The sequence below is a fragment of the Mytilus edulis genome, chromosome 12, assembly GCF_963676685.1.
Source record: "Mytilus edulis chromosome 12, xbMytEdul2.2, whole genome shotgun sequence".
Taxonomy (NCBI): Eukaryota; Metazoa; Mollusca; class Bivalvia; order Mytilida; family Mytilidae; genus Mytilus; species Mytilus edulis.
Genome location: NC_092355.1, coordinates 39,755,477 through 39,827,565, shown reverse-complemented (window position 1 = coordinate 39,827,565; position 72,089 = coordinate 39,755,477). Strand labels below are relative to the sequence as shown.

At 31.8% G+C, this 72,089-nt stretch overlaps 3 protein-coding genes across 5 annotated transcripts; 1 reads left to right on the top strand and 2 right to left on the bottom strand.

The window, feature by feature from the left end:
• Window positions 1-44,208: 44,208 nt before the first annotated feature.
• Window positions 44,209-48,107, bottom strand: LOC139499632 (peptidyl-prolyl cis-trans isomerase FKBP7-like). The gene is made up of 4 exons (XM_071288381.1): window positions 47,859-48,107; window positions 47,245-47,411; window positions 46,550-46,686; window positions 44,209-45,524 (listed from the first exon to the last, which is right to left on the bottom strand). The coding sequence occupies exons 1-4, from the start codon at window positions 48,092-48,094 to the stop codon at window positions 45,042-45,044; spliced, it is 1,023 nt and encodes a 340-aa protein (XP_071144482.1). The 5' UTR covers window positions 48,095-48,107; the 3' UTR covers window positions 44,209-45,041.
• A 6,822-nt stretch (window positions 48,108-54,929) lies between these two features.
• LOC139498447 (peptidyl-prolyl cis-trans isomerase FKBP7-like) lies at window positions 54,930-59,601 on the bottom strand. 2 transcript variants are annotated; one of them, XM_071286832.1, is made up of 4 exons: window positions 59,489-59,601; window positions 57,572-57,735; window positions 56,556-56,692; window positions 54,930-55,237 (listed from the first exon to the last, which is right to left on the bottom strand). In XM_071286832.1, the coding sequence occupies exons 2-4, from the start codon at window positions 57,657-57,659 to the stop codon at window positions 54,977-54,979; spliced, it is 486 nt and encodes a 161-aa protein (XP_071142933.1). In that variant the 5' UTR covers window positions 57,660-57,735; window positions 59,489-59,601; the 3' UTR covers window positions 54,930-54,976. The 2 variants fall into 2 exon arrangements, with proteins under 2 accessions (XP_071142933.1, XP_071142932.1); XM_071286831.1 differs by lacking the exon at window positions 59,489-59,601 and adding an exon at window positions 58,860-59,063.
• A 1,741-nt stretch (window positions 59,602-61,342) lies between these two features.
• Window positions 61,343-70,937, top strand: LOC139498446 (serine/threonine-protein kinase RIO3-like). 2 transcript variants are annotated; one of them, XM_071286830.1, is made up of 11 exons: window positions 61,343-61,404; window positions 61,682-61,897; window positions 62,374-62,534; window positions 62,950-63,054; window positions 63,884-63,996; window positions 65,140-65,283; window positions 66,010-66,137; window positions 66,721-66,906; window positions 68,041-68,200; window positions 69,116-69,286; window positions 70,207-70,937. In XM_071286830.1, exons 2-11 carry the CDS (start codon window positions 61,713-61,715, stop codon window positions 70,507-70,509), a joined length of 1,656 nt encoding a protein of 551 aa, XP_071142931.1. In that variant the 5' UTR covers window positions 61,343-61,404; window positions 61,682-61,712; the 3' UTR covers window positions 70,510-70,937. The 2 variants fall into 2 exon arrangements, with proteins under 2 accessions (XP_071142931.1, XP_071142929.1); XM_071286828.1 differs by lacking the exon at window positions 61,343-61,404 and having other exon boundaries at window positions 61,438-61,897.
• The last annotated feature ends 1,152 nt before the right edge of the window (window positions 70,938-72,089 follow it).

The window sequence follows — 72,089 nt, the reverse complement described above, 5'->3', positions numbered from 1 at the left end:
AAAATACGGATCATTTATGATTGTTTCTGTACTAACACTTGTAAAGAATTTTATTTTCAAACAGCTTGACAGTGTAAATGAGAGGCCAACTAATATTACAACGCGTATTCATCTTCTGCTGTCTTTTATGATCTGCTTATCATATCGGACTTTTCGAGATAATTCCAGAATTCTGTTTGATATTTGTCATACTCGGTCATTCATTATCATCATTGTGCCCTGAGTACTGTTGCTTGTAATTTCGTTGGTTTGGTGTTTTTTGTCATAAAATTGTCAGTATGTGTCCAACTTATTATTACGAATATCCCTTCTATAGTTTTCGGCGCTCTGTTAGATAAATATCAAACTGCTCAAATTGTAGACCTTATTAATGTGAAGTACTTTTAAAAAAAAAATTGTTAACTTATCGCAAATGCTTGAAGACGAACAAATGTAGCAGCTATCGTCATGCACATACGTAATTTGGCCTATTTGAACCATGATTAACAATTGAATGTGCAATTTCTTCATCTTTTTATTCAATATTTAGATTTACACTAGTTTTATCGCTGATTTAACATGAACTAGTAATCGAGCAAGTGCATGATTCAGTTTTAACAATCTTAAATTTAATTCGTAAACGGAGATGACAAATTCTAATGTGTGTATAAAAGAAAGAGACTTAAAAGTGATTTTACAGACATTAAATAATTTGATTAGACTGTAAGAACTTCTTGATATATCAGTTTGTAAATAGTTACATGCAACTTGATTATATTGGAATCAGTTAGATTTAATTCCTTTTATTAGATTGTAGGAAGTTTTCTGGTGCAAAGGGGAAATGGAAGAGGCTAGTAATATAGATATACAATGTTCTAAACAATTTGAACGCATCCACCTTATAACCAGACAATTTTTTATACTGTCTGTTGTAGCGGTATAACAAAGTTTAAGGATTTATATTTACTAATTTGATTCAAGTGTAAAGGTGGGTTTTTTTTATTTTATAAAAAGAAAAATTACATAAATACGAATTATATTGAAAAATCAATGCAAAAATTTTATTATCAAATGGCCAAATCAAAAAGATGTAATATATCAAACGAATTGAAAAGAACATTCTGACTTGGTGCGTGCATTTCCCTTATTTAGAATATGGTGGATTCAACTTTGGTTTGTTTTACTATCTAAACCTCTCACTTGTATAACAGTTGCATAGAATTAGTATTGGTCCACTGATTGATTTTCAATAGTATTATAAATTGTATATTGATTAAATGTTTTAGCTATTCTGCTATAAATTATAATTACAATGTATGTATGAACTATGTCCAATCCACAGGTAAGAAATAATAACGTTTCGCATGATTATCCTTTTGAAGATCACAGAACACATGATTATAATGTGCTTGTCCAAGGTTGTCAGTTGCACCTGAACCTTGTATTTAACACTTGTTTCCCCTTTTTAAAATCACAAACACAGAGACTAGAAACAAATACATGCATTCACTTGTGTAAATTATTTTATTTGGTGGCATTTTGTTCAAGGTTTTGGATTTTTCTTCTTCTTGATATTGTTTTACATCTAATTTCTTTTTCATTAGTTTTGTATTAAAATCTTGTTATATATCTTTCATTCTGTATATGTTCACTTGCTTGTATTAATATGTCTTTAAATGCAGTTTAATTGATATTTTATAGTGTGTCTTTCTTATTTGTGATGTTTCACTATTGTCTCAGATAAGAGTGAAGGTTGAAACCTATTAAAACGTACAAGCCGCTGCATTTGTTTCTCGTTTCTCGTTTTTATATAGATTATACCGTTGGTTTGAACGTCTAAATGGTTTCATACTGGTCTCGATGACCTTTATAGATTTCTATATATTCGATGTAGGCCAAGGCTCCTTGTTTAAGACCGTAATTTTACCTAAAATGATTAACTTTTGGAAATTGTGACTTGGCAATCATACAACATCTATTTATATCTATATATGATGAATTGTTCCCAATTGCTTTGCAGTTGTATATTTGAAATTATATAATTATAAAATATTTAAGCAAAATAAAACTAGGGTTGAATTACAGTTGACGGGAATTTCACTTTGTTTTTGTGATCGTTCGATGTTTAAGTTTAAAACTGTTATCTTTTATTTTGTTTTCGAAATATGTATTTCTCGCCTCTTACATTTGTGTGTGAATTCGCATTGCTATAAGACGTGTCATGGAACTTTTCTATCCGACATTCATGTATTTAGTTTTGATGTTATATTTGTTATTCTCATCGGATTTTGTCTAATGCTTAGATCGCTTGTGTGTGTTACATTGAAATGTTGGGTTTCTGTTGTGTTGTTGTTCTCCTCCTATATTTGATGCGTTTCCCTCAGTTTAAGTTTGTAACCCGGATTTTTTTCTATCGATTTATGAGTTTCGAACAGCGGTATACTACTGTTGCCTTTATAAGCCAGGAGTGTACATTTTGAATCTGTAAATAAGCCAAACGATATTACAACGCGTATTTATTCTCTGTTTAACTTAAATTATCATTATCAAGTCATTATGCAAGTAAGTTAAATTGTTTGATTTTTTCCACAGTTCCACATTGGAAATGCACGCAATTACAATAATACTTTTATTACATATGAATTTTTTCTTTCGTCTCCGTTCTAATTTTGTTGCATTACTTACATCATAAACGCAGAATTAGACATCTGACTTTTTTCTGTTTAGAATCTCATTATGTGAATTACATCATCAGATATTTGGACATTATATTTCCCTAGGCAATAGGTAATGAAATAAGAAAAGAATTTAATTGACTGTCTGAGATTTTTTGTAGGTCGAAACATGCCTGTCATGCTCTTATTGGTTGCAATCATGTCAAAGCCTACAGTTATATCTTATGTGTAAATAGGTACGGATCTCCATTACCACAAGTCTAACTAGTGTTATCATATTGTGAAGAGTGGAATTCAACGTTTTCTTTAAGAATATATATTAGTACGTAGTTGTGTTAAGTATCTTTGTAGTATTGTAGTATGTTTACTACAAATTTAATAAATAAGGATATTTGATACAACTTAACATTCAATCTTTCAAAAATGGAGGAAGATTTCACGGGAATATTAAAATCTGCAAATTCGGTGTTAAACTGACCACACCATGTACAAAAAGAACGAACTAAAAGAATCTCTCCCAAAATACATTAGAGAAAACTGAAGACTGAACAACAATAATCCCATCCCAAATCTGGCGGGATATCAGGTGCCCCCTGGAAGTGTCAGTTGGTACTTCTCAGCACATGCTACAATTGCATTAATTTATTATTTGATAAGAGTACAAATTTATTTCAAAATACTCATTCAGTATGTGTTGCCTTATCCCATGATCATATAACATAAACATGCGTAATGAGCTCTATATGCTCTTAATATTTTATGATCTTCAATAACTTTCCTTTTGATTTTGAAGAACACCGCTACCCATTTTACAATTGGTCCCCTTTTTGTGTGTAACCAATTGAGTTAATTGTGTTTTTATATATGAGCAGCGTGAGGGGTACCACATGATCGTGCTTGTGTTACTCAATCTTCAGTTGTCTCATGTTGTGGTTTGTGAACTGATGTTTTGCCATTGATTTAATCAAACCAGGTTTCGAACCAAAGACCTCAAGCACTAGCGGATGATACGTCACCACGAAACCAAAGATTAAGTTACTATGAACACAATGTTTACTGATTTTAAAAAGTGCACTTCCTTTGTATATACATTCATTTTATTCATGTTGTTTCATTGCTTGCACACATAAGATTATAAATAAACTATGCAGCAATAACTATTATTAAATGTACATGACCTATTTTGATAAACTGTAAGAAATATGGTTTTAAACTAGCCTTTTATATTTCATTGTTCGGTGTGAACAAAGGCCTCATTTTAAAGACCATACTTTGACCTATTATGGTTTTTCCTTTACAAGTTGTGACTTGGATGAAGAGTTGTCTCATTGGCACTCATACCACAACTTCTTATATCTATTGGCAGTGATTTTGTAGACCTTGGTGAATTTAATATCACAGACATTCTTATTATTTCCCGAATAACACATTAGTCTCACACACGCTTTGTATTTCCGTTAAAAAGTGATTTGAAAAGGAAAGTATATATGTTTACTGTTCTGGATAACTTTTACTCCTCCGTCTAATAATCTTACACAAGTTACATAATAATCCGGTATTCACGCTAGTTTGTCTATTTTGAACCCAATTATGTACATTTTTGCATCAGATATTGACCAAAATATTTCCCTAGCTATCGGTTGATGACCTTATCTGGATTCCGTCTATCTGTTAGATGTGTTTCACTGTTTGTGAGGACTGTCTGCATGATCTGGATACGGACAAGCATCAGCACTTATAAAGTCGGTAAAATGCATTTTATAAAGAAGTTATTATACAAAAATGCTGTTTGTTTCCAGCAAATTTAAAATGCAGAGATTTTACACGTTTAATATCCCCTAATATTTTTAGAATAATACTTACCATTGTTCCCATTCTTATCTTAGAACAAAGGTCTCGTTAAATGGGATATTAACCCCCCCCCCTTTTTTACTTTTTACTTTACACATTGAAATATACTTCCAGAATTATTGTTTTTGTCTACATGCACACAATGCAAGTTATATCTTTAGAGCGGTTTATCAAAGTCTGAATAAATTCAGTGTTCTTATCAATTTATACGCAGGCTAGTTTGGTCTTTTAATGACAGTATATGTATATTTTACAGTATAACAAGCAGTAACAGTGTAAGACACATAGGTGGAATTTTATAAATAATATAATCTTTTTAATTCAAATTTAAGATTGTATAAATCAAATTAAAAACATGTTACGGGGGTCCCAACCCTCCCTCTAACATGGGACACAGTACAACATAAGAACGAACTATAAAAATCAGTTAAAAAAAGATTAACTTATCAGATGGACAAAAATACAAATATTACAAATATAAGTGGACGTGGCCGGGTAAGACTAACATATACTACTTGTGTCTCACGAACGAGACTTAGGTCTAATAGAAGAATTAGTATCGTGTAATACATAATTTGGTAATAAGCAGAAACATAAGACTTATCAGTCAAATAGAAGACACCTTTGTGTCATTGATGACAAATCATTGTCAACAAACATATATGTGCCTGACACAATACACAAGATTCCGTTTTTGAACAAATGTCACATTCTTTTCGGCCTATTTTACCAAAATTCGTCTGTACTATCAAGTTGATCAAGTAAGTAAAAACTAACATAAACTGGTAGCCAATGACAGGCAGATGTCCCTAATGACCACTTATTGTACATTATTCACTTATCAGAATTTTATTCAAAAGTGCAACACCCTTATTTTGCATCACTTTATTAATTTGTTTCAGATAATATATTTATGTTCCGTTTCCAAAGAGAAACTAATTTAATAACCTATGTGCGTTAGTTATGTTTTATTCGTTCACACATATTATTTCCTGGTATAAAAAATACCATATTTTTCTGCAAAGAAATAGATTTGGATACTATGACTAATTTACTTTCCCGACGCGTTCTATACAAATTGCATTAATTACATAATAGTCTATCTTTTCAGCTGGTTTATCTAATTGAGGTCCGAATTGGTAACATACTAATAATTTATACCAGTCCTGGTGATTATTTAATGACCTTATTGTCAACTCATCTGTCAGATATCAGTTTCATGTTGCAATAGATGCAATCATGGTTAAACATTTGTTTTATCATTGATGCTTTATCAGGTTTGTAGAGGCTTTTCAGTCTACAAATGTCGTGACAACTACATTACACTCCCTAGCCTTTGTCAGTGGTATTACAGTACAATATAAAAATGAATCATCAACATCAGTTGGAAAAGGTTGATCTCATCAAATGAACAAGAATAGAAATAAAATTGAGAAAGGAAATGGGGAATGTGTCAAAGCGACAACAACCCGAACATAGAGAAGACAACAGCCGAATGCCACCAATGGGTCTTCAATATAGCGAGAATTTCCGCACCCGTAGGTATCCTTCAGCTGGCCCCTACAATTATATATACTAGTACAGTGAAAATGGACGTCATACTAAACTCCGAATTATACACAAGAAACTAAAATTAAAAATCATACAAGACCAAAGGCTCCTGACTTGGGACAGGCGCATAATTGCGGCGGGGTTAAACATGTTTATGAGATATCAACCCTCCCCTATACCTCTAGGCAATGTAGAAAAGTAAACGCATAACAATACGCACATTACAATTCAGTTCAAGAGAAGTCCGAGTCCGATGTCAAAAGATGTAACAAAAGAAAATAAATAAAATGGCAATAATACATAAATAACAACAGACTACTAGCAGTTAACTCACATGCCAGCTCCAGACCTCAATTAAACTGATTGAAATATTATGTTTTCATCATATGAATATCAGACACAATCCCTCCCGTTAGGGGTTGTACATTTAACAAATACACAAAGTGAACGTTGCTTGGTACTTGTACTTTACAGCAATACAAAGACACTTAGTACAGAAATGAGAGTACTTGCAGTTATACTGACAGCTAGTTCAAAGTCAATAGCAAGCAATAAACAACATCTCATAAAAGTGAGGATGTCATACATTCATTGTACGAGGTAAGTTTAGATAATACTTAAAAATACTTAAAAAGACAAAAATCATTTTATATTTCTTCCTGTGTAACGTTAAATTCTAATATCAAACATCCAACGCTACACTAGAGTTGATGTGGATGCAGTCACATGACTTCGTATATTTCAATCCATTATGGGTTGACTTAAAATACATATATAAGTAAGCAATGAATGTGTTTGTTAAATTTGATAGATGCTTTTCTGTGCTTCTTTGTTAAATATGTGTTTGTTTTGTTCTAATTGAGATAATGACACAGTGATGACTGTTGTATGCCTATTTTGACAATTTTACCTATTGTGTCTGTTTTGTTCAAGCATCGTTGTAAATATTATTGAAATTGATGAGACCGTCATACAATTGAGAGGTTCAGCGCTATAAAACCAGGTTCAATTCAATTTTCTACATTGGAAAATGCCGGTACCAAGTCAGGCATATGACAGTTGTGGTCCATTCGTCTGATGTGTTTTGTACTTGTTTGGCTTTATTTTTTTGCCTCAGCGTCAGTGATGAGTCTTATGTAGACGAAACGCGAGTCTGGCGTATTAAATTATAAGCATGGTACCTTGATACCTATTTTCATTTGATTTTGGCATTTGATTGATGACTTTCCGTTTTGAATTTTCCACGGAGTTCAGTATTTTTGTGATTTTACTTTTTTCTTATTGTTTTGAATTTGCGTACGGTAGCATTGCATACTTTGGTAAATTAGTAATTATGAATTATGCTCAGATTCGGGGAATTATTTATGGTACTTGAATACATTGTACTAAATTCAAATATGTGTATACCTACATCTCGGTAACAACTTTGACAAATAAAAGCATGAATCCTATGATGTTCGCAAAATTGCCATTATGTCATGCAAAATGAGTCAAACAAGCAAGGATGTGATAATGTAATCAAAACCAGAAAAAAATTGTAACGCACTTTTGAAAACATCGGATTTTCTTTGGGTTACAGTTAGTGATTATATGGATAAACTTCGACTGAATCAGTAGTTTCTGAAAATTGGAAAAGAGATACACGATAACCTTCGCGAATTCTGACATATCATGCAAAAGTACTTGTATAGTTCATCAGTAATACTTTTTACTACGCCCCTTTGTCTTTCTAATACAGATAGATTTAGACAAATTTCAAATAGTAATATGACATTTCGAATAAGATGTTCTGCAAATAAAGAGCAACATTTTCTTTAATGGGGACGATTAAGGCCAAAGTGTAAGAACGTTAAAATTAATGGATACTTTCGTTGACAGCTGTCTGAGCTTATTGTTCCCAATTGGGGTATTAAGAGTAGCATTTAAACCAATGTATCTAGTGAGATATAGATGCTGCAAAAAATGAAAACAATATGCAATAATGACAAAATGCAGATTTTTTTTAATAAGCTCATATTGCAATCGTGTTTTTTGCAAACTGAATCAACCTTCAAATAATTAATGTTGTGATATCCCATTTTCTTCATTGTTACAGAAGAAATTATATATAGTTTTCTATATAATTTATAATTATTGTTTATATTTCTTTATTAACAAATCTACTCTAGCATGATGTATAAGTTAAGTGTTATATCAAATATACGAAACTAGCAAAATTCACTTTGTTAGAATATTTAACTTCTCGTCTATAGCACAGAGAATTTGTGATTTTTTTTAATTTTTTAAACCAAGCTCTTTTATTTAATTATGAACCCTTGTTTCTTTAATAATAGGTATCTTATTGACTTAACGGGTATGATTATTAAGTTTCTATTGAACCTGTTAGATAGCAACATCATTAATGTAATGACGTTGACGCAAGTTTATTCTTGTCTCTATCAAATAGACTAAATCTAATTCAATCTGAAGGGACAATGAAGCGAAAAGAACTTGTGTTTTTATTCTATGTTTATGAATGTTGATCTGTTCAGAAAAGATATTAATTAAATAAATTGAAAATGTACTTTACAAAAAATCTACCAATCTTCCTCGGCTATTATTCTCACTTTATTTGCGAATAAATCCCATGTAGTCGTAACACGACTTTTATATTTCCCAACGTTAAGTATGAAATACCTAATTGAGACTTCATTCGAATAGTTAGTAGAACGGGTGATGCCCGAAGAGTACAGCTACATGTAGGCACTTTATCAAACACTTGTAATTGCACAAAACTGTTATCTTAGTTATTTCAAGATTAAATTAAGAATGAAAATGAGTAACGTGGAAAAGAGACAACAACACGACAAAAGAGCAAAAAATCAACACGAAGCCAATGGGTCGTCAGCACATCGAGAAAATCCTGCACCCAGAATTGGGGTTAGCTGTCCCCTGGAAAGATATTACATATACTATATACCTTTGCGAAAATAGTTGTCATACTATATCAACGTATAACGAATCCAAATTGTACAACAAAAATATAGTACTAACAATGTTTGTGTTTTGTTCCACTACTTTATATCTATCAAACGGTTAAAAGTTTACGAACATAAAACATCGTAAAATCATTTTTGTCGTCAGTGATTTAAAAATGTTAATATGGGGACGAAGTCCCCAATTACGGTAGAAAAATCAATAATAAAAAAAAAAACGGGAAAATTTTTCATTCTACTAATGAACTCAAAATCGTTAACTTTTTTTTTCAGATCTAGTTCCTGTTCCGGTTTTTCCCGCATTTGCGCAGAAATCTGTCTTGTTTGCATGAGACTTTGAAAAGAAAATTATATGTATCAGTCTAGTAAAATATAAGATTGGAACTCAATACAATTTAATTTTTAATAATTATTTGATTTGAAAAAAACGTTACCTGATGGAAGCGTTTCTTTTGTTTGCATTGAATATGACGTCATAACTTAAACAACGTCACAGCTAAATCCCTAACCACAGAACCAAAATCGGGAACGTTACGGTATTTCCGTTTCCTTTATTAACATGTTTGAGGTAAAAAAAAAATAATACATACAGACTTCGTCCCCATTCACAGGTTATGCCTGCCTCATATTAAAATGAATATGCATTTGTAAGAATCTGATTTGAATTTATTCGGCAGTTTTGTAAAAACTTAAAAGAATTCTGGATAATTATTTGACAGTTTTTACGTTTTTTTCTTTCTTCCTAAATACATTATAATTTGCAAGCAATGGTTCACAATTATTTCCGATCGGAATTCCTCTTTATCATTTGTTACGTTGGAAAAATTAATGAAAAATTGGAAAAAGGTTCACCAAAGTACAAAAGTTATGACGAGATACCCTAGAAAAAAATCAGTGTAAACAAACGTTTTCATATTTTAAGCAGTATTTGTATATTCGAATTGTGATGTTTAAGTATGATAGTAATGCGTTTTATGTGCTTAAAATATACGCCTGTACGTTAAGAAAGGAGTAAATTTATTGAAATTCATTCATTATTGAAACCTAAATAAATGTAATAAATGGCCAACTTAGCATATGTGTGAAGGTATAATGCAATAAGGTACATACGAATATAGACAAATTTGCAAATGGTACGATTTCAACGGATGTAATTACTTATTTATTATATATTTCGAGTACAGGATCTCTATTGTTCCTCTACATCAGATATAAACTCGTAATCTTTTTTTTAGTACTATTTTGTCCGCAATTACCTTACTGGTTCAAAGAGTAAAAGAATAAAAATGGTAATGAAAATTATATGAAACGAGATTCTTTTATAAGTCTTTGATATTTTTGTCATTTAAAATAAATCATAAAAATATAAAAAGAACTGTTATTGTAGTTTGCCTTTGGCATTTAGTCAAGCCTTTATTTTTAAGTATCAAAAACATTCCATATTTTATCGTTGTTGTTTCCTGTTCGTTATCAAACACAGTAGTATTGAGGACAAGCTGTAGACATAATCAATATTTAAACTAGAATGTACATGCCATAATAGCGCAAAAGAAATTCAAAATTAAACAAAATAACACGGTTTTTTGTTTTATCAGAGTCAAATTACATGTGCGAAAACATGTAGGTCTTATCAAGGAAATTACTTTCATTTTAGATATGTTACCCATTACACAAGACTACACGGTTTCAGATAATTTTGTATTTTTTTTTATCGTATTATTTCTTTAGTATTTAAAATTTACATGAACAGTTGCTTTATGGACAAAACAGATGTTTACCTATTTTTAAACGAACTTCAAAATGAACTAAATGCAAATCAAGGACGAAATATACCCGATGTAAAGTCAAACTCATAGATAGAAAATAAACTGACAACGCCATGGCTAAAAATAAAGAGACAAACAGACAAATAATAGTACAAAAGACACAACATAGAAAACTAAAGACTAAGCAACACGAACTCCACCAAAGACTGGGGGTGATCTCAGGTGCTCCGGAAGGGTAAGCAGATCCTGCTCCACATGTGACCACCGTTGTGCTGCTTATGTTATTACGAATCCGGTAAATTGTCTAATTCCGTAGGTCACTTCGTGAAGCGTATACAAGCGTATCATGTCATTTACACTCATGTGGCTAAGAATTCTTTGGGACAAGCCGACATTTTTAAACAGATGGTACGAACTCTTACATGTTTTCTTAAATGCTTGGTTTTTTTTTCATACGATATAACTATTCAAATACGCGCTACATTTTATTCAAAAGTCACTGATTAATGCAATGTTCAACAAGTCTTCATCTGATATTATAATCGAATATCATCGTATCGCTATAGCAAACAAATTGTATTTTGTGCAATTGAAAAACAAAATAAAAACGAATGTTATATAAAAAAAAAGCTTTATGGTATTCATAGTTATCTGGCTGTCAGTTGTAGAGAAAGTTTACATTAAGGAGAAATAATACTTATAAAAAACGAACATATTTCTGATATTAGCAAACAACATCCTTTCTCGAATCATCTATGTTGTTTTATATATTTTTTAAAATGATAACCTTTCCCAGTACAAATGTCTTTGGCTTATTTATAGTGTTTTGATATTGCTTCTTAGAGTATTTGAATTTCCAATGGTTTATTTCATTTACTAATATAATGCATATCTAAAATCTTATTGAAGCCGTATAATTGGCAAATGGAAAACACTCCAACGTTTAATTTGGAAAGTGAATATAAGCATATAGATTTGATTTCCTATGTCCGGTCGTCTAACACCTTATATTTTTATTCAATTAACTAACGTATGTTATGGCAAACATGTAGTAACGTTAACACGTATTCATTTACAACAACTTCTATCATATAGTTACTATAATTTTCTTTGTCTGTACGTAACACCTATTATAGGCACCTTAAAATGTTAGCCTGGTGTTACTTGTCAGCATATACATAACATATACAAATTGAATACTAATGACAAGTTAGCTAATTTAGATTTGTAATCACATAAGCAACACGACGGGTGCCACATGTGGAGAAGGATCTGCTTACCCTTCCGGAGCACCTGAGATCACCCCTAGTTTCTGGTGGGGTTCGTGTTGTTTATTCTTTAGTTTTCTATGTTGTGTCATGTGTACTATTGTTTTTCTGTTTGTCTTTTTTTCATTTTTAGCCATGGCGTTGTCAGTTTGTTTTAGATTTATGAGTTTGACTGTCCCTTTGGTATCTTTCGTCCCTCTTTTAGCTAAACAGGTCTTCAGCGAAGTGTTACATTCTTGATTTTGTAAGTTTACATACTTATTTATAAAACAAATATTTTAAATTCTCGAAAAACTATTCATAGCGATTTTGCATTGTTAATATGAAAACTTCCATGCGACTGTCACACAAGAGAGGGGTAAGCGCTATCAAACCAGGTTCAATCCACCAATGTTTACATTTGAAAATGTTTGTACTAAACAGTTGTTGTTTATTCGTTTGATGTGTTTTATCATTGATTTTGCCATTTGATAAGGGAGCTTCCGTTTTTAATTTTTGTGTTTTTAATTTTTGTTTTCCATATACAAACAGTATGAAGGTATGAGGTTATTTTGTATAGTGCATTTGATGATGGTGTATTGTGCAGTATGGTATAATGTGTCAACCAATTGACAAAGACGGTGTTAGCATTGAATAGGAAAATGAATTGGAAGCAGTTTTAATTTTTGATATGTATGTAAACCAAGGCAAAAATGTTTGCTATGCAAACTTAACCAGCCTTGCATTTCAACACTCCGTAAAAACGTCACAATCAAAATGACATCATCAGGAATATGACACCATATAATCGATTGGATTACAGATCAGACAAAATCAGTCAATGTATTTGCAGGTTAAGAAAGATTGATTCAAACTGAAAACCATTGTTAATGAAATAGGCATCTAAAGGTCATAATACACATGTTACAGTCTAGTATGACAAGAAGTATATCAGTTGGAGAAAGTTTGTCAATTACATAAACAAATGCGACCATATGTATGACGTCTGCAACTTATATCGATCATATGTATGACGTCTACAACTTATATCCAATTGAGCAAGACACATAAGGAAGCTATTTGTATAAGTATTGAGTGTCTCGATAACTTAATTATTTACTAATCTGTTAATTTAGTATATTCTACGATAATCGTTAAACTTCAAAATTGTTTACAATATAATATTGTCTAATTTATAGTGTTTTGATATTGCTTGTTCGAATATATGTTTGTCCTTTGGTTTAGATCATTCACTTATATCATGTATATCTAAAATCATATTGAATCCGTATAATTGGCAAATAGAAAACACGCTGACGTTTAATTCGGAACGTGAATATAAACATATAGATTTGAGTATCTTTGTCCGGTTGTATAACAACTTATCTCTGAATTCAATAAACAATCGTATGTTATGGCAAACATTCAGAAATGCTGACAAGTCTTCATTAACAACCACTACTATTATATAAGTACCATAACTGTATGTGTCGGTTCGCAAAGCCTATTAGAAGGACCATAAAATAAAAGCCTGGTGTTACATGTCAGCATATACATAACTAAAATATAGATTCTAATGATCGGTTAAATAAACAGGCTTTGAAGTCATAAAACTTTAGAGTCAGTTTTGTGTACTCAAACTCCAAAATCAACCAATCAAAATGCTGGATTTCATGTTTCAAGTACGATTTTTTTTATGACTTCAACCCCAGGTCTTCATCGAAATATTATATATTTTGATGTTGTAAATATATATAGGAAGATTTGGTACGAGTGCCAATTAGACTTCTCTCCATCCAAGTTATTTAATAAATAAAAAAAAAACATTATAGGTCAATGTACGACCTTCAACACGGATATTTGGCTCACACCGAACAAACAAGCTATTATAAAGGGCCCCAAATATTACTAGTGTAACACCATTCAAACGGGAAAAACCAACGGTCTAATCTATATAAAACGAAAAACGAGAAACACTTATAAACCACATAAACAGACGACAACTACTGAACATCAGATTTTTAAACTTGCATACTTTTGTTTATGATACTTTCATTCCAACTCAAAAACTATACATAGTGAACTTCCATTGTGAATTATGAAAACATCCGTGTATATCCCGTATCGCGCTATGTGGGTATTCTGTATAGTGCATTTGGTGTTGTTGTATTGTGCAGTATGCTATAACAAGTATAAAGTGTCGTGCAATTTTTTGACAAAGGTGTAGTTTGCAAAAGGAAAGTGTGTATCTTGGAATAGGAAAATGAATTGGAAGGAGTTTTTTTATATGTATGTAAGCCAAGACAGTAATATCTCCTGATATGCAAACTTTACCAATTATACAACGCCACATACCGAAACAAATTTCACAATAAAAATGTCATCATCAGAAAAAGGACACCATATAATCGAATAAATTAAAAGTCAGACAAAATCTATCAATGTATTGCAGGTTTAGAAACCTTGATAAACACTGTAAAACATATTAATGAAAATGGACATTGGCACTCACACCACATCTTCCTATATCTATCTTAAGGTTATATTACAGTCTTGCATGACAAGAATTATATTAGTTGGAGAAAGGTTGTCAATTACATGGACAAATGCGACCATAAGTATCACGTCTGTAACATATATTCAATTAAGCAAGAACACACAAAAGAAGCTTTCTACAACCACTAATGAGCATTGAGTGTCTCGATACTCTAATTTTTTTTTTTATCAAACTATCAATTTAGTATATGTTTCCGTCAAATGAAAAATAGCAGCCTAAAAAATTGAGATACATAAAACAAGATAATGAAAAATGTAAATCATTCACTAATTTAATTAATATTTCATGGTAGTGATTCATTTATCGATCCAGTCAAAGCATTTATTTCTGTATTATGATATGAATAATAAAAAAGCTCGCTTAAAACCTGATGTGATAAAAAAAAATCTTTTTTAGTTATTATAAGGCATTTTGAGATCCACTCATTCAGTTGAATTTTAATCTTCTGTTGACAGATTTATGATAACTTATGTTATCCTTTTTAGTACTTAGATCGTATAACAGTGTTCCCAAGGTAGTAATTGACTTGTCGATTCTATCAACGTAAAATAAGTTTTACCATAATTATCTCTGTTTTTGATAGCTTTGATTGCTACTTTGACATAAACACGAAAAACGACTTCAAAACAAAATGGTGAAAGGGAATGATATATAAAAATGCACGTACTTACCAAAGCAATGACTTATGAGCTGATGATACTTCCGTGGACAAACAGTACACAAGCTTGGCTATTGACCTTAGTGCATCGAAGGAAATAAATACATGCATATCGTGCGTCTGAAACACTTGTCTGGATTTGTCTCATTCAGGAACGCGCAACACTCTCATTTGAAGCCAAGGAAGAAGTATATAATTCAAAATAGGTTATCATAAGATATAAACGAATTATTATTGTGGTTTGTCTATAGATATTCGGTCAAGCCTTCTCTTTTTTAAGTATCAAAAACATTCAATATTTTACCTTTTTTGTTTTCTGTTTCAAAAACAGTGGTATGAGGGAAGCACTGTAGACGTCATTAATATTTTTAGGAGAATGTACATGCCATATAGTGCAAAGGAAATCGAAATAAAACAAAATGACAGGGATTTTTTTTATATATAAGAATCAAATTACATGTGAACAAATTGAAAACTACGTTCAAACCTATGATTGCGTTGGATAAAAACCGCAATTTTTATACATGTGCATCTAAAACAAATTTCGTTGTAGAGGGGTCTAAAAACAGCACAAACAACATTTTCCAAAAGACCAAAAAAGTGAAAAGGTATATTTAAACAAAACGCATTTGACTAACAGGTCGAACAACTGATGTTCTTTAACCCTGTTGACTGCCATTGGCGATTGCCAAATAAAATTGATCACAAGATGTAACAAAATGGATCTTAATATAAATTTAATACTAAACAGAGAAAAAAAATAACTTTGTGGCCACGGTGTTATGCCACAAACATACGGTGTCAATATTTTTTTAGTACACCAGATCCGGATTTTGACAATAAATGTCTCTTCAGTGATGTTAGGGATCGAAACGGTATTTGGAAGGCCATATAAAAAGTACCCTCATTTTTAGATGGACTCTTGAATTTATATATATATATATATATTTGTTTGAAAATTACACCAAACAGTGTTAGAGTTAAATTTTATACTGACAAATTTTTGTCCGTCGCTCAGCGGGATTGGAGCTCACACCTTTGATACACTACAGCACCAATCGCTTAGCCTCATGTCTAGCGCTCTAGACCACTCGATCACATCCGCTATATAAAAATATAACTTCAAAGTCGTAGTGTTACCTTGTCACGGAAGGTGAATCTAGAGATAGACATGAGACACGTGTTTTTTAAGCGTGTGTAGATGTTATATTATTATTTTCATACCCATACATATATATATATATATATTTTTTACAAATTTATTACGGACATTACTTTCAAGTGATGTAATTGCATGTAATTGCATGTACAGAGTTTATTCTAATCAAATTTTATCACGTGCTTTGGTTGGATTACCCTTTAGACAAGATAACACTGTTTCAGATAATCATATATTTTGTTAGAGTTGTATTTCCTTAGTTTTTAAAGATTCTCATGACACGTTGCCTTATTGACAAAATATATGATTATCTTTATTTAAAATAACTTAAATAATATATATAAGCGTTTTATGTTATCTATAACTTATGAAGTTAAAGTATTCTTTGGGACGTGTCGACATGGTTAAACAGTAAGAACCAAATTTTAAAGGGCTTGTTTTTTTATACGATATACTTATTCAAATACCTGCTACAATTTATTCAATTTGAACAATGCATGACTCAAGCAATTGGTAAATTTTATTTACCAAACTTCTTATAAAAAGAGCAAGAGAAGATAACTTTGGTATCACCAGCCAAGTAGTCAACACTTTCCAATTTACAAAACTTTGAAGTTTTCGAAAAACTAAGGATTTTCTTATCACAGCCATATATTACCTCAGCCATATTTGGCACAACTTTTTTTAGATTTTGGATCTTCAATGCTCTTCAACTTTAAACTTGGCTTTATAACTATTTTGATATGAGTGGCACTGATGATTCTTATGTAGACGGAACGCAAGTCTGGCGTACTTAATTATAATCCTGGTACCTTTGATAACTATTTACAAATATACGAAATTCGCAAATCAACAAGGAATATAAAAATCATGAGCAACATCAACAATATCGACAACAAACAAAAGAGGTGGAAGATCAAAACGTATGATCAACAGAATCTGTTAACCCTATCGGAGCAACCAGATCACCTCGGTTTTCGGTTGAGTTTGTGTTGCTCAGTCATACGTTCTTTGTGTTGGATTCAGTATACCATGCAATCTATTTCTTGTCTTCTGCGTGTTTTGTTTTTTAACAGGGCGTATTTTAGTTTGTGAGCAACTTTTAAGTTTAAGTTTCCCTTTTTTATAACTTGGAGAATCCTGAATAATTCTTATACGACAAATCACGTGGACTCTATGAATAAACAAAATACATGTAAAATCAGTCTTCATCTGATATTATTGAATATCAGTGTATTTCTATACAAAAGAAAGTATAATTTGTTTAATTCAAAAACAAAATCGTGTGTTACATGGTATTATCATGAGTATCTGGATGTCTGTTGTGGATAACGTTTACATTTAGGAGAGAAAATACTTATAAATCGAAATTATGAACGAAAATATTTTTCATATCAATTAAAAAAAAACTCCTTTCACAAATCATCTATTTTATTTTATATAAAAAAACCTTTTTAATGTAACCTTACTTAGTACAGTCTTTCAATATACTATTTTGACTTTGCTACTTCGAGTAAAGTTATGTCCAATAGTTTAGATCATTTACTTATTTCTCTTATATCTAAAATCGTATTGAAGTCGTATAATTGCCAAATGGGAAATACGCCGGCGTCAAATTCGGAAAGTGAATATAAACATATAGATTAGATTTCCTTTGTCCGGTTGTATAACATCTTATCTCTTACTTCAATTAACTACCGTATGTTATGGCAAACATTCAGAAATGCTGACAAGTCTTCATTTACATCAACTACTATTATATTGTTACCATAATTGTATGTGTCGGTTCGCAAAGGCTATTGAAAGGACCATAAAATGAAAGCCTGGTGTAATATGTCAGCATATACATAACTAAAATGTAGATTCTAATGATCGGTTAAATAAACTTCAATTAACTAACTTATGTTATTGTAAACATTCAGTAACGTTGACAAGTAGTCATTTACAACCATTTTTACCATATAAGTACTATAATTTTATTTGTCGGTTTGCAAAGCCTATAAAAGTGACATAAAAGTGATAGAAAGATGTTATATTTCAACATATACATAACTAACATTAGTTTCTAAAGGTCAGTTAGTTAAACAGTTCTTCATCGAAGGGTTATATTCTTGATTTCTTATCTATAAACAAACAAATCAACTTATAAAAAACTATTCATAGTGATTTTGCATTGTGAGTAATAAAACTTCCATGCGCATACGACTGGCATACAAGTGAGAGGTTTAGCACTATAAAACAAGGTTCAATCCACCATTTCCTACATTTAAAAATGCCTGTCCTAAATATTTGTTCTCCTTTCGTTTCATTGGTTTTATCATTATTTTTTTTTTTGCTATTTGATTAGAGACTTTCCGTTTAGATATTTTTCTGAGTTCAGTATTTTTGTGATTTACCTTTTTACCATATACAAACCGTATGATGGTATGGGGTTATTCTGTATAGTGCATTTGGTGATGATGTATTGTGCAGTATGGTTTAACAAGTAGGATATGTCATCCAATTGACAAAGTTGTTGTTAGCCATTTGTGTATCGTGGAACAGAAAATGAATTGGAAGTAGTTTAAAATTTTTATATGTAGGTCATCCATGGCAAAAAAAGAAAATTTTCTCCGAACATTACCAGACATACAATTCAACACTCCGTACAAATGTCACAATAAAAATGACATCGTCGGGAATAGGACATCATGTAATCAATACAATTAGAGATCAGACAAAATCAGTCAATGTTTGGTATATTTAGTCCTAGATACTCTATTTACACTGCCAAACCGATTTATGAAAATAGGCATCTTAAGGTCAAATTACAGTCCTGTATGACAAGAACAATTAAAATGTCATCATCGGAAATAGGACACAAGATAATCGAATAAATTAAAGGTCAGACAAAATCTATCAATGTATTGCAGGTTTAGAAACCTTGATTAACACTGCAAAACATTTTAATGAAAATAGACATCTTGAGGTCATATTACAGTATTGTATGACAAGAACTATATCAGTTGGAGAAAGGTTGTCAATTACATGAACAAACGCGACCATGTGTATCACGTCTGCAACTTATATCAAATTAAGCAAGAAACATCAAATAACCTTTCGACAATCATTTATGAGTATTGAGTGTCTCGTTAACCAAATTATTCACTTAACTATCAATTTAGTAAATGTGTCTGTCAAAATAAAAATAGCAACCTAGAAAACTTATAGCAATGTGAATAGATACAGGTAACAGTAGTATACCGCTGATTGATATTACATTATGCTTCATAATGTTTATTTCACAATAATTTCAACTTATATTGTGTTTAATGATAAATATCTTCAAGAAATAACTTTTCTATCAAATTAAAGGAAAAGAAAAACATCGTCGATTGGTAGCAAATGAGGGAGAGATATTGTTAAACAGTGTAATAACAAATGTAAAACCATAAATTCATTTACTATAATTCAATTAATTTACCATGGTAGTGAATCGTATTTTAATCCAGTCAAAGATTTGTTTTCTCTATTATGATATGAATTTTTTTTTAAATGCTCGCTTACAAAGTGATGTGGTCCGACAATTTCTTCTTGAATAATAAAAATGCATTTTTTAATGCACTCAGACACTTGAATTTAATTCGTCTGTTTAGAGAATTATAATAAAAAAGGGACGAAAGATACTAAAGGGACAGTCAAACTCATAAATCGAAAATAAACTGACAACGCAATGGCTAAAAATGAAAAAGACAAACAGACAAACAATAGTACACATGACACAACATAGAAAACTAGAGAATAAACAACACGAACCCCACTAAATACTAGGGATCATCTCAGGTGCTCCGGAGGGGTAAACAGATCCTGATCCACATGTTGCACCCGTCGTGTTGGTTATGTGATAACAAATCCGGTACATAGTCTAAAATTTACGAAGGGATGATCTCAACTTCACCATTTGGAACTCTTGGTTTAATAGTTTCATTGTGAGCAGCAATCTTCTATTAAGAATATCATGATGGGAAATGCAAGCACGGAAATATCGTATCAATTGGGAGATATATACCTCGAGTGCAGGTGCTGCTGGAATGTTGCTACTTAGAAATGGAAAGTTCACAATCGTTATTATCAATGTAAAGTATGTTTTAGCATTATTTTTGATAGCTTTTATTGCTTCAGTTATAAACATAAAGAAATTTGATGGTAGAGGAAGAATATATTATAAATCATGTACGTATCTATGTAATGAATAATGAGCTGATGATACCCTCGGGACTAACAGTACACAAGCTTTGTACATCAAATGGATGGCATAAACACAAACAATGTACATGACATGCGTCCGAAACGCTTTTTCTGGATTTGTTCTCATCAGTAACGCACAAAGCTTAACATTAAAAGCCAAATAATGGTTATAAAGGCGGCAACAAGATATAAGGTATTAATGGAAACGTACATAATATTAATATACACATATCAATGAATTATTTTCTGTGTATGTTCTCTGTTTTAAATCACTGCTTCAACTGATGTTTTTCTAATGTTTCCATATTTACATCAGACTAGTAGTGGTCCTATAACAACACAAAGCACTAAGTTGTTCCTGAAAAAACTCACACAAAATGAGTGTATCGTATTTTATGTACTTCTTGCATTAATTTGCATTTTATATATAGGTTACAAATAATGTTGTAAAAGATAAACATTAAAGGCTTACACATGTTGAACAACTTTCTAGAATACATATCACAGTTATTATTCATGTAATCACTTAACAGAAGAAAGACTATTTTATTTGCCTTCTCATAGACTATATCCATCTTCTTATGTGAAATAGATAACATGGCAAAATGCAAAAACCATTAAAACACAAACAACACTACCCAGACCACACAATAGAAAAATAAATACCAATCAACAAAAACCCCGCCAAAACCAGGCAGTGATAGCAGGTACCATGGAAGGGTAAAATCATCCTGCTCAACATGTGATATCTGTCAGGTTGGTCTCGTTAGTACACATAAAAGTGAGAAATCTAATCTGATAGGAACAAATCCGTTTAGCAAGCTATAATATTATCTTCATAAGAAAATGCCTGTACAATTCAGGAATATGGCAGTTGTTATCTGTTCGTTTGATGTGTTTGAACTTTGATTTTGACTATTGATTACGGACTTTCCATTTTGAATTTTCTTGGAGATCGAGATGTTTTATTGTACTTTTCAGCTGTCGTACATGTAAAGGTATAACATACAAGCCAATCAATTTATGATGTTATCTGTAAAATGAGATAATGTTAACTTTTAACTTGGTTCAATAGCTGCCTTGTAAGAAGAAAGTATTTTTCAAGGAAACAATGATACAAAAAGCAAGCCTTTGAATATCGTATCAACAGAGGAGATAGTTAGTATCCTTTACAATATACGCTTTGTATTCATTGACTTGTGCCTAGAGTGAACTAATTGAATGTAATTGATTTTGCCAGACTGACTTCAATATCAGATTTTCCCTCCTAGAATACAGTTGTGTAAACCATTTTCTAAATAAGCCCTACATTTCATATGGGTTCATGACCATTCATTCACCTTACAAAAATAACGTTGATGCTTTCTTCTTAACTATAACGAATGCATTGTTTCGTTATCTATAATAATACCAGAAGCATCGTGGGCTGTTTGCTGTGTTATACTTAACTATTCAAGTATACCAACACAATACGCGGTTTTAACATTTTTTACTAATTACATTTGATGTTTTATCAATCATATCAATATTATATTGTTTACCGGAATATAATACGCGTTATGTTCAGTGTTATATTTCTTGGAGGCATTGTTAAATAGAACATTAATCTCGATCGCGAATTATAGAACTATATATTAACTATAATTTGACCTGAGCAACATTTTTGTTTGTTTAATATATTCTCTGTTTACGGTCAAAATCTCAAATATCAGATATAATTAGTATTGGTTTTTTTCTCTTGGTTTCTTATTTAGGTAAACATTTTTAAATGCTGTCACATGTCTATTGAAATAATTTCAATAATTCAATATCAATTGTATATGTAACAACATGCTATATAGTGTTATCAAATGTTTTTGTTTTTCTAATATCAATCCTGTTTTTATGTTGAAATACAGTCGTAATGAGTAGAATTTATTAGCTGTATTGGCTTAAGAAACATTTTACAGAAAGAGTCCTTCTTTTTTTGTTCATAAGAGGCATTTGAAGACAAGGAATAGTTCTCTGACGTAAAAGAGTGGCGAAAGATACCAAAGGGACAGTCAAACTCATAGATCGAAAAGAAAATGACAACGTTATGGCTAAAAAATTAAAAAGACAAACAAACAAATAATAGTACACAAGACACAACATAGAAAACTAAAGACTAAGTAACACGAACCCTACCAAAAAACTGGGGTGATCTCAGGTGCGCCGGAAGGGTAAGCAAATTCTGCTCCACATGTGATATCCGTCGAGTTGCTCAAGTTATAACAAACCCAGTAAATAGTTAGTGATTAGACAATTAATTGCTATCGTTAGACAATTGCAAGAATTGATTTAATATGTATTTTATGGTTTGCGAAGTGCCATGCTAAAGCTAGTTAGGTCAAATTAAACAAAGATTGTCTCTTTGAAGTGCTACATATACAAGATTGAAAATCACACAAATTCCTCTCACTTCGGACTGAAGAGATAATTCGAGATGTTCACCCTTTCTAAGGTGATCTAAGATTCATAATTGTACTAAAGAAGAACATATTACTGTATCATAACAAATTAAACTTTGAATGAAAGTGAACCCAATGCACCAACAAAAATATATCTGTAATTGAATGACTGTAATGATTTTTGGTTGGGTGATGTAGGGTTGGACGATGTATGCTAATATATTGATCAATGTTAGGGACGTGAAATTCTTTATACTTATACTTCTTTAAAAATAAAATATCTCTGATTGTGTATGTTGTATTCCATCGAACTATTTTGATTTGTTAGTATCCACATCTACTTCAATGTATCCGTGCATTAGATGATAACACGAATAACCATAGACTCTTCGCGTTTTGGTATACTTCTGATATGAGCAAATTTTATTCAAGTTTAAGGTTATTAAAATTCTAGAAAACTTCAATGTAACATGGTACATAGTTTCATAAATTGATAGTTTAATACCAACAATGTGTTTATTCCCATCAATCAAAACCAGTCAATAGGTAATAATCAAAACGAATATGAATTGAAATTCTTCAAAGTATAAAGATCCTAATCAAAACCATAACAAGATTTAGATTTTTTCTACAATGTTATTCATCTTGCTAAATTAATGATTAACAACATTTTCTTATCAACAGTGTTTTGAATGCAAAACATATTCCAATATATTAGTTGATGCATCTTTATTCAAATGAAAATGTAGGTGTTACAGAAGATACTGGCTATGTATGCATAAGAGCCAAGATGCTCTTGAAATTAAATAAATCAGTATTTTTAAAAACTTTGTTTTAAACTCTGTCTAAGCAAAATCCAAATGAACTATATCTAAAAACAAAAAAAAAACATCGAACCAAGGTCTTTAGCTTCATTTACAAATATATTGTTGATGGCCTGATACTCAGTATTCCACATTTTTGCAAGAGCTAGCAACATATGGTGAGCTTAGAATGAGGTATACAACAAAATACAGGAAGTGTGTTACTTATCTATTTATGTTTACTATATTTTTCTTCTTTATATAGCTCTCGCTGCGATATAGCCTTTATTGTGTTAATGCGGCGTAAATTAAACAACAATCAATCAATCTTCTATATATTGACAGATATTTGGGAATTCAAACTATGATATATGTGACAATGTCAGTTTTACAATGTCACGTTACCATTGTTCAGCAGAACTACTAGTATATTATCCTGCGTTTATTTTAAGATAATAAATTCCTTTGGTATTTTTCAACCGTTTGTAAACTTGGAGTTCACTGAATTGTTGTGGATGTCAATTTTCTTTGATGATGAATAGGTGGGTCTCATTGGGGTCTAAGCGTGACGCGGGATTGCCGATTTTTTGTAAGCGTGACACGTGAAAGTCAAATTATTGTGTCGGGAAAACGAGAAATGAGGTCCAGCGGGACCCGGGAAATGACAAAAAAAATGAGAATTGCTTACGTACATAGTGTAAGCGGGATACGGGTATCCGACAAAACAGTAAGCGGGATCCGGGATCGGAACCCCCCAATGAGACCCCCAAATAGGATTTCTGTTGATATTTGATTTTGTTGTTTGGCATACAAAAGCAAACAATATTTAAAGTTCGCTGGACATTGAAATTCGCGATTTACCTTTACTTACGGAAACCACCTAAATTGGGGAAGTAATTAGAATTTGGGTTTTGAACAAATGAATACCCTATTACCTCTTTATTGTTACCATAAGTCTTTCTTCTACCATTTTATTCCATTGAATAATTCAATTCGGTTTATTTTTTTATTTTAATTGGTTCGTTTCATGAATTTCAGCGCACGGTTGCATATTGTCTCACACAGTTTTGATTGAAATGTTTTTGGTAGTGTAAGACTAATTGGTTAAAACTTTGGCAACCAGAATTTTCTAATATAAATGAATAAAAGAATTATTTTTCTGTAAGGACGAGGTTGATACAACAAACGAATACATAGATTGAGCAGCTGTAAGTCCTATAAATAGACAGAATCACGTGACTGTTAAGATGTATTTGATTAAAGCTATACCATGCTAGAGATACATTACATTATTTAGTAAAAATGTAAATGCAAACTTGTAAAATTGTTATGAATTTCTAAGTTATAGTCTTGCATTAAATGACATTTTTCCAGGATCATAAGAGATAGACGAGCTTATGAACCATAATTATAAGTCCCGCGGATTATCATCATGTTTAAAGCAAATAAGGTCTCCATAGAATTGATTCAGCTGTCGGTATGTCTGTTGTAGCTTTTTAGCTCCTGATATCAAACAAAAGAGAAATCGACATAGCCTAAACACCCAACAACACATAAATGGTTATTCAACTTGTTAATTTTACTGACCACATGGTACACGGATGTTGCATTTAAAAGAATGGCCACTGTTTATCTGTTCTCTTTTAGTGTATATTTTAATTTTTTTTTTGTATATATATAGATTAGACCGTTGGTTTTCCCGTTCGAATGGTTTTACTCCTTGGTTTTGATTGTTATTGTCTTTGCACTAGTAATTTTGGGGCCCTATATAGCTTGTTGTTCGGTGTGAGCCAAGGCTCCGTGTTGAAGACCGTACCTTGACCTATAATGGTTTACTTTTATGAATTATTATTTGGATGGAGAATTGTCTCATTGGCACTCATGCCACATCTTCCTATATCAATATCTATATATAAATACGAATAAACTTTTTGTCCATATAGACTGTGCTGATATATGTACTTTTGTTGAATATAATCAAATTTACTAACACAAATGTCTTTAGTTCATTTAAAGGCCCAACACTATTTACCATTAGTATTCCATGTTCGGCCGTATAAACACTACACCTCTTACTTCAATTATTTTTAATTTTTAATTGCATTTATATCATATGCATGTTTATATTGTGTATTGTTAACATAGCGTTGAAAATTAGTCTTGACAACTATTTCTATAATGCATGTATTATAATTGTAATTTTTGGTTCACAAAGCCTATCAAAACTTACTGTTTATCCATTTTAAGAAGTACATTTAAACGAAAGCCGAATGAAAATACACGTGAAAAGTGTTAAAAAGAATTAACACTCCACGCAAAATCTGTGTGGCCCAACGATGTTTCAGTATGGTTATTTTTTAAGAGCAAAATTACACGAAGCGACCTTATAATAAAAGCTACATTAAAATATCAGTCTAAACAAAGCTAAAACTTTTTCCAATGACATTTAAATTATCGGTTTTAGAAACAGGTCTTAGTGCAGTCCGTAATGATGTTTGATGCAGTTAGGAAGAATGTATCATAAAATTGAAAAACGTGTATTCAGCAATGGGAAAATCGCTAATCCCACAAGGGCATTTTGCATATCGTACGATTGGAAATTGCAAACCGAACAGTGAGAAAATCGTTATCGGTTAACAGTATCTGTATAAGGGTAATAAAGGCGAAAGGGGTTTATGGTGTTGATGTTTTATCTAGTTAATCGATTAATAATTGAAAAATTAATGTATCAAATTAAAGCTGATATGTTTGCATTGAATCTAAATGGAGAACGACCGCTTGCACTCACAAAGTAAGCATTGTCTGCTATATGTATTGGTGTCATAATCCGGAGAATTGAGAGCGCTATAGATCAACAATAAACGGTATAACTAAATATAGAACTCGCAATAACTATTTGTAAAAACAGTTTAGAGTTGACCTTTCATGATAGTGAATCGTATATCGATACTTTTCAAAGAACTGTTTCTCTCTATGGTCATATGAATTGTAAAATAGTTCGCGTGAATACTTTTTTGCTTCGAAAACTTGTTCTTATGTATTGTATTCTGTAATGCACTCAGACACTCTTATAAAATCCTCTATTTGAAAATGTCGGATAACTAATGCTTTTTTATATTTAAGTATACATAACATTTTCCCCAATATAAGCATTATTGTGTCGTTAGAATCAACATAAAACATTTTCTGCTATAATAAAATATGTTTTATGGTCATCGTTGATTGCTGCAGTGATATAATTGAGTTTAAGAAGTACGTTTAGGTCTTAAATTGCACGTTATGTCCCGTTTTATTCTCAAGAGTGAATACCATAAAAACTGTTTCTCTCTGAAAACTAACTAATACTTATATAGTGCTAATCGTTCCTCTTATAAGCTTATACTGTTATCGGTAATGTAAACCACTTATTCAGAAATCTCATTTTTACAAGAAGAAGGATTTGCTATAATGTGACGTCTATGAAAACTTGCTAATCGTTCCTCTTATAAGCTTATACTGTTATCGGTAATGTAAACCACTTATTCAGAAATCTCATTTTTACAAGAAGAAGGATTTGCTATAATGTGACACCTATGAAAACTTTATAAAGGAGTACAAATATGTTAATGTGCGTATTGTTATGCGTTTACTTTTCTACATTGGTTAGAGGTATAGGGAGAGGGTTGAGATCTCACAAACATATTTAACCCCGCCGCAATTTTGCGCCTGTCCCAAGTCAGGAGCCTCTGGCCTTTGTTAGTCTTGTATTATTTTAATTTTAGTTTCTTGTGTACAGTTTGGAAATTAGTATGGCGTTCATTATCACTGAACTAGTATATTATTTGTTTAGGGGCCAGCTGAAGGACGCCTCCGGGTGCGGGAATTTCTCTCTACATTGAAGACCTGTTGGTGACCCTCTGCTGTTGTTTTTTATTTGGTTGGGTTGTTGTCTCTTTGACACATTCTTCATTTCCATTCTCAATTTTATTCTGTATATACGTTATGGTATATGATATAAAGGTGGTTACATTAAAAATAAATGATCGAAAACCACTCAAGCAGAATAAATGTCAGCTTTGCCAGAGAGATGACATCTTAGTTTTTTAGTAGTTTCTGAATTAAATCACATACGCAACGACGCAATGACTACTTACAAATGAATTTCGTGCGTTCGAAGCTCTCGTGTGGATGTCCCTTTATTAGGAACGGCTACATCTAAACATTTAAACGAGGAATACGTGTATACGCTGCACCATTAAAAGCAGTAAGACACAAAGGAAACAGCCAGACTATCAATTAAACCCTTATCAACACAACGCAGTAAGCAATTCCTCAGAAAAAAAATTAAAAGATATGAAAACTTAAAATGAAGGAATCGTCTTTCTTGCATTTTTTATCGCATTACTATTTACGTCAATACAGAACAACCTGTTTATCTATACATAATACAATTCTCGTTTACGAAATCAATAACAGAAAAAGAACAATTCGAATTGCCTTCGAATAGGTTGAATCTGGCCGTCCTTTCTCGTGTGAAATGGTCGGTTCCAACCTATATTGAATATTTTAATGACGCGGCATATGTATCTTCTTTTTTTTATTATTAATTGCATATTACTGTTAAATATTATTAGGTTTCATTTCATTTAAAAAAATGATAATTGTGTTGTTTCAATCATAAGTAAGAGCACTTTACGATAAAGCTTTGCTTTCATTAACTTTGTGCCTAGAGTGAACGAATTAAGTGTGAAACAAACTGTAATAGTAGTTGATTGTTGCCTAACTGAATCAAAACAAATATTCTATTCTTAAAATAGACTATATTCATCAGATTTATCTGCAATGAGCGCCCATGGGTTTATGAATCAAACATTCACCTTGCAAACAACGAGGCAAGTACTATATACAACTAAAGAACAAATGAATCGTTAAGTTAACTATATCATACATAACTTCTTAAATGTACCAACTGAATAAGTAGTTTTTACTAGTGTTGTCAAATCGTACACTTTTGCCTAACCGGTTACTCGGACAATTGTTTGGCCGATTAACCGGTTAACCGGTATAGTTTAGATTGGGGTTTCAAAGTCTCATCAATATTACTCTACACATAGATATAAGATGTAGTATGAGTGTCAATTTGACAACCTTTCATCCAAGTCATAAATTTACGCTTTTAAAATTGAATACTGTCCTTTGGCATTATACGGCTTGTCTTTGAGGATTCCTGGCGAAGTCTGATCTTTAATAATCAAATGCACCGTATCAACTATAGCGTATGTACTAACTTCAGATTGAAAAACAAAATAAAACTTCTAAATCTCGTAGGATATAATATGTCTGAAACCGATTATTTCTTTTCTCTTGTTGTCTCCGAAAATAATGTGGAGTGTTTCAATTTGAAATGATTAATTATACAAAAGAAGATATGGTATGATTGCCAATTAAACAATTCTCTACAAAAGACCAAAATGACACAGAAATTAACAACTATAAGTCACCGTATGACCTGTTTCTTTGCTTTGTTTGCCTGTTTCTTCAAGCATGTTACTCGTACTATCACGTATACATTGAGAACAATCACATTGGTTTGCATTTCACAATTTTTAGTAAGCAATTCATTTCAAGTAAGACTAAGCCTTGCACGACGGAGGTTGCACATTTAGATGTAGGCCTACACAAAATTAGATCAAAAACGAACTAATGAAGTACATCATAAAATTCAATCGCATTACTGATTTAACGTTACTGTTAAAAAACATGTAAACTAATTATATTTCTTTAACATCCTGCCCCGAGCTGAGAGACAAGTTCTAATTAGTTTTATGTTTTTAGGATTAACAAAGCAATCAATATGCTGGACAATTTATCTGTCTACTTAATTACTACGACAACAATTTTTAAATAAAACATAATTATTTAATGATTTCAATACAAATTTATATCAAATCTAGCAAAATTGCAAAAAAAAGTCCGGTTAACCGGTTAGAAATTTTGGTATTCAGTATTCGGTCGTTCGAACGGTTAACCGTTGACAACACTAGTTTTTACATTAAATACTAATTATTTTTGATGTCTCATCAATAATGTCAATATTATAATCAACTGGCACAATACAAAATGTGATATGCAAATAAGGAACTGTGGTATTATGTTCATTCTTCTAATTCTTGAATGCACTGTTACAAGAGCAATAACTTCGACCTGGATAAATTGAATAAGTTGTAAACCATGACCTGACTGAAGCAACATTTATATATATATAGCGGGACGGCTGCAGTGCAGGCGATTTGGTGTCACGATATCACAGTAGCATGGGTTCGAATCCCGGCGAGGGAAGAACCAAAAATTTGCGAAAGCAAATTTACAGATCTAACATTGTTGGGTTGATGTTTAGACGAGTTGTATATACATTATGTACACAGCCATGTATCACCATCATTGATGGCGATCCGATGGATACATCTGTTGTAGGGTTGTCACTGACTCAGACGTACTTATAAATATAATTATTTTATGTGACTGTATCTTACATTAATTTGTAGGATCCTTTACTATAGATAATTTAGCTGATCTGTAACAATAACATCTTCATGCCTTATATATCATGTACTGCAGTACGCCGCTAGATTAAAACTGACGTGGAAAGGTAACACACGGCCAGCGAAAGCTCTTTTTTAAGAGCCCAGGTGGTCGTGTGGTCTAGCGGGACGGCTGCAGTGCAGGCGATTTGGTGTCACGATATCACAGTAGCATGGGTTCGAATCCCGGCGAGGGAAGAACCAAAAATTTGCGAAAGCAAATTTACAGATCTAACGTTGTTGGGTTGATGTTTAGACGAGTTGTATATACATTATGTACACAGCCATGTATCACCATCATTGATGGCGATCCGATGGATACATCTGTTGTAGGGTTGTCACTGACTCAGACGTACTTATAAATATAATTATTTTCTGTGACTGTATCTTACATTAATTTGTAGGATCCTTTACTATAGATAATTTAGCTGATCTGTAACAATAACATCTTCATGCCTTATATATCATGTACTGCAGTACGCCGCTAGATTAAAACTGACGTGGAAAGGTAACACACGGCCAGCGAAAGCTCTTTTTTAAGAGCCCAGGTGGTCGTGTGGTCTAGCGGGACGGCTGCAGTGCAGGCGATTTGGTGTCACGATATCACAGTAGCATGGGTTCGAATCCCGGCGAGGGAAGAACCAAAAATTTGCGAAAGCAAATTTACAGATCTAACATTGTTGGGTTGATGTTTAGACGAGTTGTATATACATTATGTACACAGCCATGTATCACCAACATTGATGGCGATCCGATGGATACATCTGTTGTAGGGTTGTCACTGACTCAGACGTACTTATAAATATAATTATTTTCTGTGACTGTATCTTACATTAATTTGTAGGATCCTTTACTATAGATAATTTAGCTGATCTGTAACAATAACATCTTCATGCCTTATATATCATGTACTGCAGTACGCCGCTAGATTAAAACTGACGTGGAAAGGTAACACACGGCCAGCGAAAGCTCTTTTTTAAGAGCCCAGGTGGTCGTGTGGTCTAGCGGGACGGCTGCAGTGCAGGCGATTTGGTGTCACGATATCACAGTAGCATGGGTTCGAATCCCGGCGAGGGAAGAACAAAAAATTTGCGAAAGCAAATTTACAGATCTAACATTGTTGGGTTGATGTTTAGACGAGTTGTATATACATTATGTACACAGCCATGTATCACCATCATTGATGGCGATCCGATGGATACATCTGTTGTAGGGTTGTCACTGACTCAGACGTACTTATAAATATAATTATTTTCTGTGACTGTATCTTACATTAATTTGTAGGATCCTTTACTATAGATAATTTAGCTGATCTGTAACAATAACATCTTCATGCCTTATATATCATGTACTGCAGTACGCCGCTAGATTAAAACTGACGTGGAAAAGTAACACACGGCCAGCGAAAGCTCTTTTTTAAGAGCCCAGGTGGTCGTGTGGTCTAGCGGGACGGCTGCAGTGCAGGCGATTTGGTGTCACAATATCACAGTAGCATGGGTTCGAATCCCGGCGAGGGAAGAACCAAAAATTTGCGAAAGCAAATTTACAGATCTAACATTGTTGGGTTGATGTTTAGACGAGTTGTGTACCTTATAAATCTTTAATATCATATTTCATTAATATTGGAGTTATTTCAATTCTATTAAAATATTCAAAATGAGAATTTCTAAACGTGGTCATTCGGATGATTGAATGATTGCACTTAAACAATAGAGCAATAATTTTGATCCGGATTTATTGAATTATTTGTAACCATGATTTGACTAAAGCAACATTTTACTTGTTGGATATCTTCTGTTTACGCTATAGTTCTTTAATAACATATATCATCGATATAGTTTTTTTTCTATTAAATTTTTTTAGCTAAGAATTTGTATATATATTATAGTCACTCGGATGATTAAATGATTCCATATGTATTGTATCCCGTCACAACATGTTATATAGTATTAGTTAATGTGTGTTTTTCATATTAATCCCGTATAATGTTCAAGAACAGTCGTATTGGGTCGAGGATAGCTTTATTTGCTAGGGACGTTTTTCACAGAAAGAGTATTCCATTTTTGTACATGTAGATATTTTAAGACACAAAATAAGTATCTGCCGTTCTGGTTTTGACGATAAGTAAATGCGCATCTGGTGCAAGAAAATTAGTACCGTTAATTTTATTTTTATTGCTACTATCAGACAAGTGCGATAGTTTTTTAACATGTATATTAAGTTATATTCACCCTTTTTTATTTCAAAAATTAAAATTATGATAACATATTAAAGATGAATTGGAATCTTATTATAATTGTCATGATTAAAATAACATATTTAATATAAATAACTTTTTAAAAGAACAAATTGACAAAACTTGTTCAAATTTTATTTTGAGTAATACACACATGCATTTTCTGACACCTTTTGGGACAAAACAAAACTGCAGGCGAATACCCTCTATTAATACCTGTACACATTCTGTATTAAACTTTTTGCTGCATGTAATTCTTATTCCTAGATTAAGCTAAAAACCAAAATGATCGGTTCGGGAAATACATTTGAACTTGACTTGTTCCAGTCAAGACGAATTGTATTGTCAATATTTCAGGTCAAGGAACTTAATCCATGCTATTACAGTTTAATTTATCTAGAGCAAAAATAAATGTACCAGGGAAGAATTAATTAGACATTATACATGTTATACATGAAACATCCTTTCTCGTGGTGACTGCGTTCTTGTGTTTTTGAACGATAGAAATGAATCAATGGGGGTCGATTAGTTTTTTCACCTTCGAAAAAGTTGTTGAATGATTTCTCTTCTCTAATCACTTTTTTGTCATTTAAAATTCTTTAGACACTAAAAATTTAATCGTAATTTCGGGTAATTTTGGATGCAAGATTATCGATTGTCACTTACATGTAAAAGCAAGGTCTCTACAGAATTGATTCAGCTGTTAGTTCTGTTGTCAGAGTATTTTAGCAATTTAAACAAATAATAAAATGAACATATAACAGTAAATCAGGATGTTAATTCCACTGACCAAATGGTACTCTGATGTGGTATAAAAAAACGAGATTGGTCTGGTAGAATATTCAATATACGTAAACCTTATTATCAATGTAGCACAATTAAGGTAAACTACAGAAGGACAGCTCAACTGCGTCAACCTTCAAGGTCACCTTCCAAGATCTTCTTATGGTGCTGTTTCCGACTTAAATTAATGTTTCAATCTGTGTTTTATAACGCGTATGTGTGCGTTATTAACACTATGCAAATGATGATCATCGTTGGTTGTAACATCAGCTAAACAATAATGCATCAGATTCAAAACAATTTTAGAGCATATTTTACTTTTATCAGGGTTTAGTGTATTCATACTTTTTCGGAACATCAAAACACATATATATATATATACCACATACCATCTAATACACATGGTATAAATCCATTTGTAGCAGTAGCAACATGAAGGGTGCCACATGTGGAGCAGGATCTGCTTATCCTTCCAGAGCACCTAAAATCACCCCCAGTTTCTGGTGGGGTTCGTCTTGCTTGGTCTTCAGTTTAAAATGTTGTGTTTTGTATATGTTTTTTGTTTGTTTTGTTTTGTCTTTCTTTTTAACTATGGTGTTCATTTTATTTTTGACTTATAAGTTTGAATGTTCTTCTAGCTTTGTTTGCCTCTTTGTTAGTATAGCGATGTCAACACAAATGTTTATACCACTTAGTAACTATTATAAAGACAGTACAATTTCCTACAGGAACTCCTTTCACCCATTTTTTTTTTTTTTTTTTTGATAAAAAGTGTTTCCATGGATATTTGTTTTCGTTGTTCTGTATGTACAAGAGCAAAGAAAATTCAAACTTCGCTATACATAGAAATTTGTGATTTACCTTTACTCAAGAAAACCACTAAGATTGGGATCCAGCGAATAATAACGAATCCGCAGTAACTTGAGTTGTGGTTTTGAAAGAAGTTATACCCCTTTTACCTCTTTATTGTTACTATAAGTCTTCCTTTTACCATTTAAGTATAATTCAATCTTTGATGAATAATTTTTAATTTTTAATGTCTTCATGTCATGAATTTCAGTGCAAGGTTGCATATTGTCTCACACAATTCGGATTGAAATGTTTATGGTAGTGTAAGACTAATTGGTTATAACTTTGGTTTTAGGTTTAGCTTAGTTTTAGTTTGTTACCCCGATTTTGTATATTGTCCATCGATTTATGAGTTTTGAACAGTGGTATACTACTGTTGCCTTTATTTGGCAGCCAGAAATTGTTTGAATACATGAATAAAAGGATGGTTTTTCTGTAAGAACGAGGTTGATACAACACACGAATACATAGCTTGAGCAGCTGCAAGTGCTATAAATAGACTAAATCACATGAAGGTTCAGATGTATTTTTATTAAAAGGACTAATGTATAAGCTATGTTATCCTAGAGATAAATTACATTATCTAGTAAAAAATTTAATCTCAAACTTGTAAAACTGATATGTTTTTTTATTTCAAAGTTATAGTTTTTCACTAAATGACATTTTTTCTAAGATCACGAGAGTAAGACGGTTTATGAACCATAATTATAAGTCCGAGAATGATGTTCATGTTTAAAGCAAATAAGGTCTCGATAGAATTGATTCAGCTGTCAGTGTGTCAGTTGTTGCTTTTTAGCACTTGGTATCAAATAATAAAAAATCGACATAGCCTAAACTCCCAACAACACATAAATAGTTAATCAACTTGTTAATTTTACTGACCACATGGTACACGGATGTTGCATTTAAAAGAATGACCACTGTTTATCTGTTTGTTCTCTTTTTGGGTAAATCGGATTATATGTAACTTTCCGCACATTAAATAGAATCCACTGCTATGTTCCTGATCTACTTTAGAATTATCAACTTCCAATATATTGCCATGGTTCTGATAATATTTTTTCAACTTGAAATAATATTGTAAATATAATTCATAAATAGGACCTTTGTAACGTCATTGTCACTATGTAATTGGTGCTCTAGTTTCATATGGACCCTTTGTCATGCCATTGACACCATGTTTTCAATGACCATGTGGTGTTCCAGTTTCAATAGCGTCTTTGTAACAACGCATTGACCGTTTTTTTTATGGCCATGTTCCATATAGCGCCATATTAATGTCATTAACGCTTTATTCCTAAAGGTCTTGTTTCGTGTTACGTTTTTGTAACGTAATTGGCACTATGTATTTGATGGCCATATTTCTAACGTCTAAGCCCTATCCAATTTATGGTCTCGTATCATATACTCTTCGCAACGGTATCGACTTTAAGTCTTTCATTGGCGTCGATGGTTATCAAAGAATGGTATCGCTTTTATTTTTCCCTTGTTCATAATTAAAAAGAAAAAAGGAGAGTCCTTCGTCAAATGGCAAAATCAAAAGCTCAAACACATAAAACGAATGGAATCAACTATCATATTCATGATTCCGTTCAGGAATGTCATTAGGCAAATCATAGTAAAAATAAACCTGGTTTTATAGTTACCTAAATCTCTCACTTGTATGACAGTCATATACGTTTGCTCAACAGTTGGGTTTACTAGTTAGCTTTACTGTAATACAAATTTCGAAATTGCTGCGATATTTGTATTTCTATTTAGAAAACGACTTTAAGTTAGTAAATATCGCATTAATAAGAACTCGGATATTAATTATATCTTTGTAATTACCGCGTAAAATAGGTTACAAATAATTGCAAAGTAAAAGAACTTGTATGGTAATTAAATCTATATGAACCGAGCGTCTCTTACCATCTTTGGTATATCTGTAATTCTAAATAGTTTATCAATATATATAAATGTATTGTTATTGTATTTTGCCTGAAGGAATTTAGTCAAGCTTTCTTTTTACGTATCAAATACGTTCCATATTTCATCGTTGTTGTTTACTGTTTCCTATCGAACACAGTGGTAGGAGTAGAAAACTGTAGACGTTATTAATATTTTTATGAGAATGTACATGCTATTAAAATGCAAAAGAAATTGAAAGTATGCGATGTAAAAATAACAGAGATTTAAGTTATGTTAGACATGTCAGAATAAAAGTAGATGAGCGCAAATATGTAGGTCTTATCAGCTTTCATATTATCTCTATGGTATCCACCGTCTCTTATTCTTTTGAATGTAGGATTTCTGAACGGTTTTTTTTTTCTCACAAATATAAAAAAAAACATGTTGGATTATTTTAAACTGATATGGTTGAATATCTGTATATAAATAAGAATTAACTTTTTGTCCATATTGACTGTGCTGTTGTATATACTTTTGTTAGATGAAATGACATTTACTAATACAAATGTCTTTAGTTAATTTATATTAAAAGCCCAACAAAATTTACAATTGATATCCCATGTCCGGCCGTATAAAACCTTCACCTCTTACTTCAATTATCTTGCATTTATAAACATATCGTCGAAAAGTATTCTTGACAACTATTTCATGTATTGCAGGTATTAACATTGTAATTTTCGGCTCACAAAGCTTATCACAACTTACTGTTTATCCATTTTAAGAAGTACATTAAACGTTTACGAAATCCGAAGGAAAAGACACGTGAAAGTGTTTAAAACAATTAAAACAATTAACGCTCCACGCAAAATCTTTGTGACCCAATGATGTTTCAGTATGTATATATTTGAAGATCAAAATTACACTAATAAAAGCTATATGAAAATATCAGTCTAAACAAAGCTAAACTTTTTCCAATGAGGTTTAAATTATCGGTATAAGAAACAGGTCTTGGTGCAGTCAGTAATGATGTTTGATGCAGTTAGGAATAATGTATCATGCAATTGAAAAATGTTTATTCAGCAATGGGAAAATCGCTAATCGCACAAGGGCATTTTGCATGTCGTACGATTGGAAATTGCAAATCGAACAGTGAGAAAATCGTTATCGGTTAACAGTATCTGTATGAGGGTAATCCAGGCGAAAGGAGTTTAAATTGCAGATGTTTTATCTAGTAAATCGATTATTAAGAGACAAATCAATGTATCAAATTAAAGCTGATATTTTTGCATGGACTACAAAGGAAGTATGAAAGCTTGCACTCATAAAGTAAGCATTGTCTGCTATATGTACGAATGCAATAATCCGGAGAATTCAGAGTGCTATAGATCAACAATATACCGGATAGCGGCTTATTTTCGCGGTAGTAAAATTTCGCGATTTTCATTGAATAAGGTATATGACATATTTTTGGCGGTTATTATTTTGGCTGATTAAAAACTTTTATCAATACCTTTGCATGTGCACTTTTAAATTGGAGGAATTTATTTTGGCGACGTTGTTTTATCCGAAAGTAAGCGAGAATTTACACCCCGCGAAAACAACCCGCTATATGGTATAACTAAATGTAGAATTCGAAAAATATATTTGTAAAACAGTTTAGAGTTGGCCTTTCATGATAGTGATACGTGTTACTCTCAATAGTTACTCTTCAATATGCATTGTGAAATAGTTAGCGTGAATACTGATTTAATTTGATTCGAAAACTTGTTCTTATGTATTGTATTCTGTAATGCACTCAGACACTTTTATTTATATCCTCTATTTGAAAATTTCGGATAACTAATGTGTGCCTTTTTATATTTAAGTATGCATAACATTTTCCCCAATATAAGCATTATTGTGTCGTTAGTATCAACATAAAACATTTTCTGCTATAATAAAATATGTTTTTATAGTCAGCTTTGTTTACTGCAGTGATATAATTGAGTTTAAGAAGTACGTTTTAGGTCTTAAATTGCTTTATTCTCAAGAGTGAATACCATAAAAACTGTTTCTCTCTGAAAACTACCTAATACTTATATCGTGCTAATCGTTCAACTTACAAACTTATACTGTTATCGGTAATGTGAACCACTTCTTCAGAAATCTTATTTTTACAAGAAGATGGATTTGCTATAATGTGATATACTTATTTATGTTCTAAGAAAACTTGATAAAGACGTACAAATAAGTGTCTCTATATGTGTTATGACATGTGGAGTAGGATCTGCTTACCCTTCCGGAGCACCTGAGATCACCCCTAGTTTTTGGTGGGGTTCGTGTTGTTTATTCTTTAGTTTTCTATGTTGTGTCATGTGTACTATTGTTTTTCTGTTTGTCGTTTTAATTTTTAGCCATGGCGTTGTCAGTTTGTTTTAGATTTATGAGTTTGGTATCTTTCGTCCCTCTTTTATGAAACATGATATAAAGGCGGTGACATTAGAAATCATTGATCAAAAACAACCTAAGCAGAGTAAAATGTCAACTTTACCGAGGAGAGGTGGCACATTTGTTGTTTTTATTAGTTTTAGAATTAAATCACAAACGCAACGAAGCAATGACTACTTACAAATGTAGCTTGATACCTTAGAGACAACATGACAACATCTACGGTATCGACCCTTTTCTAATAAAACTAAATTAACCTTGACCTATATTGGTTTACTTTTATAAATTGTTACTTGGATGGTGACTGTCTCACTGGCACTCATACCACATCTTCCTATATCTAATGACAATTACATTTCGTACGCATGAAGCGCTCATGTGGATGTCCCTTCATTAGGAACAGTTACATCTAAACATTTAAAACGGATAATGCGTATATACGCTGCCCCATTAGAAGCAGTAAGACACAAAAGAAAAAGCTGGACTATTAATTAAACCCTTACATTACATTACATTACATTATATTACCTAAACCCTACACAACGAACTAAGCGATTCCTCAGAAAAAAATATATGAAAACTTAAAATGAATGAATCGTCCTTCCTGCATTTCTTTTCGAATAACATTCTACGTCAATACAGAACAACATGATTATCTATACATATTACAATTATCATTTACGAAATCTATTACAGAAAAGGGACACGTTGATTTGCCATCGAATAGATTGATTCTGGTTGTCCTTTCTTGTGTGAAATGTCGGTTCCTATCAATAGTTAATATTGTAATGACGCGGCAATTGTATCCTTCTTTTATTATCAATTGCATATTCCTGTTAACTATTATTAGGTTTCATTTCAGTTTGAAAATTTATAATTGTATTGTTAGAATCATAAGTAAGAGCACTTTACTTTGCTGTCATTAACTTCGTGCCTAGAGTGAACGAATTAAGTGTGAAACACACTGTACTAGTGCTTGATTGTTACCTAACTGAATCAAAACAATGTTCTACTCTTAAAATATACTATATTTAACCGTTTTATCTGCAATGAGCGCCCATGGGTTTATGAACCGGACTTTAACCTTGCCAAACACAAGGCAAGTACTATGCACTACTTGGGAACAAATGAATCGTATAATTAACTATATCATACATAACTTTTTTCAGTTTACCAATAAGTGGTTTTTACATTAAATGCTATTCATTCTTTATGTAGCATCAATAATGTCAATATAATATTTAAAAGACACACAACAGAACGTGATAGGAAAATAGAGAGCTGTGGGGTGATATTCATTATTCGATTTCTTAAATGCACTGTCACAACAGAACATAGATTTCTATCTGGATTCATTGCATGACTTGTAACCATGATTTTACTTGTTTAAGGATGTTCGCTGCTCAGTTTAAAAAAAATAACTTTTCATAAAACTAGTATGTATTGATAGCAAATAAATTGAGGAAACAAAATAGCAAAACAAATATAGGGTACCATGTGCTTGTTTTCGAGATATTAGCCATTGGAATTTTGGCGGGAAAATGTTCTCTCTTGATTTTTCATAGCTTTATCATTGACCAGTTAAAGTTCTCAAATACTATTTAAAAATAAATAAAATTTTATAAGACTTTTACAAATGACTTATAATTATACATGTAAAAGATTTATAAAAAGAAAAATGGGAGTTCATTGGGATTTTTTTTAAAGGCATTCAAATAGATAAAACCAGAGGATTTTGAAAATCTGACAAAAATTCAAAAACATGACAAGCAGACATCCTTAATATCTTCTGTTTACGCTATAAATCTTAATAACATACATCACCAATATTGTTTTGTTTTTTTTCAATTCTTTTTAAATCTTCAAATGAGAATTTAAAAATGTAGTCATTCGGAAGATTGAATGATTACACTTACACAACAGAGCAATAATTTCGATCAGGATTTATTGAATGATTTGTAACCATGATTTGACTAAAGTAACATTTTAATTGTTTGATATTTTCTGTTTATGCTATAAATCTTTAATAACATATTTCATTAATATCAGGGTTTGTTTCATTTCTATTAAAAACTAAATAAGAATTTCTAAATATTGTCATTTTGGATGATTAAATGGTTCAATAATGATAAATATCTTATTATTTACATGAGTTAATGGCTGTTTTAATATTAATTATTATAGTGTTCAGGAACAATCGTATTGGGAAAAAAGTAAAATCACAAAAATACTGAACTTAGAGGAAAATCAATTCGGAAAGTCCATAATCACATGGCAAAATCAAATAACAAAACGCATCAAAAACGAATGGACAAGAACTGTCATATTCCTGACTTGGTACAGGCATTTTTAAATGTAGAAAATGGTGGATTAAACCTGGTTTTATAGCGCTAACTCTCTCACTTTGATGACAGTCTCATCAAATGGAGTCGAGGTTAGTTTTTTTGCTAGGGGCATACATGTATTTCACATACAGAGTATTCCATGTTTGTACACATGGGTATTTCAAGACACAAAATAATTAGCTGCCATACCTGTTTTGACAATTAATTGCTACTGTTAGACAAGTGTAATAGATTTTTAACAATATGTATATTTAGTTATATTAACCCTTTCTTATTTCCAAAATAAAATTTATAACATATTAAACATGTTAGAGATAAATTTAAATCATACTTATAATAATATATTTAATATAAATAACTTTTTAAAAGAACAAATTGACAAAAATTGTTCAAGTCTATTTTTTTTAACAATACACACATGCATTTTCTGACATCTTTTAGGACAAAAAGACAGGAAGTAAATATCCTGCATTTATACCTGTACGAATTCTGTATATAACGTTTTCTGCATGTAATTATAATTCCTAGATAAAATATAAGAATCAAAATTATCGGTACAGGAAATTACATTTGGACTTGACTTTTTCCAGACACGAAGAAATGTTTTGTCAATATTTCAGGTTCAGGATCTTAATCCATGCTAATACGGTTCATTTTATCTCGAGTAAACACAAATGTACCTGGGAAGAATTACCAGACATTATACATGTAGCATCTTTTTCTAAAGGGGTCTACGTTCTTGTGTTTTTGAACGACAGAAATGAATCAATGAGGGTAAATTGGGGGGTTTTTTTTCTCTCGAAAAGGTTGTTGAATGATTTCGCTTCAAATCGTTACATACAAAGGGTCAGCATCATTTTTTGGTATTTAGAATTCTTTAGTTACTGAACTTAATCGTAAATTCGCGTAATTGGGGGTGAAAGATTATCAATTGTCGCTATCCTGTGAGAGCCAGGTCTCAGGTCTCTATGAACAATTTTAAAATATAATAAAAGTAACACATTAACAGTAAATCAGGGTGTTAATTCCACTGACCAAATGGTACTCTGATGTATTAAAAACGAGATTGGTCATCTAAAATGTTAAATATACGTCAATGTTATTATCAATGTAGCACAATTACGGTACACTACAGCAGTACACATCAACTACATAAACCTAGTATGTCACCTTTCAAGATCTTTTCATGGTGCTGATTCCGACTTAAACTGATATTTCAAACTGTTTCATAATGGGCATTTTTAACGTAATTATCACTATGCATATGGTGATCTTCGTTGGTTATAACATCAGCTGTACAATAATGCATCAGATTAAAAACAATTTTACGTGTATCCGTGTTTGATGTAATCATACTTGTGCGGAACATCAAAACACATTTATATACCAAATAGCATCTAATACACATGGTATAAATCCATTTGTAGCAGTAGCAACATGATGAATGACACATGTGGAGCAGGATGTGCTTATCCTTCCTGAGCACCTGAAATCACAACCAGTTTTTGGTGGCGTTCGTGTTGCTTGGTCGTCATTTTACAATGTAGTGTTTTGTATATTTTTGTTTGTTTGGTTTGTTTGGGGTTTTTTTTGTTCTTCTTAACTATAGTGTTCATTTTATTTTTGACTTATAAGTTTGAATGTTCTTCTAGCTGTGTTTGCCTCTTTGTTGGTGTAGCGATGACAACACACATGTTTAAACACTTAGTATCTTTAATCATTAGAGAAAAAGATTATTACATAGTAACGTGTGGATTATCGGATTTATCCAATCTCGATAGTTAAGTTATAAATTTTAAAGTCCTCACCAAGGCTCGGACTTTAAAATTGATAATTTAACTATCTCGATTGGATAAATCAGATAATCCACTTGTATCAATGTAATAATATATATGTATAAATCTTTGATTGATTGATTGGAGTTAAAAGCCACTTTCAGAATTATTGGGCTATTTCTTGTTGGTCAGTTTTTATTGGGAAGCTAGAGAGAACCAAAAACGAAACTGACAATCCTAGTCAATTAAGGGCAGAGTCGAGGGCACCTGCCATGTGCATGTCCAAATAAAGGCAACAGTAGTATACCGCTGTTCGAAATTCATAAATCGATTGAGAAAAAAACAAATCCGGGTTACAAATTAAAACTGAGGGAAACGCATCAAATATAAGATAACTACGACACACAGAAACACAACATTAAAATGTAACGCACACAGAAACGAACTATAATATGACAATGGCAATTTTCCTGACTTGCTACAGGACATTTAAAGAAAAAAATGGTAGGGTGAACCTGGTTGAAAACGGATCTGCCTGTTTTTACATACTGCTGGAATGAGATTTCATTTTTTTTATGTTTTTAGTGAATAAAAGTTATACTTATAAAAAAAACATAAAACATAAAATATATTGAATAATTCCTTGTCTTGATAAATTAAGCAGTTCGAAAGTAAAATTTATGCGTTCCGTCACTTTTTCATGTTTTTATATGTTCAACTTCGTGTAATACATGTTGTATGAACTGAAACCCTGGTTTTCTGTCATGATGGGTGTGTCACCTTCAGAGGCAATGACTTCTTTGAAACAATACCCAAATGATTGTAGAAAAGGTCAAACAATAATATTTTGAGTTTGTTTAAAGATCAGTTGTATACTGCAGCTAGGCCACTTAAAACATCTTTCGTGTTTTATCCACTAAATCTGCATATAGTAACAACAGGATATTTCATGCAAGTTTTATTTTTGGAGCTAACATTTATGTCTATATAAGTATATCAATTTAAAATATAGGACATACATGATGATTTCAACTTGTCAATAAAAAAGCATTGCTGCTTATAGCTATGAACAAAGTTAGATTTTCAGCATTAACTATAAAGAATATAAGATATGGGTAAGATTGATGAAATATACATTTTGAACAATTACTGTGTTGATTTATGTTGTATGTTAAGTATATTCCGAATGTATATAGATATAGGAAAATGTGGTATGAGTGCCAATGAGACAACTCTCCATCCAAGTCACACGTTGTTAAAATAAACATCATAGCTCCAAGTACGGTCTTCAACACGGAGCTTTGGCTCAAACCGAACCGCAAGATATAAAGGGCACAAACAATGACTAGTGTAAAACCATTCAAAGTTGTGAAACGGGGACACCAACGGTCTAATCTATATAAAAAACGAGAAACACTTATGAACCACATCAACAAACGAAAACTACTAAACATCTGACAAATGCAGCGGGTTTTAACGTTTCAATAGGTAACAACCTTCACCATTATCTGAAACAAAAGTGTAACATAACAACATAGAAAGAAAAACTATAAATTATCAAATGGAATGGCTTAACTCATCAAAAGACATATTAACACTAGTGAACATATACTTAACGAATAAATTTGATCTATGATACAATATAAATACAAAATAAATAAAATGAGGGGTGAAAAAAAGGCACAAGTAGCATATCGCTGTGAAATGTCAATTTAAAATAAAAAAACGTTTAACAATTTGAAACCCGCCGTATACAATAATGTACACGGATAAATGAAAATAAGTTTTGGTAAGGTTTACAGTTTAAATGGAGAATAGAAATATTGTTTACAAAATAAATAATGTTGTGTTCATAGTACGAAGAAATGAAAAACTATATAATCATTCCAAACATGATATACACATTTCTTATCGACAAGTTTGTTTTGGCAATCTGCTTTGATTCATAGATTACTAAGAAAGACAATTCAACTTTCACCAAAACATTATTATTATGTCACATTTAACTAGTAAATTGATAGATAGAGGGAATTGGAAACATTCATAATTTGTTCAATTTAAAATTATATAAGGCGCAGCTAAACATGTTGCACTGAACTATTAAAAATTATACGTAACCATACATATTTAACGGTGCATATGATATCTATACATTTCGTGATTATCTATCGATCAAAATGAAATGGGTGTGAGATGTATAAGCTAACAAAAAGGCAAATAAAAGACACAAAAAATCAAAAAATCAAATATTTGTTTCCCTTTTTGTATGCACAAATGAAAAATGAACACATCAAAAGATTTATAGTTCGTCTTTTGGATTATGTTTTTCTTCTTTCTTCCTATCTTTCTTTTCAGTGTTTGATTTCGACTTCTTATTTCTTTTCTTTACATATTTAATCTTGGGTTTGACCACTTTTACATTTTCAGCTGTTTTAGCTGGACATCCACATGAAGCAGATGGGTCTTCATCCTCGCACGATACTGGTGGACAATCTTCTTTTGTTTCTGGGCATGTTGGACAAGGAGCATCTGCTTGATTGCCTTGAGTGAGTTTTGCGTATCTTTCTAACATTCCCTTGATTAAAGGTCTCATAACTTGTATATCTTCTTTGCGGAACCCTTTCTGGTCTTCTGTGGAGTTGTAGAATTCTTCTTCGCTTATAACGCCATTTCCATCTTTGTCAAAGGTTTTAAATGAGGCAGTCAGAAGTGATTTCATTTTATCTGATTCAAATTGTTCTTTGTCAATGGCACCCGCAAGTAACTCAATTACAGCTTGTAACTACAAAATGCATTAGCATATACATGTACTTATTACATCGACATGACATTAGTTGTGTGTGAAACTTAAACATTAAAAACAAAAAAATGAAGAGACAATAACGTGCACAAGTGTACTTGGTACAACGACATGGTATTAACTGTGTGTAAAATAAAACGCAACGAAAACACCAAAAAGGACTCGTTTAGCAGATTAACATTGTATTAATCAATGGTTTTTTTTATCTATTTTGTAGCATTTCCTGTCTATTTGTATTGCTCTGTTAACGTATTTGACGATGACATCAATATTTATTTGTTTTCTAGTAATGTGCAGTTTACTATCCATATCCGTATGCTGAAAAAAAATCAGCAAATACGTTACTAAAGTAATACAAATAGACAAGAAATACTGAAAAACATTGATTTACAAAATTGTAATCTGCTAATCGAGTCCCTGTGTTGTGTGTTGTGTGTTTGATACGACGGAACAACATTCGTGACTTGGTATGAAATAGTACATTTTAAAACATGATAGCAATAATATTCATAAATAACCCTCGAAGTCGGTTATATTTTTTTTTAAATATGAACACCATTTTCTAAGGTTATTCCGAACAGATAGAAAAACTACCTTTCTGTTATTTCTAAATACCATTTTTAAAGAGAAAATCATTGAAAAACCGTTGATGATGTCATTGTTAATTGCAAAAACTATGTCTATGAGCTGATGGACATATAATTTTCAGCCAATCAGAAGACGTGTTACATCCAGAATTTAAATTGTATTCGATTAGTATTACAATAAACATACATCTTATATAATTATATATAAATAATTGTATTTTTTTTTAATTGGATATCATGCTTTTATCAAGTGTTTCCATATAATAACATTAAATTGTTCAAAGACTCTTTTCTTAATTTCAAAAATGTATTATTTTGCATTGACCATAGTATGATATAAGTTAGGTGTACCCAGTGTATACATTTTTTTGAGGAAATATAGATCATTTGTCATAATTTCCGATTACATCGATAACATACCTCTTCTTGGTCAATCTCTTTATTATCATCAGTGTCGAGTATTTGAAAAAAGTTTCGCAAGTCCTGCTCAGTAGTTCTTAGTATCTGAATCACCTTTACTTCGACTATCACGGTTGCTGCCCCTTTCAAAATTCTACCTGTTCAACATACCAAATTATTATTATTAAAACAATATGTGTAGCTTTATGTATTAACAAAATAATCAAGCAATTTTTCAATCAATATAATTCGTTTAATTCCTTGTTGATAATGTTTTTTAACGTATGTAAAATTGAAAAAATAAAATATTGTTTTGCTGTACATTTAACATATATAACTTACTCACAGTGTTTACGGGGATGCATACATGTTTTGTTTGTCCTATTTTCAAGAAATAATGTTTTTCCTAACACATCCATATCGGGAATGAGTAATTACCTGAGACGTCCAAAATTTTAACCAAGTTAAAGTTCTAAGAATTAAAACATTTAATTAGTCCAATGAGAAAGCGGATTTTTTTTCGAACTAATGTAATATCCACTGTCATTAATCTTTAGTATTTCACATTTATGAATTTAATACACAAATCAGCTGATTAAAAATTATTTTGTAAGTTAATGGGGTGTATGTCCTTTCGAACAATTTTGAAAACCATATGAAAATTTGAAAAAATATCCCCTTCCCCAAAAAAATCAAAATCTGATAGTAAAACAAACCATCTTTGAACTTGATAGTCTTGTCCCCATATGCATGATGAGGTGGTACAGTTATTTTTCTTTGCTCATTTACGCACATTCCGATAATGGAATCTTCCACAACTGGGGGCATTTTTTTATCACCGAGTTGAATCGTGTATGGCATTTTAACTTCGTCCTTTGACAGACTGAAAAAGAAATCATAAAGGACAAATGAGTGACTGATAAGAATGTTGTATATAGTTGGTTCTGGGTGGGCATTACAGCATTTCATTTTTCTTAGATTTACAGATCACTGTTTCTGTTCTTTATTAAACATCATTTTCTATGCTTTATATTTCAGCACCCGATTATTTTCTATCATTTGTATATTAATTTACCCCCATTATTCCTTATTTTTTATATTGCAGCATTCCATCTTTCTTTATCTTTTTACCCCCGATTATTTTCCATTATTTGTATATCAATTTACCCCCATTATTCCTTATTTTTTATATTTCAGCATTTTAACTATCTATATGTTTGTGGGAATTATTTTTTTAAATTCAGATAGCAAATGAAAATAATAACATCCCATTATTCCCCATAATTTCTTATAGTACGTCGTCCTAAATGAACATAAAGAAAATATTTACCTGTTTTCCACTGTTGCACCAACTTTATACCATATATCCATATCAAGAATAACTAAGTCTGTAGGTTTGATGAACTTTTCACATTTTTCGACTTGTGATAGTTTTTCAATTTCAACTTCTGGCTTTTTTTCTGTTCCATTTTTTGTTGTTTCCACGGATATAACAGTCGATATTAAAAAGAGTAAGAAAAGCAATCTGTTTTTCATGTTACAAGTTGGTTTATAGAGGCAAACCATCTAGTATGTTTAGTTTTCGGTAAAACATTCTATAAAATAATGAGGTAATCTTGGGTCTGTGGTATTTTTATACTTTTATTTTATTTATTGTTTAGTCTTCATGTGTGGAAAATATCTTATTGAAATGCATTTTCCATTATCACACGTTCTTTCATGACTGTTAAAACTTAGACGTTAATTCTCGCTTTGTTAAAGAAAAATAATAACCATTTAAACGTTTACCCTGTTGGGTACCCTAGCTAACTTCCTACAAGATATACATTAGATAAACGACACGTATATTAAACCCGGGACTTCTGTTTTACCCGTTAGCGATGGATTGATGTTGTAGTTGAAAATCATATACTCGGTGATTTTCTTAATATACAAATAACAAGATGAATTTGAAAATAACTTGTTCAGTAATGTCATTGACCAGAATACCAATTTCAGAATGTAGTGCAGAAATAATGGTCCAACTGAAACCAACCCCGGTTTTGGTGGGGTTCGTTGTGTGCATTCTTTAGTTTTCTTTTATATCGAGTGTTTTACAGATTGCTGTTTAATATCATTAAAAGAAAGGATAGGGGTATCTATCCATACATGACATACAATTAGTACATGTACATAATCATGCGCAGCAAAAAAATGAAAATAAAACGTCAAAGGAACGTAGCTGTAATGACTGTATATCATCAAATTTTCCTCTCGTGTCTTTTTTTTTGTCACGACATTGTCGCATTTTCTTCGAATGGTGTTTTGGATAATCTCTTTTTGTATCGTCTGCTTACCTTTTTTATTAATTCTTTATAAGGGGAGCATACACATTTATGAGTTGAAAAACAAATTACAACACCAAAGTCAAATCGGAAAATCAATATTGTATGCATGAATAAAATCAAACTTGATTAAATTGTGTATCACGAACGGGGATCTAATGAACAACAGTGCTTCAGAATATCATATAGTTTATACTTTATTAGTGACACAATTTCAGGATATATTTCCTAAAAATATTAATACTTATATCAAGATAAAGAATAATTTATTCAGTAAGATTTGACCAGAAGACAAGAGCAAAGGTAAATAGTAATACACACAAAACATGCACAACAAAGGTAAAGTTAAGATAACACAAAACATCAAGATAGTTGATATACACGACTAGCCTATGATATAAAAATTAGAAACAAAAGTGTACGAGTAAAATTTATCATCTCCCGTGTCATAGGGAAAATATTAGGTTTCTTATATTCTTCTGGTGTTAGTTTGGCATAGCCGTTGTCTACCATACGTAAGTGAAGAGCCACACCTGTCAAATTAGAAATAACAGACTCCTGATGTTTCATAAATTTGATATAAACTCACTAGGAACATGATCATGGAAGAAAGTATACACCTGTTTTCCCTCTATGTGATTTGAGAACTACATCTTACTAACAATACACTAATTCTTTTGACGTATATGCTACGGTTAACACAAGAAATTCTGAAATGACTAATTCATTGACATATTCAGACCATATCTGCATTGAATCACTTATACTTAGTATACAAAACTGTTTATTTTTGAAAATACTAAGAATTTTCAACCCATGAATTAATTACCTTAGCTACACTTAGCACAACCTTTCGCAATTTGGGTCCTCAATGTTTTCAACCTCTTGCTTTATTTTGCATTTTGGCCTTTCTTATTCGGGTGTCACTGGTGAGTCTTTTGTAGACGAAACGCGTGTCTGCTGCTAATACTAAATTTCAATCCTGGTATTTATGATGAGTTTATTTACAACCACTGGGTCGAAGCCACTGCTGGTGGAGTTTTAATTCTCCGAAGGTATTACAAGCCCAGAAGTCAGCACTTGTGTGTTGAAATGAATTGTCATTGATATGGTTATAATTATAAATGATCTGTTTACAAAACTTTGAAATTTTGGAATACTAAGGCTTTTCTACCTCAGGAATAGATCACCTTAGCTGTATTTGGCAAAACTTTTAGTTATTTGTGGTCCTCAATGCTCTTCAACTTCGTATTTAATTTGACCTTTTTAACTGATCTGATTCGAGCGCCACTAATAAGTCTTTTGTAGACGAAACGTGCGTCTGGCGCAAATACTAAATTTCAATCCTGATATCTATGATGAGTTTATTTTCAATGAACCATTGAACAACAAATCGGAGGACTTACCGTGTTTTTTTATCAAAGCTTCACATAATTCCGTACACACAACGGTACATCGCCGGCTCGTATGCATGTTCCACTTAAAGAATAGATTGACTAAAATTATGTCCGCAGTGAAAGAGTGTCTTCAGAAATACTGTGAAACTGTTTACTCCCGTAGTGGTATTAACCATATGTGGATTCTTAAAAATTCTAAAAAAAAAAATCTAAATAATTTTAAATCTCGGTCAATTTCTGAAATAAGTTCTATCAAAACTTTCAACCCTGTACAACCCCAAATTGAAAAATCGCCTGAAAGAAATAATCCACAATGCCTTTCAACATAAAAATGGGAGCATACGCTATAAATTTATTGCTTTGGGATATCATAAGGCATATTTTGTTAATAGTGAATAAAAGGGTAAAACATGCTACACAAAGGAACAAGTGATCAGTATTCTGGAGTTTCTTATCGACAACATATTTGTTGAATTTGGAATTGATTTTTTCAACAAATTGTAGGCATTCCTTTGGGAATGAACTGTGCGCCTCTCCTTGTCGACCTCTTTTTATTTTCATATGAATCGGATTTCCTTCAGACACTTGTCAAAAACAAGAACATCAAAGAAGCCAGATTATTTAATATCACTTTCAGATAAACAATCCGAACTTTTCTGATTGGGTTCTATTAATCATATTAATATATCCCCCAGAACTAGAAATTAAAGGAACACCAGACACGGCTTCCTCTGCCTCAGTTTTAGACTGATACCTCGAATTTTACATACACAGTCATCTCAGTACAAGAATATATGACAAACGAGACGATTTAATTTGAAATTATCAATTTCCCCCTCCTTAATAGCAATATACTAACTTCACCTGCATATGGGATATACATTTCCCAACTAATTCAATATTTAAGAGCTAGCAGCTCCTACTCAGACTTTGAAAAACGTTACCAGTGTCTGAGCAAAAGGTATGTCATAGAACGTCTCGTCTTTTTTTCTAAAAATGTTAATCGGAAGGTACCAAGACTTTGTAGATAAATAGTCAGTATCAACTTCACAAATAATACATGATGGTCCTGATATATAGATTCTGCGTACTGACGTTGTTTATCATCTTAACAACGTGTCATATTGTTCTTTTATTTGTCTTTGTTCTATTATTAATATTACTTTTACTGTTTGGTCTGTTTTCTGTGAAATCCGTTTGACGTGGCTCGGTACTTTTACATCCCATGTATTTGTATTATCTTTTATTTTTGCTGGTGTGTTTTGTACGTGTGACTTTTTGTGTTTCTGTGGTACATATGAAGTGACTCAACTTTTAGGGACGACATCAGAAGTTCATTGTAGGATAAAAAAAAACTATGTCATATAGTTTTTTCACTGACCCCTTTAACCAACCTCTAACTTAATTTGGGAAAAATTTATTGACCAATAAGGATAAATACAAAATCGATGTCAATTAAACAAAACTTGCAGCAATTTTGACCCTCTACCCCCAAACTATTTGAATTAAGTTTTTTGTTTCCTTCATTGATTTATTGATGTCGTTCGTTAAAGATCGCGCCATTATTATATAACTCTTTTATATGTCATTATGTTATTGTTCTATTATAATTTTGAAAAAAATTTGAACGCCAAATTATTTTACCCGCGTAGTGGCATTAACCATGTGTGGATTCTTAAAAATTCTAAAGAACTTTTGGAGAATTTTAAATTTCGGTCTTTTTCTGAAATTAGTTCATTTTTAGTGATTTTTTTAACCCTGTATACCACCATTCCCCATGTGAAATTTATTATAATATTTTTTTTTAAACTTTGAACGACAAAATTATTTTATATTTCTTTCCTGTGTGACGTTTACATTTTCTGACGTCAAACACGCGAAGCAATGAATGTGATTACTTAATTTGACAGATGTTTTTTTAAGCTTCTTTGTTAGATACTTGTTTGTTTTGAGATTGCGACACAGTTATGACTGTTGTACCCATATTTTGACTATTTAACTATTATGTCTGTTTTGTTCACGCATCGTTGTAGATATAATGGAATTTGATGCGACTGTCATACACGTGGAATGTTTAGCGCTATAAAACCAGGTTCAATCCACCATTTTCTACATTTAAAAATGTCTGTACCAACTCAGGAATATGACAGTTGTTTTCCATTCGTTTGATGTGTTTTATCATTTGATTTTGCCATTTGATTAGGGACTTTCCGTTTTGAATTTTCCTAGGAGTTCAGTTTTTTGTGTTTTTACTCTTTTCAATAATGAGTAAACTCCATGTATACCACATAGCAAGCAACAAAAGACGTCAAATTGGATATTGCAATACAATCCAAACGAGAATGTTGTCATTATTTAATCCTTGATAAAATGTATTAATGGTTCGTACCAAAAATAATAATAAATAGATTGACATTTTGATGTTGAATATTTTCCCGTAAAGATTTGTTATTACACTACATATGTAATACATAAATTTCTCTCGTTAAAAAATAAAACATTGTTACATACACGAGTGAATCGTACAAGTTGAGATATATAAACACCGTAAGATGGTGACAAGGGAACGGCACCATCTAAAAATGGATAATTAACGAGATAGGAAATGAAAAAAATATCTCTTTTATCATATATTTTAGTATTAAGCTTTACGTTAATGTTAATGATATAGATATCAAGATCGAGGAAAGGGCAGTGGTCATTAATGTTAGTATTAGCTTTATTAAAAGTAAGTTGAACAGGATACATTTCTTCTGTATACATACTGAAGTCGTCATTATTGAGAGCTAGTAACATATTTTACTGTGAGATCGCGACACTCAACCTATACTTCTTGTCAATGTGGAATAAACAAACACAAATGACGTTCCATATTTTGTGTGTTGTGGGGTGGACCATTGTTTTGAGTTTTTTTTGGAAAGGGGGGGGGGGGTGTAATCAATTCAAATAAAAAACCGAATAAAACAACTGTGATCCACAGACAAAAGTAGTTATTGTTATATGTTATATCATGTATTATAAAACATGTTTTATTCAATTAAAAAAATAGTATGAAAAAAAAGATCAATCATTACCATCACCATTGGTGAATAGATGGTACCTCACTAACTGAGCTCATATGTAAACAAAATACAAACATAACTCAATTTTATTGAGAATGGAAATGGGGAATTCTTCAAAGAGACAACAACCCAACCAAAGAACAGAAAAGAACCGAAGGCCATCGATGGGTTTTCAACACAGTGATAACATCCCGCACCCGAATGGTTGATTGCTGTACATAAATGTCTGCATGTATGGTGCTTGGTGCTACTATTCGTGAGTGCTTGTAAATCCTGGACTCTCGGTCATAAAACTTTACTCAGTACTCCGAGTACAAAATAAGTGATCGAAACACAAAATCCAGTATTTTGATTGGTTGATTCTTGAGTCTGAGTACAAAAATCGTGCTCGAAAGTTTTATGACCGAAAAAAGGACTCGTTGAATAATGGGACATAGAAATGTCTAAAGTTTGCCTAAATTGTATTACTTTTTTTTTCAAAGTGTTGAATCTTTTTAATTTGGTTGTGGGTTGTGTTTTCTATTTCCAGTCGGCAGACCCATGCAAGACTTTAAATGAAATGATGTCATTCAATTGTATGCAACCATACGACCTCCAGCAATAAGAAACCCCCATACCGTATAGTCGGCTATAAAAGTCCCATAGTTGAAAAATGTAAAATGATTCAAACGAGAAAAACAACGATATAATTACACCAAACAAATTACTAAAAACAAATATGACTGGCATGAACCAACGATTGCAACTGTACTACAGGCTCTTGGCTTAGGATAGACACATACAGAATGTGGCAGGATTAAACACGGTTGTGAGGGCTTAACCATCCCCTAACATGGCATAGTGGTGTAACAGTACAACAACAAAAAACTGTAAAAATCAATAGCAATTGGCTTATTTCGATAGGTTGTTGTGAGGCACAAAAAGCACTCACATAATTATAATGGATACAAAGCACCGAAGTTAGAGTAATCGTTGTTACTTTAGTTTTCTCGGACTCGGAGCACAAGAAAGACGAAAGATGCCAAAGGGACATTCAAACTCACAAGTCTTAAATAAACAACTGACAACGCCATTACATTGAATTATGAAAGGAAAAGACTGTAAACAGCAGAAGACAAACGACAAACCAAAACATTGAAGACTAAAGACTGAGCAACACGAACCCCATCAAAACCAGGGCCGATCTCAGGTGCTCTAGAAGGATAAGTATAGATCCTGCCCAACATCATATTTACATGTAGCACCCGTCGTGTTGCTCATTTTAGTACTTACAAACCCCGTGATTAGTCTCATTTGGTAGGTCACAAAGGTCGGAGAAAGGGGAGGGGGTTGTAGTAACGGTAATGATGTGTATATCTGTGGACGGTTACTTTGTACATTTTGACATAGCACCGTAACAACTGTCTCAGTTTTTTGTCGGTCCTGTACAGAGCTAGGTTTATACTCATATCACATCAACATGTGCTTGTCGTGATATTGTTTTAATACTTGCTACTAGTCGTTAAATACGAATGCATTCATCTAGTCAATTCAAATCATTTCTGGTCACAAAAGCTGTCCGATTACCAAACACAATGTTTAATGTTTACATGTAAATAAACTGCTTCTTATCACAGAATATCATTAACACAATTTTTTTTTATTAAAATTCAAAAAAATATTTTTTTATAATTCATCCTTTATTTTCTTGTCTCTTGTAGAAGACGTGGTTTTAAGCATGGACATGTATCTTTTTACAAAACTTTGAAACATCTCAGCAGATTTGGGATCAGCTGCTGTATGTTCTGATTTAAGAAATTCGTCTTTGGTAATAAATCCATTATGATCAACATCGAGCATACCAAACCACTGATCTAGCATCTTGTCTAGGTTCCCCATCTTGTTTTTTCCTACTATCTGTATAAATACTTTAAATATATTCAAAAGCTAAAAAAAAAAAGATACAAGAATTGGTAAATAACTAATACATATATATTTATGTGAATTGGTTTCATTCATATCGTTATTTTTTTATACCATTTGTCACTATCTTTATTTTTCTTATTCTCTGAACCCCAAGGGTGACTGGGGTATAGAAATATGGTCGCTTGGTCTTCTCCCGACCGGCAGTAAAACGTTTGCTGAAGTAGGGCGTTCGTTTGGCTGTGTGGGATGTATCAAGTTCGCAGTCACGTCCGTCAGAAGGGGACGTTAAATCCGATTCCTCGTGTAAAGAGAGTGCCACACTCTTTGCACGTTAAGAACCCTTGCAACAACTCTTTAAGGGGTCCGTAGGTGGCCTGTTGCAAGGCAAAATTTCTGTCCCTATCCAATATACCTTCATTTTCCAGTGGCAGTCCAAATTTCCCCGACCATCATCCTAGATGGCCTCTATTACAACAACCTACCTATTGTATTTATTGTGAACTTGTTTTCGTCCTGAATATGCATAAAATAATTGCCACTGGACGTTAAGCAACCATCAATCAATCAATCTTATTCTCTACTCTTTGTTTATTTTCTCTTTATTCTCTATTCATTATTTTCTTGTAACTCATTACTGCATGTTCGATATTTGTTTTGTCATTTATAGTATCTTCTTTTTATGTTTGTCCATTATTCTACACATTGTGACTATTATTTTGGTGAGCATTATCACTTTGCTCAATTGTAACTCTTTTTTTGGTGAACCAACTTCCCTCTTCGCCTTTACTTATTTAAGGTCATTATATAATTGTCTGTCTAAATCAGATTTTTTGTTATTACCTCATAGATACAATATACAAAATTCTAAATCGATCATGATAACTTTCACAAGAGGCCAAGAAGCATAGACGTTGTGTTTCTCTAATAATTTATTCATTTTATAGATGGTTCGAATCAATTATCATTCATACATATTATAAACAGATTGCACGATTTCATATAGATTATTTCATGAAACTTGTCCCGAGAAGATTTGTTGCAGTTAAAACAAAAACATATTCTTCGATAGATAATCCTCACAAAAATTCATGCAATAACTTTTTGTAGGTAATGCATAGTTGAAAAACTGTACAAAACATATTTTCGTGAATCGTGAAGTCATTAATTTCAAGCTTTATTAACACTAATGCAATTCATATTAGAACTCGCATTTCTTTTGTTTCATGTTTGATGAAATGTGTCGTCGTTTGCAAATAAGGGATAGATATCTTTGTGATGTCAAAGATTTTTATTTTTTGTCAATTAAAGTAAAAAATTACGTATGAAAATATCATGGTACCTCTTGTTTGTTAAGACGATCATCATTATCAGTATCCCAAATATTAAATGCAGAATCTATTTCTTTCTGTGTCTGTCTGAATATCTGTATCAGTGTAGCATGGACAATTAATGTCACTGGAGGTTTCAGGTATCTACCTACAATAATCATGTACATCAAATCTTACTCACTATTGAGGCATCCAATCGTCTTTACTAAATATTCTTTGTATAGGTGTAATTCGAGCTACACATTTTACTGAGGCATTCAATCGTCTACTGTATATATTCAAAATTGTATATTAAAGTTTTACTCGAACTTCACATGTTACTGTGGAATTCAATCGTCTACTTTGTGATCAAATCGTAAATGTGATATTTGAGCTACACATATTACTAAGGCATCCAATTGTCTGCTTTACATTCAAATGTGTATAAGTGTTACTCGTGCTACACATGTTACTGAGGCATCCAATCGTCTACTATATATTCAAATTTGCATAAGTGTTACCTGAGCTACAGTGCACATGTTACTGAGGCCTTCAATCGTCCACTTTAAATTCAGACTTGTATAATTTTTATAAGTGTAACTTGATCTACACATGTTACCGAGACATTTAATTATCTACTGAATATTTAATTGTGTATACATTGTAAGTAGTACATGAGAAACACATGTTACTGAGGCATTTTATCGTCTATCATATATTCAAATTTACATAAATATAACTTGAGCTACACATGTTACTGAGGCGCAATCAATCGTCTACTTTATGCTTAAATTCGTATATGTTGTAACACGTTTACTGAGGCATGCAATATTTCCCTTTATCTTAAAAATTGGTAGGAAAGATAATCTGTTTGGTAGGGTCAAAAAACGAAATAAAATGTGCGCGAAAAAAATCCTAACACACACAAAAAAAAAAAATAACCACATCATCCCTTGAAGTTAAAAGGTTGACTTTCCCTTAATCGCCAAGGTAATCAATTACATGTATATATAGAAGAAGAAAAATAATCCTTTTATAATTTACTGACCATCGGGAATCTGAATCACTTTATTGCCGAAGGCGTGGTTAGCGGGTACAGTTATTTTCCGGTACTCTCCAGGGCACATCCCAATCATAGCGTTCTCTAATGCTTTGAGTATTTGATTTTTACCTAGACGAATAGTCCTTGGATCCTTTTCTTTACCTGCTTGACTAGAATAGAAAGTCACATTCGATAATGTATTGTGTCACTAATTTAATCTTCCGGAGCACCGATCACCCCCAGTATTTTGGGTCGGATCGTTTTGCTTAGTCTTTAGTTTTCTATGTCGTGTCTTGTGTACTATTTTGTGTCTATTTGTCTTTTTCTTTTTTCATGTTTTTAGCAATGGCGTTGTCAGTTTATTTTCGATCTATGAGTTTGACTGTTCCTCTGGTATCTTTCGCCCCTCTTTTAGGTCATAAAGAGTAAAACAAATAAAGAATAGAGAAAAATAGACCACAAATAAAAAGAATAAAAAAAAAGAATAGAGAATTATGGGGGGGGGGGGGGGGTAGATATAAATAATAGTGAAAAATGACCTACACAAAATTAAAATATGAAAAAACAGAAATGAAGGACCCTCTCTATGCCATCATGTAAGAACATAACACATGTACCTTAATTGTATTAAACTTAGTATAATAATACTGTTATGACCTTCATTAAAAGTTAATATCTAAACAATGATAAATAGTGTGAATAGAGAGCACAATGTTGTATTTTATCAAAACACCAACATTAAATTTCCCGCTAAATGATTGCTGATTGCTGTTCCCGCGATAGTCAATGACTGCTGATTGATGTTCCCGTGATAGTCAAGGATTGCTGATTGATGTTTCCGTGGTAGTTAAGTATTGCTGTTCGAGTGATAGTAAAGTATTGCTGATTGCTGTGTCTGTGATAGTCAATGATTGCTGATTGCTGTTCCATTGATAGTCAATGATTAATGATTGCTGTTCCCGTGATAGTCAAAGGAATGATGATTGCTGTGCCTGCGATAGTCAATGATTTCTGTTTATTCGATAGTAAAGAATAACTGATTGCTGTTTCCGCGATAGTCAAGGATCATTTCTGAATGTTGCTTCCTGCGATAGTCAGAGATCATTTCTAATTGCTGTTCCCGCGATAGTCAAGGATTGTCCCAAACTTAATTTGGAGTCTAAATTTCACGTACATATAGTTCAGTCTACAGGAAAACAACTGCGTGTTGATGAGACTTCGTCGAAACTACAATTCTTTAATTCAATTGTTAGAATTAAGACTAAAGATCTATTCAAAGAAATAACACACTAACCTTTTTACAAACATATCCTCAGTATGGTAAAAAACATCGATATCGAAGATTCCAGTGTCATTATAAAGAAGATTTTTGTCACAAAACGGCGCTCTGGTTACCGTTTCAATTATAACAGCTGGTTCTATGTCTGTTCCAGCTTTGGTTGCGTTAAATTCGCATTTGAGTTCATTTACCAAACATATTAAAATTATCAAAATATGAATGCAAACTTTCCCCATAATTTAGTTTTGATTTACACGTTAGTGTGTATTTCTTAAATCTGTAGAAAGGGGTACTATGTGGGTATGGTATTGCAATGTTCGTCTCTTACTTAAATTTAATTGAATTTCAATGTTGATAAATACATACTGATAATAATACTCAAAGTCTATTTTTTCTTAAATTAAAAAATATATCAAATTTGTACGTTTTATAAACAAAATCTAAAAAATATTCTATGTGATATCGGATCTCATAGTTTAAAATCATACGTAAACACTTCTATCATAATAAATCAACGACCGGTAATATCTAGTAAATAAACTATACATATAGATTGGTCATGTAATACAACTTGCCCAGGGTAGAAAATTTTTAAGATATACGCTGTTTAATGTTGGTATTTATTAAACCTTAAACATAGGTACCTGTAACATTCTTCCTGATTCACCGAAGTTCTCTAATCCGAATGGAATAATTTTTGGAATGAAAGTCCGACTGTTTTCCTTTGAGATCCTATAATTTCTATTGTAATTAAGGAATAGCATGTAATGTAAAAATGTTTTTGTCAATGAAGAAATAACGTGAAAAATTTAGTGTATACTAAATAACCCAAGTTGCTTTATATTTAAAAGTGTGCACGCTAGTCTATTTTTATTATAGAATCTATTAGATTATTTCGAATGGACAGGGGGAAGTACTTCCATTCCTTATAATCTAAATGTATTTCGATTTTTAAAGAGTAAACCGTGGTAAAAGTTAATGGCGTAACGGTCACATGCCAAAACTATGTTTATGAGCTGATATACAATTTTGAAACTTTCAAACAATCAAAAGACGTGTTATATCCAAATTTAACTTTATTAGACCATAAGTCGTTGATGGAGCAGTAGTCTCTTCGATAATCAAACACTTTTATTATTTTGAAAACACGGCTATCTAAACCCGCCAAAATCTATATAGTCAGGAAACTGTGAGTCAACGTTTGTCGTGGGTTGTTGTCTGTCATATATACATTATGTTTCTTTCGTTACTTATTATGTCATATAAATCCAGTCGTTAATTTTCTCGTTAGAATTTTGCACATTGCGTCATGATAAAGCCTTACATAGATGACTATACGTTGTGAAGCTTGGTCATTGTTGAAGGTCGTACGGGGGTCTATAGTTCCAATCATCCACGTCATTTAAATAGTTGTTGTATTGGCAATCATACCACACCATCCTTTTTATGTTGATATTTATGCAGATGCTTACAATATTCCTTTTTTAGGGGCAGTGATAACTGATATCCGCCCTATCTCTCACTATAGCCACATTTATATGTAATTTTGTATTTCATTCGGCTGAACAGTATGCCGTATTCTCTTTTCATTTATTAAGATGGGCTTTCTCGCATACATTGCTTCAAAGGGGCTCACTTTAGTGCTGTCATGAATACCAACTCTGTAGGCAAATAATGCTTCATTTATGAATAAATCCCATTTCTCAGGTTCTTTGTCAAACAATTTATTTATGATTGTTTTAAGAGTCCCATTAAAGTTTTCAACTTAACCATTGCATGCTTTTGGGATGATATGGGCTTGTTGTAATATGTCTTATATTATAATCTTTAGATGCCCAAACTCTTTACTATTAAATTCCCCACTACAGTCTGAAAATAAACTCATCAAAGATACCAGGACTAAATTTTGTATATACGCCATACGCGCGTTTCGTCTACAAAAGACTCATCAGTGACGCTCTAATCCAAAAAAATACACTGAACAAATAAATTTGATCTACGACACAATGTTAATACCATATCAATAAAATAAGGGTGAATAAATACAGACAACAGTAGTATACCACTGTGAGATAATAATTAATATCAGAAAGTGAACCTTGAACAAATAACCGAATTGCTTCCCGCCAAATAGAATAATGTACCTAGGTAAAAGAAAAAAAGTTTTGTTGTAAGGTATACAGTATCATGTGAAATAGAGAACGGACATATATTTAACTATATAAATAATGATGTTGTTTATAGTACGAGAAACAGAAGTGAAAATTTCTAGTCATACTAAACACGGCAAAGTGGTAGGCCTATATATTAGAAATAGAGATATCACTTTTTATATTTACTCTTTGCAGAATTTTATTTATAATAAGACTTATTTTCAGAGACTTCTAAAACTCTTACAAAAAATCGCTATTTTGTCGGAGCCATTATTTTTTCCCCGCAGCCGGTCAAATAACTACTGCCATAAAATATTATAGTTGGATATCCAAACGCACCTATGGTTTCAAAACGGAAGTTCGTAAAGGGGAATAACCAATTAAAAACAAAAAGAAGGAAATTTTATGTAAGTATTTCACAACATATAGAAATTTATCTATTTATAAATTAGTTGTTTAATTTTGCTATTAATAAACAGCTAAAACATATAAGATCTAGCTCAGACGTGCAGTGTTGCAACACCAGTTAAACCGATAAAACATACTGGAAATACAACAGTACAAAGGAAAGAATCTCAGACTCATTCAGTCATTGGAAGTTACACAAATAATCATTTCGTCTAATATAGAAATAGCTTATACAAAAAATAAAAACTTCATGGAAGGACCTGTTAGTGTTTTCAGTTGCAGACATAGCAATACCATTCACAAGACCATGGAAGAACAGGCAGCCTTGATGAACCAGACGAAAATTGACAGTGTACCAAAACCATCACCCTGGGGCAAACCTCCGCAGCAATCAACTCCAATACCAAGCTGCCTGCAAGATGTAATGAATGAACAGTTGAGTGAAGATTTTATCGAAAAAGAACAGAAAAATGTGTTGGACACTTTTGAAAGGTATATACTAAAGTTAAAAAAAGGGGGGTGTTAATCTATTTCAAGTCTTATCATTGCTTATTATCTAAAAATTAATTATTTTTGAATAACTACATCATTTTGTACATGAATGACATCTAGAAGGGTATTTTTGATTTTTTACCATTACCCCTTGGCCTTTCAAAGATGGACAACTACGGATGATCAAATGAGGATGTAAAATAAAAATATCAAAAACCCATACAATTTTCAAGTTGAAACAACTATTATATGTTTAACAGTTAATTAAATGATTGTTTTAAAAAATGTGAACCACTTTCATGACATAAAGTAAATAATAAAATTTCAATACCCCAAGCATGATTAGAAAAAAAAGTGTTCAGTAGAATATTATGTATATATTTAAATTGTAGTTATGGAATCTTTGCATGTATGTTGAACTCTTGACGTCTATTTTTAATTCCATGTAGCTGCATTTCTTATCATTTTAATTTCAGTGAGAAAAATGAAGTTGATGTTGATGCATTAATTGCTGCCGCTGGTGCTGATGAAACTGCTGACGATGAACTTATGGCTAGGATGTTACAGTTGGAATACGATAAACAGAATGATGAGGAATTGGTAGCAAAGGAAAAACTCTTGAATAAACATCATAAAGGTTTGAAAACTACATGTATTCATCATTTAGCCTTTGAGTCCTTTCTCCTTCAATTACTTTCAATCCCCTTGAATCACTAAACTTTATAGCAAGAGTGAGTTTTTCACTGAATCATTTTTTCTCATATTTTAGCAGAAAATATACTTTTTCGTAGTCCTGACAAAGCATACATACTGCGATAGTTCTTAGTCTTTTAATAAAGATGTTCAAATATATATTCAATGCTTTTGATTTATTTTGTTATATAAAAATAAGAAGATGTGGTATGAACTGTATGATTGCCTACATGGCCATTAAGACAACTCTCAACAATCTACTCAACCAGAGACCAAATGTTTGTTTTAAAATCCTATAATTTGTTATTAATTCTGCTTAGATAATTTAACTGAAATCATATTTAATCTTCTATTTTTAGTTTCTATCTCATTTGAGAACTACAGAAGTGTACATCCAGCATACAGAGATGATGAAGATAAAGAAGAAGAGGATGATGATTACGAACCACCAAAATCACAATGGGGTATGCCAATGGGAGATGACTCCACCATGATTTAAGATTGACTTTCTCATTTATTCAAAACAAGCTAAACAGGCCAGCTAAAGTAGGAAAAGCTAGAAAATTTGCTTGAAACATATGTTTCCAATAGTGCAATATTCTAAATGGTACAATGTATTGTACTAAAATTTGGTTAAGTTCTGTTGGACATATTATGCTGCTTCAAAACAAAATACTTCTCATAGTCAGATACTGTTACCATGGTTACACATCAATGAGCTGTTTATTCAGTGTTCCAACCAGGATCTGAATATGGAAGGTTACTTATTTCAAACTTAACAGAAGCTGTTTGAAAAGTAGCTTGAAATTTGACTTGGCCTATCAGTCAAATAAAAGGCAGAATGTTTTCATGTGGCATTAACTTGTGATTTTCCTGGAAAATATTTGCCCCCAGAAAATTAAATATCAATCTTGATCAACAATTACTTGGTCAAAAACATATTTCAAGGAAATGTGAAAGTGGTAATTATAAGCTCTAACTTTTCTTAATTCACACATACATGTTAACATATTACAAATAAAATATAACATTTATAAGTGGAATTAATAAATGATTATGGAGTATGATACCTAGGATAATATTTTTTGGACAATATCATCCCAAGAACTATTTTATTTGTTTCCAGTTCACAACTATTATTTTTTTAACCATGCAAGGACGCCTCTAGGTGCGGGAATTTCTAGTTACATTGAAGACCTGTTGGTGACCTTCTGCTGTTGTTTTTTCTATGATCGGGTCGTTGTCTCTTTGACACATTCCCCATTTCCATTCTCAATTTTATGTATTTTTCAGATAAGAAATCGCCATCATTTAAAAAGAATGGAACAGTTGGCAGTGGAAATAAAATCATAACAAAACACGATAAAGTTATATGTGGACGAAAAAATGCTTCTAAACTAATGGATGTAAGTTTCAATATTTTCTTTTTTTTAAATAACAAAAATACTGAACTTCAAGGAAAATTCAAAACAGAAAGTCCCTGATCATATGGCAAAATCAAAACCTTAAATACATTAAAAGAATGATTTATTTTTTCATCTGATAATTTGCCCATTTTACAAAGCAGTTGTCTTTATATTGATTTGCTGATTCATGTATGTCCATGTCACACCAATGGTTTATATTTAGCTCCCCTGGTATTTTAATATAAACTGGTATGTTGGGATTAAAATTATTGATATTCATTGTTGGAAGGGGTATTTACTTCAATACATGAACTAGAATAATGATACAATAATCTTTGGTCTAAGTGTTGAGAAAAAAGTGTTTAATGATTACTTTAGGGACCACATCAAAAGTTCAATGTAGGATAAAAAACTAAATTCACATAGTTTTTTTCACTGACTCCCCACCCCCCTCTTAACTTAATTTGAGAAAAATTGATTGACCAATAGGGATATAAGTAAAAATCGATTTTGAATATACAAAACTTGCAGAATTTTAACCTCCCACCCCCAAACTATTTGAATTAAGTTTTTTATCCTACATCGATCTTTTGATGTCGGCCCTGATCATGTATTAAATAGGATTTTATAAATACATATTAGATGACAATTACAGGGAAAATAATAAATGTTAGTTTTCAAAAGGGATGTCTCCATTTCTGTATGTAAAAAGAAATTTAAGTGACCCCCTCCCAGTAACCAATTCTGACAGGTAAAAATATGTTTGGTCTATAGCCATTATAGCTAGTGCAAATTATCAAAAATGTATGTAATTACTAATAATTTATTGAAAAAAGCAAAAACACAAAAATACTGAACTCAGAAGAAAATTCAAAACAAAAAGTCCCTAATCAATTGACAAAATCAATAGCTCAAACACATCAAACAAATGGATAATAGCTGTGATATTCCTGACTTGGTACAGGCATTTACGTATGTAGAAAATGGTGGATTGAACCTGGTTTTACAGCTAGCTTTAACTTCTCAGTCGTATGACAGTCTCACCAAATTGAAATGGCTTCAGGCTAAGTATAAAAAATAAAAAGATTTTGTTGTCGACTGCAGCTAAAATATGTAAACTGATGACAATTTTACTATTTTTAGTTTCCGCCAGAGTTTCATTCTGGTGACGGAGAAAGTATGGACATGCAGCTTGATAATAGAATATATAACAAACTGAAACGTCATTCTGATGCTGAAAATAAACGACATCAAAGATTGCATGAGAAAAAGGAACACTCTACTGCAGTGAGTATGGTCTGGAACAAGGATTAAACTATTTTATGTTGCAGTCATTACACATGTTTATTTAATTGGCCGTTTAAGAATCTAAAGAATCATGGGTAATTTCATTGTTCGTACCCCAAAATGAAAATAACGTCACGTCATTGTTTGAATTTCCATTGTTTATGACATTTTTAACCAATCACAACGTTTTGGTGTACATTTTTGAAAATATTACCCAGGATGCAATAGATTCTGAAACGACGAATTGCCAATATCTCTTAGAATTTCAAATACAGACAAAATATATGAATGTATTCATAAACAAAATATTTTCCGCAAAGTCAAAAATGGCATGAAACAGTGAAAAAAATGTCTGTACTGAATGGAATCGCAATGAATATTTTGAAAATCAATTTTTATTAGACAAAGTAAGGAATGCTAATTAAAAATAAAAAAAAGAGGTGGAAATACCAAAAGGAGATTCAAACTAAAAAAGATAACAAACGGACAATAATAATATCATTGGAAAAATAAACACAAGATAAAGACCTAAACAACTGTATACACAACACAAAATAAAAAAATAAAAACAGTCACTGAAAAAAAGATTCTAACCAAACCTTGGGGTGATCTCAGGAGCTCTGGAAGGGTAAGCAGATCCTGCTCCACATATGACACCCGTTGTGTTTCTACAATAAAACATGTTAACAAGTTATACAAAGTGATGTATGTATATTTTTTTTCCAGGGACAAGTAATGGATGCTAGGACAAGATTGATTTTGTATAAACTAGTAAACAATGGAGTGTTGGATTCTATAAGTGGTAGTATCAGTACTGGGAAAGAGTCAGTTGTATTCCATGCTTATGGTGGAGAGTAAGTTATTGTTATTTTATTGATAAATCCTGTACTCTCAAATTTTAACCAAAGGCTAGCATACAATATTTGAGCACTTAAAAATAAGATAATCAACTATAAAAGCCATTTTAAAGACCTGCATACATTTTTAATGTGTTGTCACACCGACCCATATTGACAAATTCAAGTTGTCTTCTTTGGGTTCCACATACGTTTTAATTAATATATATATATATATATATACAATGCAAAAATATATATATTTTCAAAAAAATTAATTCCTGTGTTTCTGCCATCATGCTGATTAAGGATCTTAATTAGTGAACAAATAATTTAATTTTCATAAAGTTCTGAACTGGTTTTTGCAAGATTAACAGTGCTACCTTAATAAAGCTTTTACAAAACAATATGCACTAAAAATTTGAATCTGTTAGGATTCTTAGTTGAAATGCTATCATTTGTTTGGTTTTTTGCCTTATTGGAATTTTCCCCCAAATTGTGAAAAAGAGTTGTGTCCCTTATACCATACATCCTTTCTCTGCATGCTGTTTTTTGTTGTAAATAATTATGAAAAATAATTTTGAAAATTTAATATTTTCAGATTGAATGGTGAAACACTGCCAAAGGAATGTGCAATAAAAGTATATAAAACAACACTGAATGAATTTAAAAATAGAGGAAAGTATGTCGATGGGGATCACAGATTTTCAAGAGATGATTTTAAAAAACAAAATCCACGAAAAATTATCCGAATCTGGGGAGAGAAAGAAACAGCGAATCTTAATAGGTAAGATTGGAATATCAGACCAAAAATATAATTACAACTGTTGGACGTTGCCTACCTACCCAAAAATGTTTATGAAACAAATCATAAAAAAAGTTTTTTCATTTTCTAATGTCTTTTGTTCATGTTGTTTTGTCTTAAAAATGTAACGTATGTTGTTGTAAAAAACAAGGCTACATACTTACCCAACCCTATAAGACAAGGGAAGGCAACATCAAATATTTACAAAAATACTTTATCTGAGTTATCTCCCCTTATTTGGCAAAATTGGAAAAAAAAATAATCAAAAACGAATAGGGTGTTTTTGAGAAATTACAGCTGTAAATATGATAAAACACACAATTTTCTATATTTACGACAAAAGTCTTACACATAAATTACATACTACTCCAAAAATTTGCACATTTCATCAATTTTTGCAAAAAGTAAAATGCAATAATGGATATACATACAAACCTTAATTCATTTTTTTCAAATTGTTTTAAATGCCATGACTGATTTTTCTGTGTGAATATTTTTTTGTCATAATCATAATATAAAATCAGTATATATTGTGAAATTGTTCTCTCATTACTGAAGTTTGTAACCTTAGAACATTTAAATAATATACAAGGTTTGTTTCAGTCTTGTCTGTTTGCTTTGGTTTTTGATCGGTGATCCAAGAAAAATTTAATGAATTTGCCTCTTTAAATTTCAATTCAAAGTTCTGGATTAACTTTCATGAGGAATGCTCAGTGGCAAAAACTTATTAGGTTAAAATTATAAATACATGTACATCAATATAATAAAAAAAACCATCTTAATTCCAAACATATAGTTGTGTCTCAAGAACACATAAGATAACTGGTTTGATATAAATAGGGCTGTTCTAAAATTAAATGTAGGAGGAGGGGTTGGAAGGAATTTTTATTTCACCTTGCCATGCATAACATTTAAATTGATTATTTCCAACTTTGATGTATCTTTCTTTGATAATTACTTCCAATTATTTTGTTTTAATAGAAGTGCATTTTAACCCGAAATTACATTAAATTATGAGACTGTCTTCAGATGAATGTACTGCAAATTTATTTATTTTACCATTTTTTGAATCATTTGTAAAATGTATTAAAATTTATTATATGTTTGTATTTTCAGACTGAAGAAGTTTGGAGTTCCTTGTCCACACGTCCAAGTATTAAAGAAACATGTGTTAGTAATGAGTTTTATAGGAAAGGATATGCAACCAGCACCCAAACTAAAAACTGTCAAGCTTTCTACACAAGATATGCAAGATGCTTTTGAACAGACTATGAAGGTAGGTTTAATTCTGAGCTTACCAAAGCCTTAATATTTAAGGGGGGGGGCTAGGTGACCAGTTGATCTTAGTAGTTCACTTACAGTAAATGCTAGCCTGCCAACACTGAGGTTGCAAGTTTGAACCCCAATATTATAGAGGTGCATATGACTCAAATCTTAATAGTTATCAAAAGTACCAGGATTATAATTTAATACGCCAGACATGCGTTTCATCTGCATAAGACTCATCAGTGACGCTCATTAATTGACTAGGATTTTTCTGTTTTCCTATCAAAGGTCTATGGTTTTCTGTAGGTACTTTACTGACACTCTGTCTGTCAGTCCTGCAATCAGTTTTCCAAACCTTTAGTTTTTAAGTGCTGAGAGATATTGATATGATATTTGCTGTATTGTTTAATCATGACAAGTGACAGATTAAATTCGAATGTTGTCCTAGTCTGCTGATTTTGTGCAGAGTTATGGTCCTTACTCACTTCAGTAATCAGTTCTCCACACTTTTTATTCCCCATTAATGGGCATTATGTTTTTGGTCTGTGAGTCCATCCGTTTGTCTGTATGTCCCGCTTTAGGTTAACGTTTTTGGTCAAGGAAGTTTTTGATGAAGTTGAAGTTGATTCAACTTGAATCTTAGTACACATGTTCCCTATGATATGATCTTTCTAGTATTAATGCCAAATTAGAGTTTTGACCCCAATTTCACGGTCCACTGAACAAACAGGAAAGTTTCAAGTTTGAAATTCATGTTTGTGAATTTTCTGCCACAAATATATGTAAAAGTTTATATTTAGAAAAGCTTGTCATAATCACATGCTTAGTATATACTTGTCTTAAATTTTTGTTTCAAATGTGAAACAGAATTGTTTTAAAATCTAAGAAAACACTATAGTTATTAATTAACTAAATATGATTTCAGATAATGAAGACAATACATAGAGATTGTAAACTAGTGCATGCTGATCTTAGTGAATTTAACATACTGTGGTATCAGGATAAAATCTGGATCATAGATGTCAGCCAGGCTGTAGAAATAACACATCCTGCTGCGTTAGAGTTCCTGTTTAGAGACTGTAAAGCTATGACATCTGTAAGTTGGAACATATACACATTATTTTTTTTACAGCAAATTAAACCGGTGTTGATTATCTGGTACAATTTACATATTTCTATGAAATTGATGCTAAGAATTAGCTGTGATGCTTTAATCTGTTGAAATATGGGTTGAAGGAAAAGTTGTGTACATGTCAATGAGACAGTAGCCCAACATCATAACACCAAGGGATATATTTTGAGTAGAAAGAAAAGAAACTGTGGGGATATAGATTAATTAGACAGCAACTAGATGACATAAAAAACTAAAAGACATCTAGAGGCCAACATGCAGTCTTCAACACATCTCTTTACTATATTATATAGTAAGCTCTGAAATCACAATATTTCCCACAAAAATCAAAAAGATGTGGTATAAAGGCTCTTTTAAATGAGAAACCTGGAGGCCAGGTGACCTTCTAAACTATTCCAAAAAATGAAAACAACAGTTCAAAAATTTCATATATCAAGGGTTGCAGGTTGGAGTTTACCATGTTAAACCCACATGTCTAATATAGCAGATTATCATTTGGATAAATTTTTAGGAAATACTGTGAATTCATTATATGATTATTACTCATTGGAAACCAGTTTTCCTGGATTTTGTAGGACTAGGTATAGGTAAACTACCAAATTAAATGTTCAATGAATGACAAAAATTTTGTAGGCTTGTATGCAGACCTTAGCAAAACCATTAAATTAAATATCCACAAAAGTTTCCCTTTATCCACGAAAATTGGTACCCATCAAAATGAATGAATCTTCAGTACATGCAGTAACACATGAGTAATTGTATGCACCAACAGAATCAAAACATTATATGATTTCTGACACTTTTGCTCTTAAAACAATTTAATCTATTAGTAAATACATTTATGAAGTTACCTGAATATCATGCATACTTTCTTTTTTTTCTAGTTTTTCCAAAGCAGAGATGTACATGGAGTTCCAACACCAGAGGAGTTATTTAATGACATTACTGGTCTAGAAATTCAGGGAGAGGGTCTGGAATTTGTTGCTCAAGTACAGAGGTTCCAAAAGGAGAAAAATGAAGAATGTCTTGTACATCAAACGACATTTACAAAAGAATATGCATTTGACTATTTCTTTGAAAAATCTCAAAAAGAACGTGCGGATGCTTTAGATAAGTTAGGGATATCTGATGGTGAGGATGAAGATGAGGCTTTAGAGGAGGAACCTGAGGGTGTAGATCTAGAATAGGTTGTCTAATATGGGAGGAGCTTAAAATTAAAGTCAAGATTGTAATCTTGAGGGAAAAAACTTAAGTGGGACCAGACAATAAAAATTAATGAAATAAATGTCTGATGATTCAAAGCTTGTACAGGCCCCAGAAAGTCACAAGAGTCCTTATATTCAGATAAAAGCTTTAATAGTAAAAACTAGAATTGGTGCAGGTATTAAATGATTGAAAGTTTTCTAGCCTCATGCATTCAACTTCAGATCTTGTCTAAGATGCCTGAAAGAAAAGAACAAAATAATAAATGAAGTAAATTGCATCTATATATACTGATTCAGAATTAAAACCAGAAGTGGTGGGGGTGAGGGTGGGAGTTAAGGGAGGCACCATTTTTTGGATCCCAACCAACCACAATATAAAATGTTTCTATTTTCTTTTGATTCTTACAAAATTTTATTTTGAGTACCTCAGAAGTTTTGAATTGATGATTTTAAGATTGACACATTCTATTTTCAATAAGGTATAAATTGTGCACCTAATTTATATATTAATTTATGGTTGTATGACAAACCAGAAAATCCATGAAAATTGGTACATTTAAAAAGAAATGTACGATTTATTGAAGTGTCAAGACATAAGCTAATGTCTAACTTTTTATGTTGAAATTTAACCCTTGAGTGTTCCTCAAAATATGTTAAGAAATGTTGAAAGGAAATTATTTTTTAATTATACCATCAATACAATGTTTATTCTTAATGTGCAGTGAATGATTGTACATTCAAACCCTCCCAATAATGATTGATGATTTAGAGTCCCCCCCATATTTTTGTCAAGTCCTTACAGATTTAATTGTTGAAAATGGGTTATGTAAGAAATTAATTATGTAAGCAGAGAGATATTTGTAGATTTTATCATATGTACTTTATTTGGTAAGTCAGGTAATTGACAAAATTTGAACGTGAATGAACCATGAAAAATAGTCTGGGTACATATTATGAAAATTATTGAGACTACCCAGGGAAAAGTGTGATAAACTGGATAGTCATAAAGTATTTTGATTGTAATAATAAGATGCTTTAAAAAAAACAATGGATTAATTAAAACAGTCAGTGGTTGTGGTTTGTTGTACATCCTATTTGTTTTTCATTTATTGTTATGCCCCACCCACGATAGTAGAGGGGCATTATGTTTTCTGGTCTGTGCATCCGTTCATCCGTTCGTCCGTCCGTCTGTCCTGCTCCAGGTTAAAGTTTTTGGTCAAGGTAGTTTTTGATAAAGTTGAATTCCAATCGACCTTAAACTTTGTACACATGTTCCCTATAATATGATCTTTCTAATTTTAATGCCAAAATTAGAGTTTTTACCCCAATTTCACGGTCCACTGAACATGGAAAATGATAGTGCGAGTGGGCCATTCGTGTACTGAGGACACATTCTTGTTTTATACATAACTTTGGCCATAAATTTTACAAATTTTTTGTTACTCTAAAAACTATTGATATCTTAGTTATTTCTGATGATATATTGGTTTACAGGGCTATATATCAATTGTAACTTGTCATGATGTCCATAGAAAGCAGTCCTTTTTGTTCAGTGGAGAACC

Coding starts and splice junctions, on each gene's coding strand:
- LOC139499632 (XM_071288381.1), bottom strand. CDS start 48,094: ATGGTTTGCCTCTATAAACCAACTTGTAACATGAAAAACAGATTGCTT. Junction 47,412..47,858: donor GGTGCAACAGTGGAAAACAG/GTAAATATTTTC, acceptor TTTCTTTTTCAG/TCTGTCAAAGGACGAAGTTA. Junction 45,525..46,549: donor AAGAGATTGACCAAGAAGAG/GTATGTTATCGA, acceptor TGCATTTTGTAG/TTACAAGCTGTAATTGAGTT.
- LOC139498447 (XM_071286831.1), bottom strand. Junction 56,693..57,571: donor AGTGATTCAGATTCCCGATG/GTCAGTAAATTA, acceptor TGATTATTGTAG/GTAGATACCTGAAACCTCCA. Junction 55,238..56,555: donor ATCGTCTTAACAAACAAGAG/GTACCATGATAT, acceptor TTTTTTTTTTAG/CTTTTGAATATATTTAAAGT.
- LOC139498446 (XM_071286828.1), top strand. CDS start 61,656: ATGGAAGGACCTGTTAGTGTTTTCAGTTGCAGACATAGCAATACCATT. Junction 63,055..63,883: donor ACCACCAAAATCACAATGGG/GTATGCCAATGG, acceptor TGTATTTTTCAG/ATAAGAAATCGCCATCATTT. Junction 66,907..68,040: donor GAAACAGCGAATCTTAATAG/GTAAGATTGGAA, acceptor TTGTATTTTCAG/ACTGAAGAAGTTTGGAGTTC.